General features: G+C 45.4%; 1 long non-coding RNA gene across 1 annotated transcript; it reads right to left on the reverse strand.

Annotated features, from left to right (window-relative positions):
• Positions 1–41,097: 41,097 nt before the first annotated feature.
• Positions 41,098–60,703, reverse strand: LOC311307996. Its single transcript, XR_014630405.1, has 3 exons — positions 60,659–60,703; positions 56,442–56,480; positions 41,098–41,918 (listed from the first exon to the last, which is right to left on the reverse strand). It is a non-coding gene; the product is annotated as an uncharacterized lncRNA (long non-coding RNA).
• Positions 60,704–63,746: the final 3,043 nt, after the last annotated feature.

Below are 63,746 nucleotides of genomic sequence, written 5' to 3' on the forward strand. Positions count from 1 at the left end.
GAATTTGAAATTACAGTACGAGCTGCCAAATAGTGTTCTGAACATTCCACTATTTGTGTGAATGGGGAGCATGGTTTTCCTCTTTTCCTCTTTCTCAGCACTAGAGAGTAGGCATGAGGAAAGCATGGCCAGCTTCAGACAGCTCTCTAAAGAAGATTTTTACACCGTAGGAATCCTGGGAACCAGATGAACATTTTGAGATATAAGTTAGAAAACAGGTATGAATCTGAAATTACCAACTGTTTTCCCAGTTCCACCACTTGCATCAACTGCCATCATCTAGCCAAGTCCCTGTTCCGCACTCTCCATCACTGTCTTGACAACTACATGCTGCTGATCATTGAGAGGGTCCTGTACCTCAGCGATGTGAGCCTCAAGCTCCGGTATGCTGTGCTCTGTCTCGTGCTGGATGACGTGGGGAACGCGAGCCTGAACATGCACCGGATCAGGGAGGCCGAAGTTCTCGCTCACCATAAAGCCCTACCTCTCTCTACGTGGTCCTTCAGCTCCAGCAACACTGGACTCATAATACCTTCATCTGGCTCATTCATACCTGTTCCATGCTTGAGGTCCTCGCACACAGTGGCGTGTCCAGACCTTTTTGACTGGGGTGGCCCAAGTGGGGAACTGACTTATGTAGGGGTGGCATGAAGTACGAGTGCACATCGGGGCGGGGGGCACGGAATAGCATTAATTTACCATTTTTGTCTCTACTATCCATATCTACTTTAATTACTTTATAGTGTCTTACATTCCTGTGTTTAAAGTTTAATTTAAAAGATACACAGACCTACCAATCTCAACAGAGTGACACCATACAAATGTAATATAAAACTTCCATACTTTATTCTTTAACAACTTGTACAGTACTGTATATACAAAAGAAAATGCACATTCTCAGAGTAAGTGCCAACAAACTTAAAATAAAGTACGGTAATAATGCCAACAATATTGAACGGTCACAGTATAAAGTAAAGTGCCAATAAAATAAATAAAATAAAAAACTGTCACAGTATAAAGTAAAGTGCCAACAAAAAAACCAGCCCAGATACATTTAAAACAGTTGAATTCTCCTGTTCTTGTGTTGGCTTGCAAACACTTTTATAAAGTCATCCATGTTCAATGCCTTAGCTCTTCTTGACTCAATGCTTAGCACACCTAAATGGCTTAGCCTGCTATCTACCATTGTTGTCCTCAAATGGTTTTTAATTAGCTTTAGAGCAGAAAAGCTCCGCTCACAGGCAGCACTGCTGACTGGAAGGGCTACAGCTATTTTGCACAGCCTGAAGAGCTCATGAAACACCTCTTGGTACGGTTCTAAAAACACAGTCAAGTCTAGAATGCTTGCCAACTCTCTTGCCCCACTCTCAGCCTTCCTTTTCAAAATTCTCCTAGCCTGGTGAAGCTCATGAGTAAGATCTTCTTGATCACAACCATACATTTCACCCAAGCCAAATACTTGGTTGTCTTGAAGGAATGTACTGCTTTTAGGGTTTAGGGCCTGTAAACCCTTCATTATTAAACAGTTAGGTTTTGAGAACCTTCTTTCCAATTCACCAATCATGGAGTCAAGGATGGGGTAGAGTAGTCTCTGTCTGAATGTATCTTTGTCATCATTACCCTTCCGCAGGCCTATAGTACATGTCACATAAGACCCACCAAGTTTGGAGCTAACTTTTTGTGATCTCTTCTTCTCACCATTCTCAACAGCTATATTGCACTGTTTGGCTGTCTCTACTATGTCATGCCACAGTTGATCACATGTCTCAGTCCTGTACTCCTGAAGTGTATCGTGAAGTGACTCCACCATGTCTACTGCCATAGCTAAATCAACTGAGGGTGACTGTAGCAGGTCAGAAAGCAGCTTTGTGTTTCCGAACAGTTTTCGGAAGGTTGCAAGGAGGGATATGAATGTGAGGTCAATCTGTGCAAGCAAACCTCGAGCATCAGTGGATCTGTCTCTATGATTTTCTTCGCTTATATTTTGAAGGACACACAACACAGCTGGTAACCTATCCATGAAGTTCCTGCAAGCCAATGCTCTACATGCCCATCTTGTGTCACTAAGTTTTTGTAACTCCCTAGGCTGGGAGTTCCTTTTGAACATCCAGCCATTTCTGGTGCACATAAGATCCTGACATGTACACATAGAGCTTCTCAAGCAGTGAGAAGAAGCAATCAGCCTCTGGAACTGACTTCACAGTGTCAACTAAGACCAGGTTCAGACAGTGCGCATTACAGTGGACATAAAACGCATGTTTAGCCTCTGTCTTAATTCTGGCTGCCACACCTGTGTGTTTGCCACTCATCACTGAGGCCCCATCATAACCTTGTCCAACAAGATTTTCTTTGTACTGAAGGCCATATCTTTCTAAACACTGGATGATCATTTCGCTGAGCCCCTTAGCATCTAGATGTTGGGCATGTTGGAAATCAAGAAAGCTTTCATGCACAGCCCCGTTGTAGTAATACCTAACTACTAATGACAGCTGCTCCTTCTTTTTCAGATCTTTGGTTTCATCAGCAATGACAGAGAATACCTCACTCTCCTTCACTTCCTTCACAATCTCATCACGCACCATACTTGCTAAGCACTGCAGAATTTCATTCTGTATGGTATTGCTTGTGTATTTTGCATTGCGTTGTCCCTTCATTTTTTGGGCTACCATAGGATTGTGTTTAGCGATCATTTCTAGAATTCCTAAGAAATTCCCTTTGTTGTCATATTCTTCCGATTCACGGTGACCTCTTTGTGCTATATTCTGTGTTGCTGTCAAAAGCAGTACATCTGCAACTGTTTTAATGTAACTGCGATTCTCTTCAACTTTCTTTTTGTACTCTTTGTTAATCATATCTAAGATAGAAGAATCTGTAAGCAATAGCCTCTTGTGCTCATTCCAAGCAAACATGGCATTAATGTGAGACTCAGATTTCTCATGCAACTTAAAGCCAGCATCTTTGTACGTTGCTTTTTTCCAGTGTGAAAAGCCTGATTCTGAGGAGAAAACAGATTCTGACGCGCCAGGCAGGGAGAAGTGTCTGCATGCGTAACAGTAGGCTGAATCTTTGCTTTGTGAGTATTCAAGCCAGGAATTGTGGTTAAACCACACTGGATTGAACGCCCTCCTCTTCTCACCTTGGAGGGTTCTTGGAAAAACCTTTAAACGAGGCTGAGAGGGACCTGCTGCTCTTGACTGTGAAATATCTGAAAGTGACAAAAGCATGAGAATCGGATCAGTGTCATGTACTTGTTGGGACAGAAGTGCTCATTGGGGCATTAGTACAGATGAAAGAATTGAATTAAGTACAATATATTTCATATGAAATATTAAGGCATACCATGAGGTCCAGGTGGGGCCACAAGGGCTGCTGCATCACCATCCCCACGTGTCACTGCATGGCCTGCAGGTACTGCTGGATGGTTCTCAGTGTCAGTGTCATTGTCAGAGAGTGGCTGACTTGACACACACACCTGAAGTAATATAGGGATTTTAACAGTTGTATCAATTTATTTGTATGTCAAATTAGTCATATTTAGCTTTTTCACACCTGTATTGTTAAAAATAGGGCTTTGCCCTGAATCTCAGTATAAGCCACTATAAGTATAGCAAAAGTGAAACATCCCCATCCCAAGTCATAGCAGATAGTTTTATAAAGATGCATACATTACATACCCTGATGTGCAAGTGAAGATGAAGGGCCTTCATCACCAGTATCCTTGTCTGAGTCTACAAAAACACATACGTTGTCATCAGAATGATAATAAAATCAGCCTTTTTGTAAGTAGGCTAAGTGGTATGTTACGCAACCCAGATGACTAAAATGAAATAATGACTATTGCACTTCTACACTAATTGAGAAGTTAGTGTCAACTTTAGTTTCAATGTCTGGCAATTAACCACAATGTCATTGATATTATCAAGGCAATCAAATAAGTGCTTACTAAAGAGAAATCTGGAACTATCAGGATTTTACATACCCATGTGTACAGCTGAAGCTGGAGGCTCCTGCTGTACATCCCTAGCAGAGTCAAGCTGGCTCTCATCCTCAGACTGACTAGCACTGCTGGCTTCTGCTGCTCTGTCCTGCTCTGTTGTTTTGGATTTCTTTCTTTTGAAGAATCCCTGAATGTTCTGATTTCTTTTCATACTGTAATAGTCGCATGTCATGATGCATGTCACTATATCTTGCACAATACATTTAGCCTAATTATGAATGCATGAATGAATGTGACATGCAAAACTTACTCAGGCCTAATGTTACAAAGTTAGAAGAGATACAAGACAGATTTACATACTGTAACGTTAAGTTAGCTAGCGTTAGCATCAGCGTTAGCATTAGCGTTAGCATTAGCGTTAGCATTAGCGTTAGCATCGTTGACAATAACCAAACAATGATGACGACAGGTTTGCTAGTAAGCTGAGTCAGGAAATAATAAAATAAGATGGGAAAACGTTTTAGCTTTTAAACCATTCACACATGTGTATCAATAAGTCTACTCACATCTTTCAGGAGCTTAGCAAGAATCCCTGGACAGGTTTGCTAGGCAGCAAGCTGAGTCAGTCGACAGTCGCGATGATGACAGACCTGCACCACATATCGTGAAAATCAAAAAACGTTTTAGCTTATTACAGTTCAAACTTTTTAAACCACTGACTCATTGTGTGTAACTGTTATCAATAATTCTAGCTACTCACATCTTTCAGGAGCGAGTAGCCGCAATCTCTTCTTGATGTCTTCTTGACGTCTTCTTGTCGGTTGAAAATGAAAGTTCGGTAGTCACACAATTCAAATGTTCCCGCCTCCGTGGGCAGATAGCCAATCATAGTTTAGCATATGGGGTGGCACCTGGGGTGGCCAATCAGATTCCAGGGGTAGCACGTGCCACCCCTGGCCACCCCCTAGACACGCCACTGCTCGCACAGCACACACTAGTGCCTTTCCCAGAGCTCCACCTGTTCCCCTCTGAGAACGAACATGAGCATGTTGGCAAATACCTCATTCACTGCTGGGCCAAATACAACGTTTGCAGCCTGCTCTGTAACTGAATACATGTCCTGGTCATTGTCAACAATGCCATGTGTGATGCAGGCTGCCAGATAGGTCTCCATGACTCTACCACCAACATGTAGGCGGTCCTGGAAGCATGTTGGTTTAGGCACACAGGAAAATGTGGAGGCAGTGTTTCCCTCAGATGCACTGATGTACCGCCCTTAGTTCTTATTGTGTCACCTCATCAATGTCTCTCACATCTGCTCATCTGGCACGTCCAATCTGACCAGGCACTGTTCTGGTCCCTTCTCAAGGTATTTGTACAGGTATTTCACATTGGTGACAGCACAGACAAGGTTGATGCTCCGTGCCACTTTTCTTAGATGCACTAAATTAATTTAGTCATACGATACTTGAAACAACTCCCCTCCAAGTCTTTTGAACAAATAAACTCAATAAAGATCTTTATCCCAGGTGTTAAGTGACCCCAGGCAGTGAGAGTTAGCAAGCCTCTAACAACTCAGAACCGGCTCTCATCTGTCTAGGGGATGATATCGGTAACACTAATTTCCTCTCCCGTTTTACTCCCACTGCCAACCTATACATTAGCACCAGCTTGCTTTTACAGAACTGTTAATGGGCAACTGGCCTTTCACAACAACACTGCCTTTATTCGCTCCGGTCTCCACGCCGTTCCTGGTCTCTGGTCCACAGCTGAAAGACAACCACGCCAGCTCTGTCGTGTTGTCCACAGCTTAGTTAGTTCCATTTTTAAGACTCTGGAATCATCAAATATTCCTGTTATGGTTTCAACATTATATTACATTTCCCCAACATGTATTGGGGATTTCCCCAATCATGTCAATTGATTCATGATTTTAGCTTCAGATTGATACCAAACATTGCTAGGTTTACATTAACACAGTAACAATTGGTTACAAATACAATGCATCAATGCCAATACTTTATTCCTAGGGCTTGTTCTCACGGTGGTTGCATCACATAGTTGGGAGAAAGTAATGGAACTTTAGTAAAGAAACAAGACAAAGAATGCTCATAATACTTTGTTTCACAGTGTGAGTCTCTGTTGGGCCCATGTGGCCTCAGGAATGTTGCGCACTGGGTTTATTACCGCATGGGGGGGGCAGGAGGACCATTGTGTGAGAGGAAGAGTTAGTGTTTTCCCCAAAATCCAATTTCAAAGAACCAGTCCTTGTTAAAAGGGCTTTGTCAGGTTTACTGTGAGTTTGACAGGAAACAGTCTAAAGGAACCACGTTTCCCCTGCGAGGGGAGATCAGGTCTGTGGCTCAAACCTGGAAAGCCTGCAGATCTTTATCAGGCATTGCTTGAGATCACCTACCTGCCAGTCAGTGAGATGGTCTCACAATATGGTCTGTAATATTTGTCATGTCCATAATCTGCTTCACGCAGGTTCGTACAAAGTGTACGTATCAACGGTTATCAAAGGGTATCAAGGATACCCTGACGAAAGCCATGAGCCGGCTGAAACATGTTGTTCTATTTTTCTACCATGAACTAGCCACTTCAATAAAGGCTTTTTATTTTGAAGTGTTGCCTTGGACATCTTTTTCTCTTTGATGCATCGGATACCTCCCCTGAGTGAGACCAAAAAAGCGTCATTACTATGAAGTTCATCTGAGGAACACTGCAGCCCTCTCCGCCCTGTCTTGTATCAACGGTTATGTTGTATCATGTTATTTTGGGTCCAGATTCTGTATTTTTGCTCAAAGGTAACAACTGTTAGCTACCATCTGGTACATTCTAGCATACTGCTCTAAGAATAAAGAAAGGTCAAAAAAACTAACGGAGTTCTAAGAGTTTATTAAGTTCTACTGTAGCTTTGTGTGAAGGGAAGTGCTGAAGTAAATGCATGGTGACACTTAGACAAAGGTAGCCTACTTGCAGTGGAAGCCCTAAGGACAATTTAACTAGAATTGACTTGGTGTTATGTGCAGCCTATATACAGTATCTGAGACCACCCCTAGACCATTTAACAGTGCCAGTAGTCTCAGGAAGAGTAGGAGAAAGTCTAGAATTCATGTCTATTTTGGTTTGTTAGTGAAATCTCACAGGATAAGTATTGTATGATAATTAACAATGGTTGTGATGCTGATGATGTTGGGGGCGTGGTCTGCCCTGGGCACAAGAGGCTATCACTTTAGTCTTCCACTTGAAGTAAGGGAAAGTCCCACTTATCACTCCTTTAAGAAGCATGGTGATTTTAGATGTGGCGACATGGTGCAATGAAAACTACAGAATTTCAGAGAGCTGTGTGAAAGGCTAAGGCTTCATACAGAGCAACGCTTGAGTAGGCTACAGGCAAATTATATCAAGGTCTGCAGGCAGGGCTGGAAATTAACACCTGCCACCGGCCAAATGCAGGTAAAATTTCCAATTGGCGACTAAATCTGTTGGCTATCTGAAAAAAAAAAATACTTGGCCGGTAGATTTTTTCATCTACAGTCCCCTTTGCAGGTGACTCACCGTGAGCCAAAAAGTTAATTTTCACCCCTGTCTGCAGGCTATCACAGAGTATAAAACCACAGACCATGCTCTGGACAGTGACCCCCTGCTTCCTGGGAGAATAAATGTTTTTTGTTCTGCAGATTTAACTCATGAAATTCATCAGCCCCCCTTTCATTAGGAAGCAGGGCGATCCACCTCTTTCTATCTCAGAGGATGAGGTCAGAACCCTGGTATGCCAACAGAACATCAGGAAAGCAGCCGGGCCTGACGGGGAAGCGCCTGCCGTACTGAAACACTGCGCTGACCAACTCACCCCAGTCCTTACTCTCATCTTCAACTGGTTATTACAGCTCTCAATTCTGCCTGATTGTTTTAAGTCAGCAGTGATCATCCCAGTCTCCAAGAAAAATAACATCTCCTTTCTTAATAACTGCAGGCCTGTTGCCCTAACAACAGTCATTATGAAGGTTTTCGAGCGACTGGTTTGCAAACATCTGTCCAGTATTACACTCGATCCCCATCAATTTGCCTACAGAGCAAACAGAAGTGTGGACGACGCAGTGTCCCTATGTCTACATTCTATCCTCCAACACCTGGAGTCTAGCTCTACATATGCCTGTGTTCTCCAACACTATTGTTCCAGGGAAGTTTATAGACTACTTACAGGAACTGGGTGTTAATGTATGTCTGTGTCAGTGGGTCTGCCAAGCCAACTAAATACTCAACATCTCTAAAACTAAAGAATGCCAGGCATCGTTTGCCTCTCTCCATTAATGGTCAAGAGGTTGAGAGAGTCTCTTCTCATTTCTCGGGACCACCATCCATGAATCCCTCTCATGGGATCTCAAGACCAGCTTCAAAATAAGCAAAGCTCTTTAGCGACTCTACTTCCTGCGGCAACTGAAAAAGTTCAAGGTCAGTCGGGCAGCCATGACTCATTTTTACAGATCAGCTATAGAGAGTGTGCTCAATTTTTCCATACTTGTCGGGTACAGCAACACAACCACTCAGGGCAGGACTCGGTTGGACAGAGCTATACACAGAGCATCTAAAATCATCGGCTGTAGTCCTCCCTCGCTGTATTCTATCTACTCCACCAGACTAGTTAGAAAGATTTAAAAGATTACAGCTGATCCCTCTCATTCAGCTCACCATTTAATTAATCTGCTCCCATCAGGAAGGATATACAGTATTAGATGCACAACAACTCGCCTCGGGGCTAGTACCTATCCCCAAGCCATTCAGCAGCTGACCTTGCGCTAAAACTACCTCAGGCGCGCCGAGCACCTGCTGCACTTTATATGCGTTTGTACTACTTGTACTGTATGTGTTGTGTGCTGTTGTTTTGATGTTTGTTTGATGTGATGAGCGAACCTGACACATTCCTATCAACTTACTGTTGACGTGGCAAATAAATTATTGATTGAATAAAAATCATCTGAAGGCAAATCAGACACGTGATCACCTTTAATCTTACCTGTGGCTGTCTGGTCATTCCTTCTGCCTTGAGCTAGGCTATATCTCTTTGTTCTCCTGTCTCGCCTCTCTTCATATCCATGTACAGTGTGTGTGTGTGTGTGTGTGTGTGTGTGTATGTATGTATGTGTGTGTGTGTGTGTGTGTGTGTGTGTGTATGCATGTACATTGTTTTATGTTTTTTGTATATTGTTTTTTGTGAATTCTTTTTAATGCAACACCAACCTGCCCAGGGGACTCCTGGTGTAAATTAGCCTTTGGCTACAATCAGGCATATTCACATTCACTGAATGTTCATTAATATGCACTGTCCCTACTTAAATAAGTAACTAAATTAAAATTAAATTAAAGTGTTCTGCGGAACAGAAGCAGTACGCACACACAAGGACTGATTGAGAACCTCTAGCTCCTGAGAGTGAGGCTGTCCACTGAGATGACTCTTGGTAGTAATGTGGGTAGCCACACAAACTTCGGATGGCATGTTTAAGTCCTTGGGACTCACTTGTTGCTCATGCGGGAGAAAATGCATGAGAACAAGGAAGACACTGGAACGCTTGACAGGATGAGCATGGCGACAGAGCCAGCCCTAGGGAGGGCGCATTAATCTCCCAGGGGAACCATTCGATTGCAGCAAAAGGACAATAGCCGGTGAAGATTATACCTTTTAGAAAAACTCTTAAGAGAATCATGGCTACTGACTATGCAAACAGGACACGCCTCAATCTCCTGCCCTTCTTAAGTGAGGACGGGACAGATTCTCTCTCTCTCAAGTTCTAACCAAGGATCCAAGCTTGTGCCTGATTGATCAATCTGTATCTTTGGAATTGCTGAGCTGCTACCTGCCAGCTAAGATCTCTGTGTAGTCGACACCAGGGTCTTAGGAATTTCCACAAACTCTTCAAATGATCCACTGCTGGCGAAAGCAGAGGTTTTGAATGAGACATTTGCAACTTTTGAACTCTGAACCATTTCAGTTGCTGTGTAACGAGCAGCACTGAAATTGAACTCAACCTCCGCGAATATCAACGTTCGCCAACAGTCTACCATCACTGTTTCAACGGGAGCGCAGGCACGCTACACCCTGCATCGAAACCGAGTGACCATCAATCACGTGCCTCTTCCCTTCTTCGAGTCAAACAAGGCCTCTGGACGCATCGCTTTCCAACACACTACCCGTAAGATTGCCATCCAGTTGTCTATCATTTCAGAAGAAATGATAGACAACTAGAAAAGGTCGCATTTGCGCTGGGCAGAGGTAACAATCAGTGCACATACTAATACAGCAATTGGTCAAATTGGTGTGTCTCTCTGCATTTTATTTCCGACCATCATGCTTTCCAGTTCACAAGCATCATTGGTTTCCGTGCCAACAACAGTAGCCTAATTCATGTATTGCCGCTTGCAGCTTCCTCAAGAACCACTCATCAACAACTTCACACTAGACACTGCACTTGCTTGGGTCCTGAGCAATACTGCCCTACAAAGGAAAAAGCCAGTAACTTAATCTTCAGTCGAAAATGAGTCATTAAAGACATTTTGTCATGAGGACATAGAGTATCTTCTCTCTAATGTGTTTTGGAGAAAATAGTGGGTTGAATTTACAGTTATTGCCAAAAGCCTTACAGGCAAACTACTTTAAAGTAATTTTTCTCAGTTCTGCACTCTGGGACGCTACTACCTTTTTCCTTTGTAGGGCAGAATACACCTGGCAAAGTCAACTTTATACAGTTAGCCTAGTGCCCGGTTCTCAAGAAATTAAAAATACAGACAAATAAAAGACTCCTGCCTTTATAGTTAGATATTAAAACACACATGCTGAGGGGCAGCCTGTATAAACTGGGCCGGATGAATGCCGTCTTGGATGACAAACACAGCTTTCTTTCTCCCAGGGACTGCGGCTTAATCTTTCTCAGATCCCAGAGCCTGGGTACAGCAGCCAGCCCGCCAGGCCAGCCACCCAGAAGGTCAGCCAGCTAGCCACCCTGCCAGGCAGGCCGTCCACTGGCTCATTACTAGACCTCATAGTCCACATTACCAGCCAGGCTTCTCCAGGGCAGCCTGACGTCCTGCGGCTCACACAAACCGAAAGTCAGCTCTCCGGGCCTTTCTGCCACCGCGTCGCCATGGCAACCCCAATTCCGCACACAGCTATCCTTTGCTTTTTCAGTCACATTTCCCGAAGGCTTGTTCCAAGCATGACAGCCAGCAATCCAGCTATGAGAGCTGGTGTCAAGGCGCTTCAAGGTGAACTTGTGGCAAACTGCCATATCTCTGTTTTGGGGGAGCGTTGGGAAGGTGCAGGGGTGTTCCAAAAACCGCTAAGGAAACAACAATGATTCCGTGCAGCTGTCTTGGAAGCATTTTGGAACTGATCTCGTTATTGAATTACCATAATGTATGGGAAGCTATTCTTTGGAGATGGCTGCATTATTATTGTCTCTTGGCTATTTTGTTTTCTGTGGCTGTTTGCTTATTTATGAGGTATTCCAATTTGGCTCAGCATCTTTATGTTAAAATCCCTGTTCTAGATTATGTCATTATAATAAGAATAAAGGCTTGGGAGTGAAACTAATCACATCATCCTGAATTGAATTTCATTTTTTCATGAGTGAATATATTACTGAAGTTTGATGTATGAACCATTATTCCTCCTCCACTCCACCACCCCCATGTTGTGTTGGAACCCATCTAGTGCAGGGACCTTGGTCCAAGTTGGCAAGGGAGGCAAAGCCTCCTCAAAATTATGGAGGAAAAATGTCACTGAGAAAGCAAGAATAAAACAGAGTGGACAGGGTTCATCTCACGAGGCATTAGGTATACAGTATTTACAAAAACGGTGAACTGTTAAACTGTGAAGAAACATCAAAAGACAAAAACAAAGTACCACAAAAGAGACATAGAATAAACACTGCTATGAATTCAAATTTACAACAAAAAAACACTGGAAAAGGCACAACAAAAACACCACACACACACACACACACACACACACACACAATATGACAAGTGGGCTAAAAACAATTACTGCTATGGTTCGGACCGGGTCCCCCCTGGCTCGCCCCCTGCTCCCAGTCTTGACCCTCTCCCCTGCCCCGGACCCCTGGTTCACTCTGCTCGCCCCTGTCCCAGTCCCCTGGTCCGTTCTGCTTGCCCCCTGGTCCCGGTCCAGACCCTCGCCCCTGCCCTGGAACCCTGGTTCGCCCTGCTCACCCCCTGGTCCCGGTCCAGACCCTCGCCCCGGACCCCTGGTTCGCCCTGCTCACCCCCTGTTCCAGGCCTGGATTCCTGACCCTGAGCTCCTGTGCCCCCTGGACCATCCTGGACCCTGAACACCACCCCTCCTAGTGACTGTTCCCATCCTCCCCTAACAATTACATTAATCAGATCATGATCCTCATGAGAAAAAATAATACAGTACATCAATCTATCTGTGAAGCACTTTGAGATCTGTCTCGGCAAATGAGAAGCGCTATATAAATCCAATTTATTATTATTATTATTATTATTATTATTATTATTATTATTATTACTATTATTAAACTGCTTCTCTGTAGAAACTCACTGTAAAAACGCAACATCGCCGGCACGGTGGACAGAGGCAGTAGTTCTGCGCCTCCCTGGAGCCGCTGTCTTCTCACAGCAGTTGTAGACCAGTGTGAGATTATGGGGGACCAATGACAACATTCATATTAAAAGTCATGTGATAGGAAGCAGTGCAATTGTTTCACTGTGACTGAATGATAATGCTGTCAGTTGGATGTTATACATGTACGGTACTATACGTTTGTAGCTAATGCAGATGAATCTAGTAGCCATACCAAAGTGAAAACTACCAATAGGCCATAACATTTTGGACAGCTTAAAGCCTAGTTGCTGAATTCACAATTTAATTTCATATAATGTAAAGATACTGTAGTCAATGCAAAACATGCAGCTCTCTTGGGAGAATTTTTGAATGCACCTCTGGAAATGCAATTGTTTACAGATTAACCACTGGCTAGGTAGTTGACACTAGCAGTAGTTAGCTACAAGATTCATGGATTACCAAAATATGTTTTTAAGAGACGTGAGTAGGTCTACAGTTATTTATAACCAGGGGTACAAAGCCCTGAGGCACCGGCTCTCTGCTTCCTCTCTGACCTAAGGCAGGGGACACCATTGATGTAACCCCCTACGTTTCCAGACTTACTAAAAAGAGAGTCATTGCAGATAGGAGAGGGGGGAGCTGCCGACGGATGAAGGAATCGAGAAACTGTGATGTGATTATAAAGTTTTGCTGTAGAGGCAAAATCCACCTCTCGCCACCCTACTGTGACTGTGTTTCTGGGATATTCCACAGCAGCTTAATGGGAGTAAATGCTGAATTAATTACGGGACTAATGTTTCCCACCATCTGTCTCCTGTTGAGTATTAGGAGTTTGTTGTATTGTCATTTGGAGAGTGTATTACATTCCTTATCACTTTCTTTCAAGTTATCTCCAAGTATAATATATTCACCCAGAAATAATGCCACAGCCTAAATTGAATAGGCAGATGTAATATGAGTATGTAGTATGTAATATGAGTATGTAGTATGCCTTTCCTATCTTAATACAGTACTTTAGTAAATGTGTTTTTCTTTATACAAAACCAAACTGTTTGCTACTAGAGAAGAGAATAATTGTTTGTCATATGCTAGTAGACTAGACTCACGTGTGGTAATACAGTACGTGACAGAACACACACACACACACACACACACACACACACACACGTTATGGTCACCGATGAAATGCTTCTTCTGCTTTTAACCAACCAGCGGATCGACCCTTTGATTACAAGCACAGCTTGCTTACAGCAGGAGAACTCATCAAACAGAATGTTTAAATGGTGGTACTTTCTTAGAGAATCTGGAATGAATACAAATTAAAGTTTAAGAACTTCATCAAATCAGAAGGTAAAACATCATCCTACCAATAAAGTTAGACTGATACTAATGTATGAGCTCTTTGCCCAAGCTCCACTACTTCCTGAAACTCTACAGGCATATTTATTTCCTGTCCTATACTATTGGATGGAAGTGATTAATCAGGTGTGATCAGGTGTGCCGGACACCTGATTAATCACTTCCATCCAATAGTTTAGGACAGGAAATAAAGATGCCTGTAGAATTTCAGGAAGTAGTGGAGCTTGGGCAAAGAGCCTATTCAGAACCCTGAAAGGATTCAAAGTGAAGTTGAATGGGAGTAACCTGTGACTCGATCAGGAAAAGTGACAGGCTAAATAGGTAGGGTAGGCAATTTTCCATGGCCTACATGCCTGTCAATCTACCTATTTTTTGGATTGGTTGAATTTTCAAAATCTACCTTACTCTTCCTGGTTGCTGAATAGAGTGAGCGAGGCTGCTCTGATTTCTAAAGAGAAGCAGTGGGACGAAATCTTTTGATTCAGACTTGGTCGATCGATTCATTTATTACAATATGACTGAGAAGTACATTTCATGATGGTACTGTTGGTTACCTTAGAACAGACACCCACCCATTTCTCTGTGAGTGCCCCTGAAAATAGTGTGGACTAATATCGGATCAATTTGATTAATGTGAAAGTTGGCTGTCGTCATAAACATGTATTGTAAATGGATTTAGAATGTGGTGTTTGATTAGAGACTTCATGTGACTGAATATGTGGAAAGGAATAGAGTATTATAGGTATGCCCAGACAATACAATAAGTTATGAGAAAGACCACAGTCTTGAACTCAGTGGGATTGCAAACCACAGCAAACCATGAATACGTTTCAAAATGAATATAAATAACTAATTTTTAAAAGGTTTTTTGATTTTACCCGACCAGGGCTTTCTAATGAATCATTTTGTTTATCTTCCTCCCCGTTATTGGGCTGTTGCTGTATGGTTTTCTACACATTGTTTCATCTGAAGGTGCTGCCTCGAATAAATTCTTATTAGCTGTCTAAAAATAGCCTCCTTGTTACAGAGTCCAAGCTGGCTCTAATCTGACACACACAGAGGGAGCGTCATGAGCAGGACAGAGCCTCCTGCCAGATGCCAGACTGAAAATGAGAAACATTACAAGGAAAATAGACAGGGCATTTAGACACTGATTAGAAAAAGCCAAAAGATTATAAAAATGTATTTCCACATTATACATGTATTCTGAATGCCGTGTTGAGAGCCCAGATGTGACCATACTGTCCCCAGGGAGGATGCGAGTAAAACAGTTTGTAACGGCCACTCATGCTGGAACTAGAACCAGATGATCAAACATTGTAGCCTGTTATAAATTGTGTTCAAACATTAGGAGAGTCAAGCAGGATAATTAAGTGAGAGGTTCAGCAGGTGGTCATCTACTATCAATAAAGCACTACAGATTTGAAGGCACTGCTGGCATCCTGCTCCCCAGACCAGACAGCCATGAATGAGCTGCGCTGCTTCAATGCCTGCATCTCAAACTAACCCAAATCCTCCATCTTATTCATGCTGCACAACACATGCTCAGTGATAGCCCTCTGGATTTTCAATCTGAGTCATCATCCATAGCAGGGCAGCCTCATCCGTGCCCATCATTCTGGCCGTCATCCCCCAAAACTCACTGTACGTCGTGCAGCCAATATGGCCTTTATGTGCCCCTGCTAGTCAGAATAAAAATCTCAAAGCTGTTTTAAAAGCATCACTGTAGTTTTCTTTATATGAATGCCCAGTTATATATTTGTAGGCTTCAAATCCTCTTTCACTCAATAGCCTTTCTGCCCCGGTATGAAGCCTTTGTGCCTTAAAAAATTGTGAAGGCCAAAATGGCCATACCCCTAAAATGACAAAATTCCAGGCCTGAACCACAGGTTAATTCAACTGTAGTGGTGTTTGAGAGAAGCCTGGATTTGAAAACTGGGAAGTGAATTGCTTTTCTGCGGTCTCTCACCAGCCTTCATATTAAGGCTTCGCCCACTGAGGAGGTGGAGAGGAAACTGACTGAATAGAAGGCAGAAGGTCTTTAAAAAAATAATAATGCCAAATATAAAGGATCAACTTTGACTTCCCATGCTCCTTCTCCATCCTCTTATAAGAACAATATGCTAGGCCTTTTGAAGTGGAAACTAGAAACAGAGTAATTGATTTGGTTTTCTTTTGCCAATCTCAAACTGCATTTCTTGAAGGATTGTGTAGCCAGCCAAAATGAGGTCATGAAGTGAAAATGTAAACTTATGATATAGTAAATTACCACCAGTAGTTATTCTCAGTAACAAGTAGCACTGAATTGCAGTATTTGTTTCCCATTAAAATGTATTCCAAGCATGGGCACCACTTTAGAAATTCAACCTACAGTAAAGAGCACGGAAAGTCGATCCATTCTCTTTGATCGTCTAACAGTGGGCTGAGGGTAAATGTTAACCTCCTGCTGCCTAGTAAATGAAAATATACAACCCATTTCAAAAGATTACCAATACATGTTCGTGGGAACTACGTGCATCATTAAATGACCTAAGAACTCATTAGGTGATGGATTTAAATGCAGACCAACTGTAGCATAAAATAAGTCAAGCTGCCTCTCAAAAGGTGGACTCTGTCGTAGTAGCCTACAGTACATTCTTTCCACTGTCTTTTACTTCAACTTACTTGTAAACCGTGATCATCATCAACACAGAGATATGAAACCCTGAAGTTTAGATGCTGATCATCAGCATGGTGAAGAACAGAGAAGGGATATCTCGGATAGCAATTACTTCGGAAGTAGCAGATTGTCTTTGAGCGCGGCTCTGTCTTTCTGTGCTCCCCTCCGTGACGGACAAGCACCCAGCGTCTGTCGTGAGGGGCCCGGATTCCAAACCCTTTGGGAACGACGTAGGGGGGACTTGAAAACAAACTGTGAGAGGGACCTCAGCGGGGATTGGCTTTAACACGTGCGCCAATTACAGTGAGCACAGCGTGCGTCCTTTTCCAAACACCGCTGAGCACGTCGCACACCCCCCAAGGAAACATCTGGTCCGGTACGTTCACAAGCCCCCCACCCCCCTACACCCACGCAAACGTACTGTTCCAATGTACACACACACACACACACACAACACACACACACACATCTAGATGACAGTAGGTGTGAAGTGAGAATAAGATGACAGGATAAGAACTATGGACAAAGTCAGTTATTAACAGGATGTAGGCTAGCATTAGGAAACGGTCTACTGTATGGATGTCCAAACAGTTACACTATGTTCTCCCCAAATGATTTGATCTCATTCAAATTAATCTACAAATCAAAGGTACAGCGACAATGTAGGCCTACAAGGAGTGACCACCTTTCCTCTGCTACTCTGCACTCAACCCGATCTCGTGGTCACTTCGGCTACGTGAGACCCCGCATCCAACCCCAACAACCTACCGCAAATGCCCTTCTAGAGTCATATGATTCAAGAAAACAGCCAACCCCCAGCTCAACTTTGATTTGAGAGTAGGCTATGCACTGCACTTAAAGGATTTAGCTCTTTTCTGGCCTGGCCCAGCAGTAGTGGAATGACGTCAGGACAGCAGGTGCTGCCCATCTTTCGCCACAGGCTCAAAACTCACCTCTTCAAGAAGTACCAGGATCCTCCCTCTTAAGCACCTATTGTAGGCCATTTATATTTTGCTATTGGAGATTATAGATTATTCAGGGTTACACAATGCCGTTTCCAGATGAAAACGGGATCTTTTGGCTACCTTGCACTCACACAACAGCGTTTTTGATATCTATAGGCGAGGCGTAGCCTACTTTTAGTTTTCGTTTCCCTGGATTCCGTTGTCGTGTGAACAGACGGAACGGGAGTGTTTTGAATACGGTGACAGGCTATTGTACAGATAATTACCTAAACACAACATCATTTTACAGCCCTGAATGTGATTGTAAGATATAGGATTCGAGCGCTGTGCCCTCTCTCTCGCTCGCTCGCTCAGTAAAAGTCAGCCTCTGCAAAGTCAGCCTCTCAAAGGAGAACAATGGCCATTTGTTAAAATTATTATTATTCTGGAGGATATAAAACATAATGGAAGAAATATTGCAACCTACTCACACGCCGGGAAACCGGTAGGTGGCCCGCATCTTCAAAGTGAACAGCCCCAGACTCCCTGGCCAAATGAATGAGTATCGAATTTCAACTACTTTTGCCATTTAAATGAACATGCTGTCACTTTCTGAAACTATTCTACGGTGACAAACACTAAGACAGGGAAACTGTGTCATACCTTTCTGACTTCGTTCGTCTTCCAGTAGTAGCCTAGTATGCAAGTGCTAGCCTACCCAACGCAACTCTGAAATCCACTAGAGCGGAGTGATCCATGACAGGATTTCAGAGTCAGTTTATCCCGCTCTGACTTATATATGGCTGTATATTAAGTAATGGCAGTACATGCAATTTAGTTTATTTAAATCATTTGGATAGATGTAGGCTAGGCCTGAAAAAATTAGGCTTCATGTCTATGTTGGCAAACTAACTCGAGGTGGCCTACTGAACCAGGCCTGCATAAAAATATTAATATAATAAATATTATTGTCAACAATATATTACTATTTATAATTATTTGTATATAGTTATAATTATAATAATAATGATGATAATTATTATTACTATCATTATTACATCTATTAACAATACTAATAATGAAATGCTATAATTAATAATTCTACTATGCCAAAAATGGCTTCATGTAACCCAGGCCTAAGTCAATTAAAAAGGGAGATGCTGTTAAGTTTAGGTGGTGGAGGTTGGACCCAGAACGCAGACAGCAGGCAGCGCTGAATCAAAAGGGGGTTTTATTCTCAAAAAAGACAAAGTATAAACAGGACCGACACACTAACAAAGACAATGAACCGACGGAGAACAGAGGAAACAGGAGGGCATATATACTCAGGGAGAACAATCAAGGAACAACGTACAGGTGTGCAACAAGACATAATGAGACACAGGTGCAGACAATCACCCAGACAAGGACATGGAGGGATTCCAACAACACACCTACACAAGGACAGAGGGAACTAGGACACAAGGGAAGGGGACAGGAAACGAGGCTAGGACTGGGAATGGGACTGGGCAGAAAACTAGGGGAAACTAGAGGGGGGAGCTAGAGGGGACAAGACAACTAAAGGTGGGGAATAGAACTAGGGACTGGGAACTAGAGAGGGGAGTAAGGAAACGAGGAAGGGGCTAAAAGGGAAGACTAAGCTAGAGGGACAGGAGTGGAGAGGGACAGGAGTGACGTGGGACTAGTGAGGGACATGTGTCTAGAGCTGGGGCTGGGAGGACACAAACCAACAACCAACAAGACGAAACACATGGAGGCAGAACAAAACCAGGTGACAACGTGAACAATGTGCTAAAGTCTCTAGGGGTAGTGCAGGGGCCGTCGTCACTGGGAGGGGAGGAGCTCAGGGTCCAGGAGGGTCCAGGGGGCGCAGGTGCGAGGGTCCAGACTGGGAGCAGGGGGCGAGCCGGGGCGGACCCGGCCCGAACCATAACAGATGCACTTGTGAGTTCTGGCGAGTAGTGGTACACTGACTACTGTACCTGTTAAATGCAATTATTGCAAATCTCTTTGAATAAAAGTGTCTGCTACATGACTGTAATGTACAGTAATGTAATTTGGGCATATGTATTGTACGCTGTAAATTCATGTAATTTGTAGGCAGATTTGACGAGGCTGGCTGTTGCACATAATGCATCCTCCCCTCCAGCTGTTTGATACATTGTTTCAGTAAAAGTGATTATTTACAGTATATAAGTAGCAAAACAACAGTTTAATTTGTTCTGTGCTGTTGAAAAGAAAAACTGATTCTCAATGGGAAAAAGTAATTAAGTCTTTGTTAAAGTCTTAATATTGATTAAGTATTAAGTACTACAACTGTCTTCAGAACATCTTGCTTCAATCACTTGGCTACTCACATGGCCATTTGTCTTGAGAAAGGGTTGATCTAAGTTTTACAAGATGTACAAATTGTTCAACAGCACTTGTAAATACATAATTACAAGTAGAGCTCCTCTGTGACCAGGATGTGGCCTGGGACACAATTACACGTAGAGCCCATTCATGTTGGTAGGTTCATATAAACCCCTTCACAAATAACACAGAACAGAAATGTAACAAGAATCATTAAGTGTGAAAGAGGCTAGATGAAGCTCTGGCAGACAGACAAGACTTGCCTGAATACAACCTTGTGGGGGTGTTGCTTATGGTCGGCAGCCATTTTGGCTGCAAATATTCCTGCCACAGCCTTTGATGTAATTACTTTCCCAGCAGCTGCCTTCTAACCAATATCCTGCTCTGAATTCATGACCTTTCTTGTTTGCATTGTCATTGAAACCCAATCTTTTTTCACAAGTGGCCCTGGGCTGAAGACATACTGTGGCCTTGGAGAGGGTGACGACTGGACCAGCCACTATAGTTCCATAGATGGCTCCACTGCTGAAGAGAGAATGAGAATAGAGTAAGATGAGGTCTGCCAAAGAGAGTCATATCACTGGAATGATATTGGCCTGTCAAAATATGCAATGACAGTGTATGACAATACACTTTCCCAACTGACTGATTCAAACATTTCATTTTGGCTTCTCAGTTGTCATCAGCTGTTCAGGGAATTATGTTATGACAGAATAGATAAACAAATTTGCATTACTTGACATTTGAGTTAAATGACCGATCTATACATCTGAATATGCCCCCCCCCCCCAACATATTATATTTGCTCTGCTACGGAGAAAATAATTCTCAGTGGTTAGGGTTAGGTTTAAGGTTAGGCATGCAAATATGAGTGGTTTTTGTTAGGGTTTGCGGCTGGTGGAGGTAGGACCCAATAGCAGACACGCAGCGCAGGTTCAAAATAAAGGATTTAATGTCCAAAAAACAAACAGAGGAACACCGGGAGGAAACACTAACATTAACAATGAACCAACAGAGAACAAAGGAAACAGGAGGGCGTATATACTCAGGGAGAACAATCAAGGAACAGCGTACAGGTGTGCAACAGGACATAACGAGACACAGGTGCAGACAATCACCCAGACAAGGACATGGAGGGATTCCAACAAGACACCAACACAAGGACAGAGGAACAAGGACACAAGGGAAGGGGACAGGGAACGAGGCCGGGACAGGGAAACTAAAGGGGGGAACTAGAGGGCCAGGAGAGGAGGGACTAGTGGAGGGGACCGGTGTCTAGAGCTGGGAGGACACAAACCAACATAGAAGACGAGACAACAGACAAGACAAAGAACACAAGACCAAACACACAAGGAGGCAGAACAAACCCAAGTGACAGTGACCAAAGTTGTACAACAGTCTCTGGGGGTAGTGCAGGGGCAGTCACTGGGAGAGGAGGTTCTCAGGGTCCAGGAAGGTCCAGGGGGCACAGGAGCTCAGGGTGAGGAATCCAGGCCGGGAGCAGGGGGTGAGCACGGCGAACCAGGGGTCCGGGGCAAGGGTCTGGACCGGGAGCAGGGAGTGAGCAGGGCGAACCAGGGGTCCGGGGCGAGGGTCTGGACCGGGAGCAGGGGGTGAGCAGGGCGAACCAGGGGTCCGGGGCGAGGGCCTGGACCGGGAGCAGGGGGTGAGCAGGGCGAACCAGGGGTCCGGGGCGAGGGCCTGGACCGGGAGCAGGGGGTGAGCAGGGCGAACCAGGGGTCCGGGGCGAGGGCCTGGACCGGGAGCAGGGGGTGAGAAGGGCGAACCAGGGGTCCGGGGCGAGGGTCTGGACCGGGAGCGAGCAGAGTGGACCAGGGGTCCGGGGCGACCCAGGGGTCCAGGGCGAGGGTCTGGACCGGGAGCGAGCAGAGTGGACCAGGGGTCCGGGGCGAACCAGGGGTCCGGGGCAGGGACGACATTTCACAAAATGTGTTTGCTGTTTCGTCTCTGAATTCCAGTTCATCACAGAGACATGTGCATCACCATTCCTCATATTACTGTTCATACTTCTAGTAAAATAAGTGTGGACAAAACCACAGATAACATCATATACATCACTAATCCTTCATAGTGCAGTGCAGTACAGGTATACAGTACTTCTACAGTAACCAGACATCAGTCCAACAAACCCCACGCCATCCAATCCCAGGTGGACTGGACGTGTTGGCAGAAAGCAGGAACTACCCTATTTACAGTTAATAAAAAGGGACTCATCAGAATTAATCAGAATCTCAAACATTTTCACATGAAATAAGACAAGGAATATGTGGAAGGCGGCCTTACATTAAAGCAGCGCTGGGCAATGCACCATCCTGCTCTCAACAAATTATCCTTCTTGGTCTCTATTTATATCTTTCTCATCTCGGAGGGAGGCCGAGAATCGTCCCTGTTCCCTCGTCTTTTGCCAGTGGCTTAGTGTGACATATTGCTAATCTGGTTATTATGCAATTTATCAGCCGTCTCAGCTTAACAGCCGTGCCCACATATTATGTGGATTTCTTATGTGCCTCTGCAATAACTCTGTAAGGAGCTAATGACCAGGCGATACAGCTACAGTCATACATCTGCAGTCACTTCAGGGTACTCTTGTTGCAACAACTTGTTAGTCTAAGTCACTCCATTAAACTAACCAAATTATATTTGCTAGTGATAGAGAACTCTCTCTGGCAGGAACAAATGGATTGTGACCAAAACAAGAGAGGAGAGGAAGTACCCCCATGTCCGCTCTCTGACTTCCCATGAAGCACAGCGACGCTCGCTCCCTGCGCCTTCGGGCTGTCCAAGCCCGGGGAAAAAAAAACGATAGGTCGTCATTATACGCCCGCACGTTCCCTGAATTGTCGCACGGCGAGCGTTTTCCGTGCTGCCTTCGCCATGCCTCGGCGTGTGAGGTGTGACGCCCGTGTTAACTGTGTTTGCGATGTTAGCCCTGCTTCATATGGATGACGGAGTGGGACTGGCCTGGAGAGAATACCTTCCCGAGCTGCGGACAGACCCCTTTTCGTCAGGGGGCTGCGTTTCGTGGCGTCAGCTAATTAAGGGTGGTCTGCCATTAAAGGGGTGTAAATCAGGCCGTAATGTGACTCTGGAGTCTTTGAGAGACACTAGGCGGAGAGAGGGTGGTCCTCTGGTCTAATGGGCCCCGAGCTGAAGGGGATATAAGTCTTGGTAATGATGGCCGAGCACAGTGTATTGATCATCACTCCCTCTTGTGTCTGTGTGGGTTAAAGCAGCCAGGAAGGAAAGTGCACAGGGAGTTGTGAATGGTGTACAGCGAGAGTGCAGAGGATGGAGAGGGGGGTCAAAACAACTTGACTAATGTGTTTGTGTAAGAGCACTCGATTCCTCTCTGTCATTTCAACAAACCTGTCCACTCAAGCTCATCTCCAATAGAAAATACAATAGAGAAAGCCAGTGCTGTGCTAGTAGGAGACGCTTGTTTGACAATGTTTCCTTGAAGAAAATAACAGAATAAATCAACTATGGAATTGTCACACCACTGATAACATGATTACAAGTGCAAACTTGCACACAGTTGGTTCTGGATTATAGAATGGATTCCTGCACACTAATGAGTATTGTTATGAGAATAACAATTATTATTTTAATCCTGATTGTGGATAGATGGATGAATAACTAATGGATGAAGACACAAACTCCAACATTCAAACAATTTCCATGCAACGGTGCCGGGGAGTTAGCGTGGGCAGAGATTGCACATGGTGGTGTCTGTCGGTGCCTGTTCCAATTACAAGACAACAAAGAGGCAAATTCTGCCGTTAAGACAGTTAGTGGTTGCCATTTTACTTTCTCATCATTATTGTAATGAATGATTAAATATTTATCCTGTATGAGTCAGTGGGGAATAATTTCACCCGGTGTCATTAAGGTTCCTGTTAATTACCATGGCCCATTGGGTCTGGCGCCTTCCGCCATGTGTGCCAAAGCCTCCGTCCATCACCCAGCACACAATTAAACACACTCCATTTTCTTCACAGGCAGTCTGGAGTTTACTCAGGGAAAAGGTTCATAATTACCTCCCCAAATATGTTTATTTGGCAAATAAGATAATTGGAATATCTTCTGTTGGTAGGTCGAAAAAAAATTAAAAATTAAAAAAGCATTTGTGAAGCCGCTTGGGAACACTGTCTAAATTTACCAGCGTCTGCAGAGTTCGTAGCTCTGTACTTGCATAACACTCAGAACCGTGACCTTACAGTGAAGAAAGAGCACCATGATATCCTCCCATTTCAAGGTTCTGTAGTAATGATTTATTTGCAATTCAGGTCAGGGAAATTAAATGGTAACATTTCCAGGGCACACTGTACACTTCCTACCATACGCAGCAGCCAGGCTACATTTACTGCATTTCTCTCTTACATGAAAGGAAATATTGCATGAAATGGAAAGCAAGAGATAAATAGTGTCTAGGCCGTTTGCAGCAAGTGCTTACAAACACAGCTTTTACAGGGCTGAATGCAGTATGAAAACCTGTAACAGCTCAGTTGATATGGTCATCTTCAGCCTCAAACATAAACATGTGCAAGATATTTCATAACAAAAACGGAAATATTAAGTAGTCCTAAATCCTGTCTATTTCAACAGTTCCAAATTTTGACTTGGCAGTTGTACTGACAAAACAACCGCTAAATACGAAGCTGTATGAACACAATCAGAGCCTGCCATGTGTGTTCAGTAAAATAACCCCCCCCCCCTCCTCGTGTTCGGTGACACCCCACTGAGGGAGGAGGGATGAGAGGGAGCAGCGTGTTCATCTACAGTACCTCATCATGGCTTTCCCCCTGATGAGATGTGATCACAAATGGCCGAGTGGTAACTTGTCATGCTGCAGTACACGTACCCTGTCATGAGGAGGGGTTACGTGCCGGGCATTAATTAGGTGTCTGTAACAAATATCTGCATTTGCTCATACGTCTTCCCTCTACGGCCCCTGTTGATGGACCTACTCTCTATAGGGATCGAGCGGTCCTGCCTGATTCCCCTCGGCTCTCAGAATGTCCCATTCATTACCCTGGGTGCCGTGGGTCACACGACCCGCCCTCGTCACAAATGGCATCATTTGGCCAGCTGTCGGTAGTCAGGGCGCTGAGGTAATGCCACGACAACATCAAGCCTGGCGGCCTGTTTAGTGGTGATTATGAGTCGCAAATGGGAAAGCAATTACAAACAAACACACACACACAGACAAAGTATGTGGGCAGTACTGAAGTGACTCTAGCAATCTATGCACAGCTCAGGGGCTTTCCTCTCGCTGGGGCTATCTCAACGCACATTCTGTCTGACAGCGTGGACAAAATCAATCGTTTCAAGGCTGGACGACAAACCACAAATAACATTAGAATGTCAATGCTGAATGCATGATAAGTTTCTGAAACTTCCCTCTGACATTCTTGGCAGATGGCAGGGGAAGATCGATAACGGCAAACGTTCTGAATGTTAATGCTGGCTCATCAATGAATGCTGCATGCAAAACCATGTTAAAGCACCGAATGTTAAGTGAGGGCAAGGTAAATTACTGGAGTGTATCTCTTTTCTCACAGATACACAATGTGAAAGCTCCTCTAGGTGAGTTTTCCTCTGTCGTTCTGATTCTCACGCCATTTGTCATCCATCAGGCTTAACAACAATGACGGGCTGCAGCTTCCCACTTCCCCTCACACAATGATAGTCATTTTCTGCATTTGTACATCACCATTAAATTGTATTTTTGCAGGGAGGGCACACAATCCAGAATATTTCTGTAAATGCATCAGTATTAGCCAAGGCCAATTTTCAACTGTCGTCCCTGCCCCCAGTGTTGAAAAACCCACTAAAAACAGGAAAACACAAAAGCATGCAAACAAATTAAAAAACAATTAAAAGCAATTTCTAGAAAACAGAAGTACTGTATAAAGGAGGAGAAGGAGCTTATAGCACGTTAAGGCAAATTCTTCATGACAGCATGGGCAATCAGCTGACAGACACTGTTAAATACAACAAGACAGATAATAGCAGACAAGATACAGTTAAGCACAAGACATAAGCACCAGCGAACACAGCAGCCATAGAGAGCAAAACACAAGCCCTGGCAAACAGGACAGGGCCATACACAACAAGACAGACACACCAGCAGACAACACGCAGTCAGCTGGAATCCATGCAGCACAATCACACAGAATGGAAAATACATATCACCCTGACACCCACACACACACATTACAAGAGCAAACTGGGCAGGTATGAGGATGCTAGGTATGATGACACACCTCGTTGCTAAGGAGACAGGTTTTAAGACTGTGTACAAAGGAGCGGAAAGTGGTACTATGCCTAATGTGTACTGGTAGTGTGTTCCAGGTCTGGGAAGCTCTCACTGCAAAGGCTGACTGGCCAAATGAGTTTTTCCTCTTTGGGACCACAATATCCCCTCAGATCGTTGATCTGGTGAACCTGTCATTCTGGGTTTTCAGAATCGTAATCATCGTTGTGATCAAATGGTTTAATCTGCCCCACTGGGCGGGAAGTGACTTGGCCGAAATTTAGCCACCACCATCATTAGTATAAAAGCCTGAAAGCCGTACAATAGAAGATTGATTGCAAGGGAAGAATTCATCTACGATCTCTAGGGAGAGGATAACAGAATGCAAATACACAATTAAGTTCATTGTGCTACCTGATCATAAAAAGGACAAAGGGAGGGGGAAATGCTTCAAAAGGATTCTGAATACAATCTGCATTCTATTGGGCATTTTTCCTTGGGAGTCCCCCTGCACCAGGGCAGCACAACAACTGTCGGTGGAGTTTTTGCTGCATGAACACATCGTCTGAGTAACAAGCTCCCAGAGCCTGCCAGCGGGCTCATCTTTCACAACGGAGGGTCCAGGGACAACAGGCATGTTTGGGGAGATCAGGAACTGAGCACTGCTCACTGAATTTTGGAGAGCTCCCAGTCCCAACAGATTGTCTCTGGACCTGGAGTGGTTACGGAGATAGAGCGCCTCCAGAGGGCCATGCTGCTGTCACTTGAGCTACTGTCTATTGTAGGAGGCCCTCACTGTTACTCTGATACAAGGTATTGGTATCCAGAGCTTCCTGTGTACAGTGACGCATAATAAGCCGTTTGGGGACATTGTTTAAAGAGGACACTAATGCTGCCATCACCGCATGTATTCAGCTTGGCGTATGGTGGAGGCGATTAACTGTCAGAGTTCATTTATCCAGGGGTATCCAAGCCACATGACATTCTGCTGGCCCCTATTTAACACCAATCACACAACGGCGGTCTTGTGATGGTAGCTTGCGTTTTGTTGGTTTGCGGCTCTCTTGCAATTTGTGCCAGGTCAATATTTAGTGACATGCAGAAGGGGTCATGAATTTCACCCAAGCCCTTGAGAAGGACTGAACTAATTTCATCATCCAGCACAAGCTGTCAGCCTAGTAAAAAAAAAACATAAAAACAGAACAGGGCAGAGATATGAAAAATTAAATGACCCAACTTGTCCCTCTGTGTTTTATTTTTTTCTTGCAATCTGCAGGGAAGGTATGAGGACGGTTCATGGAGAGGAATACCAATCGCCAGCTTATTCATTACTCTGTCCTTTGGGATCATCTAATATTTACCTGATAGAGAAAGTTGTGAGCGTAGGTGTGTTCCACACAGGGAAGCACAGTCACTCTTTGGCGGGGAGAAAGATTGGGCATCGTTCCAGCTAAGTTATGACTTTCTTAGGAAGCATTTCTTCTTAAACTCCACTTACACCGTTTCCAAGAAGATTCTGGCATTCACCAATGATCTCACATGTGGGAACTAAGAACAGAATCTATGAACACAGAAGAGCAGTCTTATTATTGTGGCCGGCCCAGAATGTGATGCAGCTCGGCTTGGCATAGGGGTTCCTGGAGCTCTGTAGCCTGGCTGTACGATCGCGAACTTGTGAACAAAATAAATACCACATACGAGCAAATATAACCTGCTCCGCTATAATGAAACTGTTAAAACTAAGATGCCTGGATAAAGAAATATTTTTTTCGAAACTATATATTTGATAGAATCGTGATTTGATGGCAGGTACTTCACAATGCTAATGCAGGGACATGCAATACAGCGGGAGAGCAAAAATCCACATGAACGTGTAATACCCTCTCCTGATTGGACACTGCTACTTGTAAATTAGCATAAAATAGGATGGATGTCTATTTTATGCTAATAAGCTCGCGACTCCGAGACCCGCCGCCAGGGCGTTTTCCCCGCGACCGGAAGATCATTCGACGCTCTCCATTGGTTTTGAATTGGACGCGGAAATTGACGTGAGTGACAGTTGACCATTGGGGACGGGCCCTTAGGACATAACAATAGAAAATAAAGCAATGGAATGCATTTTGTCGCTGACGCTCGCTCGTGTCGTGTGTAGTTAGGACACGGTGTAACGGTTTCAGTTAGAACAGCAAGCATGCGATGTTGCATTCTGTTGCTTGCGTCGCAAGCAGTTAGGACACGGTGTAAACGAATTCAGGACGATTTTTTGTCGCAGACAAAGTGTCCAGCGTCGGGCCCGATTTTGAATGTCGGGAACGACGAAAAGCCGTGTAGTATGACATGATCGAAGATCAGCAATTTGGTGTCTGGGACCCCCTACGATGCCCCGATGAAAAGTCTAGCATGTCAGAATGTTTTGTATTTTCCTGCCTAGTCTGACATCTCCTGCGACCATGCCTACGACGTACCTTGACATTTACCAATAGGATGACAGTGTTCTTTACATGTTAACACATCCGTTACCTCAAGCTCTCCTTGAAGGATACACAGCCCATATTGTCCTCTTCGTGACACCCAGGAACGGGTCCACAATCGTTTTTCCTTTATTTTATGTTTCTTTGACTCTGACCACAGCTTACCCCGAATTCAGACTCCCTGACAGAATCCCACTCCCCTTCACGTTTAGTTCGATCTGCGCTCTTCTGACAAAATAAGTGTTTATAGTTTCTACCACACGCCAAAGACCAGGACATCACAACATAGCAACTTGTCACAAAAAGCTAGAATATTTTAAGTTGCACATTGCAATGCGAACCTATGGCTAGCTACTGCTATAAGATCCACGATAATAAACTACGAGAGCAGTTGGAATTCGCTTTATTCACGCAGCTGCCAATATTGGTCAAGTCTGACATAATTGGTGGGACGAATGCGGAAGTGCCCGTTGACTCCAATGTTAAATGTTCACTATAAAAACACCACTTCAAGAAACAACATAGTCAAAATAACAGGCTGAATACACTATGGGAATGCAAACTCATCATTACCAGATTCCGATTGTTTTTCACTGCCATAGTTTTTGTGTTAGGAAATACATGGAAGTGAATGAGCCATAGCCGTCAGCTGCATTCACTTCCATGTATTTCCAAACGCGAAAACAACGGCAGTGAAAAAAAATCAGTCTGGCCTACATAGGCTACTGTATCATGGTTTCGACAGTCAAAAGATAACCCAAAACTCAAAGATAGTGAAGGAGAGTTGGAATTATTTGACACAACACCTCACCACCATAATTCTGAGTGTAAATAAAAGCTTGAATACAGTGCCTTTTCAATGACAATTCCTTGTCTTCCAGACTACTTGAACTTGCAAAATGATGCACATGGTCATGAGAGATAGCATACGATGACTTGTCGCGGTCATTTGTGTAGTGTTGCCAGTCTTCCATCCACGACATGGCAAGAGTTTATCCAACTGTGATCGCCTAATCTGACATGATGACCATCGTGAAAGACCCCAAAAATCATGTTGTCTGTACAGGCCTTCAAGTAGGCTACCATGTCCATTTGAAATTATTTGTGATTGCTTTTACTTCAAATCTACAGTTGTATAACATTATAGGCGCGGATGACTGGTATTCATTCAGAGAAGTGACATCTGCGCACGACCCTGTAGTTGCACTTCCTTATAGGGGGTAAACGGGGGGGTTTGCCTATGCTAATTCGGGTGAGTGGCCACGCACTTTCAATTTGCGAAACCATGGGATTCACCATTAAGAGAAGGCAGGTGCGAACTCATCCAGCAGTTTACGAACACGTCGTGAATCAGACGGGAGCTTTCTGTAGAAATGTTCTTAGGAATAAATTTAAGAACAGAATTTAGGAAGATATTGGTGAATGAGGCCCATAGTGCCCTGCAGATCTGCATAAAAGTCCCCTTTCACCTCAACCTCCCTGCACACAGGGCCTAATCTTTTATTGAACAACCCAAATATCACAAACGAGCTTCTGCATCTTTATTTGTAACACTCGAAGGGGCCAATCATTATCTTTTAATTACTACTACCCGATATTGGTCCCTGTTACAGGACGGTAATTAATCTTACACCTTGGCAAACAAAGAGACCAGAGGAGTGGGAGGAGATTTGCACAAACAGCAAGTCTATAGCATCTCCTTTTGAGTTTGCACATGAACAAACATCGAATAATAAATTAATGGAGCATCCAACAGCTATAGAGAGACAACACAGAGGAGATAAAGTATTCATTACATGCACACCCATTAGTGTGTTTGATACAAATTAGACAGAAAGACTTCTCTTTTTTTCACTGGCTTTGTTTTTCCACATGCCTGTTGTAATTCAAAGCTACTATACACTGCAGCGCAGTGCCAAGAGGCTATATGTTATAAGAGAATATTTATAAACAATGAATACAAATGTATTATTAGCAGACTCATCCTTGTTCCTTTTGTGCTACATCTTTGTATGTATTCAGTGTGAATGATTAATTCTGTTTACCTCATACAGTATGCATACGTGTAATATTTGTGTGCTTAAATAGCTTTATTGGTCGAAGAGACACAGAGCCAGGTAAAGTGCTGTTTTCTGGAAACATCTATGGGTTACAATACGGTCTTAAGAAATCAAGCAACATTATTGATTATTAATCTCTGCGTGATTGAACATCTTCCCAAACTGTTTTCTGTCAGAACTTTGCAGTCAAGTGCCTAATCCAGGGGATCGCCGTTGTTCACTCCACTTCACTGATCCAAAGCATCCAATGGTAGTAAGTGATCCACATGCACCTTGGCATGCCGATGACCAACTTGCACGCTGCAGGATGCTTCCGGGGATCCTGTTTCCTGGGATGCCTGATGTCACGAACCAACACGCTCTCTTCCAGATTTAACGTCGAGAGTGGCTCGATTTACCTTCTCACACTGAAAACCGCTATTGTGAAACCACTCCTAAAGAAAGGTAACCTGTATTCCTCAGTGCGTAACAACTTCAGGCCAATTTCAAAACATTTTAAAGTAAAATTCTTGAGAAATTTGTATTTAAACAGCTAAACAACTATCTTAATTCTAGCTGTGTTTTTGATAAGTTTCAATCTGGCATTCATCCTCACCACAGCACTGAGACAGCGCTAGATAAAGTTATAAATGGTTCAATGTATTGATCACATCAACTTGTGGATGTCACTTTTTTTTTTTATGGAAAAAAGATAAGACAGAGAATGTTTGGGTAGGAGCACTTCCTGGACTCAAAATCAGTTTGTTCAAGGTGCTTTTTGGATAAAGATATGTATAAATCACACAAAAAAGCTCCAATGTACTGTCTTTCAAATAATTTAAATGCCTTTATTATCATGGCATGATCATAGTAGACTTAGAAACTCCAACATGTTTTGGCATCAAGCCTTCGTCAGGGACTCAAACAGCTCTCATGGACCACCCAGCCCATTTCTAGTGGTATTCCACCAATAGGAATATTCCACTTGGACATCATTAGATACACTAGAAACACTGGTAGATGGCACCACACTAGCCCACAGTATTCATCAAAGTACATAGTACAAGCATCTGTCCAACAGTATTCATCAAAGTTGAATCAGGCAGCAAAAATGAAAACAACAATGGCAATAGTTACAACAAGCAAAGATACAGTAGAACAAACAAAACAAAAAAGCAGTAAAATCTAGGTCCTCATGTAGGCCCGGGTGTTTAGACCCCTGTCGTTTGTTAATCCAAAAGGTTTCCCGTTGGTTCTCTTTTCTTGGAGCCTTTTTGTGGGAGATAAGAGGACAGAGGTTTTAATCATCGGAGGCCCAGATTGAGATACTGCGTGCACTCCAGTAGCTTAAAATCACTGGAACAAAACGTCAAGCCTCTATCTAAAAATCTTGGTGTGCTTCTAGAAATTTATTTGATTTTTGATTCCCAATTTCCCGCGTCAGTAATATCACTAGAACCACTTTTTTATCATCAAATATTGACAATGTGCGACCGTTTCTCTCCCAAGCTGATACTGAGTCTTATGCATGCTTTTATCTCTAGCAGGCTTGATTACCAGCACCCTTGATCCCCACAGAACACATTCTTGATCTGTGGACAGCTGGTTCTTCTTTTCATAAAAAGGCCTGAGAATCTGTGTCAGACACAATGTTGGGCCATCCGGTGTCCGATCCAAGCCTTTTGAAAGGACCAGATCTGGCCTTGTCTCCTTTGCAATGTCTGTTGCAGAAAGGAACAGTTCATCACTGGATCATCTGTACGCAATGTCATAGACATATGGCTAAACAAATCAAACAAATCAAAACCCAGCATTGCAGGATGTACTGTAGCAATGTGGATAGGTTTGCCAAAAACTTCCCGTAGTAATTTAGCAATCCTCAAAACGGTTTCAGCTCAGAGATGGGGCTGCTGCATCCATGATTGCTTCCATCTTTCTGTCTGTTGGATGCAGTCCCTGGGTATCTATTGTATACATCTATCTATGTACTCCAAGTATTCCACTGCCTCTTGAAGGAATGCACACTTCCAAGCTTCATCCCCACTCAATTTCTCAAGCCAACACTTTGTGCACCAGTGTGCTTCTTCTGTAGGCGCTGACACCAGGATCTCATCCGTGAAGCATACAGCATTTTCAGTGCCCTGCAACTGATCTGATCCATGGTGTGTTGGAAGACAGCTGGAGCTGAAAGGCCATAGGCCAGACGATGATATCCAAAAAGGCCTTGGTTGTCAGATGCTGCTCTGACTCGGGATTCAACTGTAACTGTGATTATGTGAATGACCGTCCCAGCTTGGTGAAAAACTTCACAATGGCTAAAGTAGCAAACAGATCCTCATCATTTGGAAGTGGATATTCCTGCGGAAGTATACAGCGATTGACAGTGACCTTGTAATCACCGTAGCCTACATCCTCACAGTTTCTTGTTCCTTTTTGGGAATCCACTACAATTGGGACCGCTCAGACACTTCTTTCCACTTGAGTAAGGATATCTTCCCGTAGCCTTCCTCGAAAAGATCTTTGTGCTTGTCTAGCACGGCCTTTAGAGTGGCCTGTTTGTCTGGCTTGATGCCTTCCAGGCTGAAGATTTGACCCCAGCTGAGTTTAATCTTCTGAATCCAGTTTCTTTCCAGCAGTGCAGGGTTTTTACCTTTTATCACAACCAGCGGTGGTGTCCACTCTTTCCCCTCATATTGGATTGGAACCTTCAGTAATCCATCTACTTGACAAGTTTGTTTTCAATAAAACAGGAGAAATATCCTTTATACAGCGAGACAATTTACTCACGCAGTAAACGTGTATCTCACTGATGTGGATTCAACATTTTCTGCACTTGTATTTCGATGAAATTCAGTCATTCAATTACCACTGTAATGTGTGCTTGAATATTAATTGATATTCATGCGGAGCCAAAGTCAGTGCTGTTTTCTAGAAACATCCATAGGCTATAACATTGCGCATGTGCACTAGTATTAGATACCGTAGTGATACTGTACTCTACATGTTAATATAGATAGTGTAGTGCTACTACTATGGTATCATCAATAGTATGTCCCAGATTAACCGGCCATAATTAATCACTATGATGTGTTTACTAACATTCTCTAATGATCCCGCCATCAACCGAAATCAACTGAAATTCAATTGCAACAAAACAACAATTTACAGTGCTGGGGAGAGGAGAGTGTGAGCTGAATCTATGTTACATTAATGGGAGGGGAAGACAAATGCACCATCCTCAGAGGACAGAGTAATTTAGATTAATATGCAGATTTGGCAGACATTTCCTCCATCATAACCAAATGAAATCACTGTGAAGGATCTTGTCATGGTTAGCCTTGGTCTTTTGTATTCGGGACAGATGGCATTTTGAGTCTCAGTAAGTGACTCAGAGACATTCTGTTCCAGCAGAAATTGAGATGTTTCTATTCCAATTCTTGGAACGCACGGCGAACATAATACTCGAGCACAATGAACCATGAATCTCATATCACAATAGAACAGTATGACTCCAAGACCAATATTGTACACTGTAAAGTATTACATAGTACATGAACTCTAAATAATGCAGTCATTAAGTGTAAGACTGACCATTACAACATACTGAATATTATACTGAATATTATTCCTTTCGACCCGACCCTGGATAAGCGGATGAAGATGATGATGATTATTCCTTTGATTGAGGAATAATAGAATAATGGAAAAATGACAAGATCACTAGAATCAATGCAAATTTAAGACATTGATGGTCTTAAACTCAAGACTACTGAGTGGCCTAGTGGGCGCATACTGAATCTAACTAGATGACTGGGTAACATGAAACTACAGTACTGTGTTTTGCTTGCATGAAAAGTCCATATTTCTTCCTCTGAGATTTCAATTAAAAAACCCCAAGCTCAGCGTATTGCCGTGTTCAGGGAACTCTCTATGTTCACCCCAGGAAAAATAAAAACAAAGAGTGAAAACAAATGAGCAAGATGTGCATGGCCCTTACAGCAAACGTCTCCCAGCTCTGTCAGCCCCGTGGCAATTTGTCATCGTAATTTTCCATAGAGTAAGCTTCTCTGATTCTGCTATCCCCACTCTTTATACAGAAAATGATTCATCTGCATCCAGGAAAGAGGGCGCGCACCATCTCTGAATTAGCCATGAGTTATCTCCTCAATAACTTCTAATCAGATCGCTGCCGTCTCCTCCACTGTAAACAAAAGTCATTACAGTAGATGTGATGGATGGAGAGGGGAGGGGGCTTCTGCATGCTCAGGACCAGCGTGGAGTTCTCTAGAGCGGAACACTTTAATTAGGACCAGACTAGCCCAGCACTACCGAATGAGCCTGACAATAGCACACGCTTCACTTTCTCAAATAAGGCCTGCAATGCAGCGTTTGTTGTTTCTGTCAAGTTCAACTTCAAGATTCCCTTCAACTGGAAAATAAATGGGTTGATGAGGAGAGGAATGCAATCCTGTATCTGACTGTAGCTACTGCCTGATACACTTTATCATAATTAAGTCCTTATCCTGAACTACAGGGTAAGTTCATGATTTTACTAATTGAGTTACAACATAATATAAGATCATAAATCTATAGTCAAACAGCATGGTTAGTCACATGGGAGTTAGAGGATTCCTAGTAGTTCAATAGTGGGGTTCACTGACACAGTTGTAGTTTAAACATGTAGATGTCTTGTGATTGGCTGCGGAAGTGTACAGATGTAAGTATGTAAATAGCTCCATAATTGACAACAGTCATCAAAAAGTGAGTTGACATGCTGTCAGATAAACAAAGGCATCAAATAAAGCAATGTTTTTGATCTCGACATTTGAGAAGGATTGCAAAGGAAATTGAGTGATAGTGCTAAAATTGTTTTGATGGCGAATGGAAATTGCATGCTTGAGTCAATTATGATATAATGCCTAAAGCTTTTGGAAAAGGCTCTGATGCACTTATAAAAACATACAGTAGCATGTACATGAAAATAATGTGAACACAGAAATTCATTCTTTGATTTACACTGGCCTTATTCCTATGGCTTATGCTATTCATGACACGGCAACAATGATTTTTATAGTAGTTTGAGTATGTCAGCCTACTGTATGTGAATATAACATTCTGTCCCAGGTTGATGTCAATGTGCCGGTTACAACATCTTATCAAAGTTGTATATTGATACAAGAATAAGCTTTTATAACATTAGAAGCCAAACACACCCAGTGGAACATGGGTCCATTATAGGAATAAGGCTATTCAATCGGGCCATCCTCAAATATACATGAGAGTTTTAGGTGTAGAGCAACACTTCTGCATGAGTAGAAAAAGACAGTGAGACATTTCATATGCAGGGATGCTGAACACTTGACATAGAAAACAATCAGGCCATAAGATTGAATCATTATTCACTCAATCACTGTATAACACTAAATTACATAATTCATAGATGAAGCGTCCTTCAAATAATTAACACTTTAGTCATTACTATTCTAATATAGCTTCATCTCATTTTAAAAATATCGAGTGATGCTCCTTTCTGTTCTCTTTCTCTCCCCCGAAACGCAGGCACCATCTTGTCTCCTCTTAATCCCAGTGCCAACATCTCACACCCAGTAAGCCTGCTTGCCATTCTGAGAGAGAGAGAGAGAGAGAGAGAGAGAGCGTTAGAGATTCACTGGTCTTTCAAGCTTTCCTTTTCATCCTCTGCATCATGATTACACACTCCTGGGGAATTTTGATCTGAGCCTTTATTCAAACTGTTTTGTCCTTCAAAATATACTGTTTCAGATTGGAGGTTTAAAAACAAAAAATAAAACAAAAACACTTCTTAAAGAAGTAGTAAAGGGAAAATGCATGTTTAGCCCTGTTTTAAGGTTACTTATGATCATATACAATGGTTCAGATCAAAACGTTGACAAAACTAGCACTTTTGAGAAAGTCTGATAATTGCTCTACCACCGTTTTGGTCATACAATGGATGTGGGTGGGAACCTTGAAAATCTTTCAAAAACATGTTAAACTCTCGATTTCAAAGACAAGAAGCTCACTGAGGGGGTAATAGGTGTCCGTTGGTGTTCTGACATCAAATTCGCCGCAAAGTATGAATCCTGTAGGGTTTTATTGATCATTTTATGAAATCCATTGACTTGTATGACGCGACCGTTGTAGATTTGTAGATCAATCCGCAGAGGGGATTCAGGAAGCGGAACTACTTACGGTAGCTATTGTTATTGTTTATGTTGCTAGGCTACTTAGTTTGCGAAAGTTTACACACGTATGTGCTGCGACTAAATAGTTCTATGCTAAATATTTAAAAAAGCCTTTCCAGATGAACTAGAATCTTACTTTATGGCGAATTATATGTCAGAACGCCAACTAACACCTCAGTGAGTTTCTTGTCTTTGAAATTGAGTGTTTAATATGTTTTTGAATTATTTTTCACGGTGCCCATCCGCATCCATTGTATGACCAAAACGGTGGTAGAGCAATTATCAGACTTTCTCAGAAGTGCTAGTTTTGTCAACATTTGGATCTGAACCATTGTATATGATCATAAGTAACCTTAAAACAGGGCTAAACATGCATTTTCCCTTTACTACTCCTTTAATACTGTGGAACTTTCCCTTTTGAAAATGTCGAATGCCCCCAGTAAGAATTATAATAGCTCAGGACTACTGTTTATTCCCAAACCACTTTCAACCACAAAAATGATTTATCATTGATGAATCATGCAGTATGTATGACAATGAGTGATGGTGTGTTTGACATGGGGGATGTCAGTAGGGAAACATATCAATAGGCTTTCAAAACGCGTTTCCATCATTGAATTGATGAAGAGCATTTTCGATTTTACATCATTGCACATCTACACCTGGGAGCTGTCAATGCCGGCCCGGACAGGTTTTTCAATGCTGACTAATTTCCTGGGAAACACAGAGGTCTACAAGACATTGATCAATTCTGTTTTCTCCTTTCAAGTGGTTCATGACATACATTTGAATTCTATCATTATTCAAGAACAGCAATACATAATTGTACCTTAGGGTGCATGCAGGTTAGCGGAAGACAGATGTGAATAAGCATGGCCAAATCACACAGCCATCTTACTGATCTAAGAGAACACTGTTTGAATTATAAGTCCAACTCCATACTCATGCTCTCAGATAACAGTGGCCTTTAGAAATGTTTTTTTTTCTTCTTCACAGGAAAGTTTAAATCTCAGTCGGTACTGTGTAGTGTACATCCCCGGCGCATGGCTGCTACTGTACCAGAGGCTCATCATCTAGTATTGAGCACATTGTACTTTTTAAACCATGTGCTGAAGTTGCATAGACACACATTTCCTCCCGTCTCCCCTCAGTAACCAATGCCTGTTTTATTGATTACTCGTTCTCCCCATACTAAACGCACCCCTCAAACCCCTGAAAGGAAAACAATAGTTTGTCTGTTATGCATACTTCTAAATGGCCCAGCATAAAGAGTGCTATTGGTGCAGTACATTTCACAGTGACAGACGCGCAGAACGGGATATTATAGCGTTGACGCAAAGAGGTTTAGTGTGCAATTTTGATCTTGAGGTGTCTCTTGCTGCTCTCGTGTCATAGTGAAAGAACTCTTCACGGCAACAGAAAATAGAAACTAATCTGACATAATGAGTGATGTACTTGAAGGGTGACTGAGAATCTGCATCATGCCGAATGGAACCTGGAGCTTTTATATAAGTGACAAGGCGTTTTGATTGCCGTAAATGTATCAGATCTACCGAGTGGAAGTGAGAATGGTGTGAAATGACGCCGCTGTGCTTCGCGTGATGATCTTCCAAATTAGCAGGGACTCATCTTTTGGGCCTCTTGTCTCACTAGATGGATTTTTTCAATTTCCAAGGTGCACCAGCAGCAGGGTCTGGAGAGAGGAGACGGGACCGGTCATGGAGGCTGCCGCGCAGCTCCTGCTCCATCTCAGCCTGATTGAAATTCCTGGCAGAGAGCCCGCCTGAATAAATTGACGGAGAAGTCCTAGTTTGTGCCAACAATTTCACTTTATACCAAAGACGTGTGATTTTGGTGTCAATTTCCACAAGCCATTACTCATCCCGCCAAACGACCCCCCCCCCCCCCCCCCCCCGTGTCCTTAGCTCCCAATCCCTTGCTTCTAGGCTCCTCACAAGGGACCAGCAACGTCACCTAGACTTCAAAGTAAAAAAAAAAAATGTTTCAGGACTGGCATTTTCTTCCTTAAATCCCATGACATTTCCTCCCAGTCACCTGCATGGGAGAATGAGAGTGAAACGGAAGTGGGGCCAACCATATAAACCCTTCCTTGGGGCTGAAGCCACTAATCTGTAATTTAATTTCAAGCGGGCGTCTGGGCTACGGGGACACACAGCAAGGTCAGGGGCTACTGTACAGAAAGAGAGACATTCGGAGGCACAGCCTGGGGTTTGATCAACAGGCTCACCCGGCTAAGAAGGGAGAGACGCGGAGGGGAGGGGACTGCTACCAGGTAATTCCACATATGACAGTGACAAACAATCACGGCAGAAAGTCATTATTCAAAACAAGGTAGATGTTCGGGACTGAGTGTTTGCAAACAGAGGAAACAAGTCTGAGAAATGAAACCATCACCGGCAACAATTCAGGACGTCTAGGTTGATCTTCAAGTAAATGAAATATTTTGATTACTTTGACCATTATTCATGTTTTACTCATTATGTGGAAGAGTCTAGTGTGCAGATGAATCACTTAATGGACAAATGGAGGTATGAATCTGAGAAGTAGGGCTGACCTGGTGAGTAAATGGATATACAACTAGAAAAGGTGCTTGCTGAAAATATAGGCATACTATGTACTTCAGATACTGTAGCTTTAATAGTACTAAATCGGTTATTGTTAGTGTTTTACACTTTGAATGTAGTATCTAGCTGGAAATAAATCAAGTAGGGACTGAAAGTAATCTCCCACTGACGACCAGTCATTATGAATCATACAGTTTAAGCAGTTGAATAGCTAAAACAATAACAATGTTTATCAACATGAGTGTAAAGCCATAATAAGCTTGTCACTCTGAGTACTAAGCTCTGAATGGAGTCTGGAGAGCATATCACCCAAAGACATCCATACCGGTCTAAATATGATGTGATCTCCTAAAACTAATCACCCAATGTACTGTATATCACATTACCACAATCCATTTTCCGAAGTAAAGCTCACGTTAAAAGATATTTGCGTTTTTAACGTGAGCTTTGCTTTGGAAAATTGAGTCCGGTAATGTGATATACGTTGGGTGACTAGTTTAAGGAGATCAAATCATATTTAGACCGGTATGGTCCTTTAAGTTGAGTCAAAATGGTTCTCATGCAAATATACAGGCAAGGCTCCCACTATTTGTGTATTTAAAGGGGAACAATGTCCATTTTGTTAAAAATAGATATTATTCTGGAGGCTTTATAACATGATGGAAGAAATACTGCAACCTGCTCACGTGCCCAGATTGTTCAGAGACGCCGGGAAACGGTGGCGGTGTAATCTAGGTAGGCTAGCACTTGCATAAACAATAATTACTGGAAGACGAGAGAAGTCAGTAAGGTATGACAGTTTCTCTGTCTTCTAAGTGATTATTGTTACCATGGAATAGTTTCAGAAAGTTACAGCATGTTTATTTAAATTGCAAAAGTAGTTGAAATTCGATACTCCATTCATTTCGGCATTGGGAGTCTGGGGCTGTTTACTTTGAAGACGCGGCCACCTACCGGTTTCCCGGCGTGTCTGAACAGTCTGGGCACGCGAGCAGGTTGCAGTATTTCTTCCATCATGTTTTATAGCGTCCTGAATAATATCTATTTTTAACAAATGGCCATTGTTCCCCTTTAGTTGTGAACTTTCACTCCGTTAAAGGTGATGTAGATAACATTTCATTTTTAACATGTAGTCGAATATTTTTTTAATTTAAAGAGTACCTCTACAGAGCTTTTAGAAAGGTGCTGAATAAAAGTATTAATCCCACTCCCAAAATATGTTTCGTTTTTTTTTTTTTTTTGTCAACATAATAATGTTATATCAGCTTTAATAAGCTTGTTGGCCTGAGTACTGTAGTTTAAAAGACAAGCAAGCAGTGATCAAAAGTGCATTTTGACCATAGACTTCTATTCATTTTTTTGCCTCTTTAAGCTGCCCATTAAAAGTATAAGTGTATAAGTGATATCTAAATAAAGTCATAGCAACAAAAAGCATGTAAAGCTGCACTGAATAAAGTTGAAATTATAATAGTTTGAAACAAGTGTCAAAAAGTAAGCGTACACACGCACACACACACACACACACACACACACACACACACACACACGCACACACACACACAGACACATAGTAATTACCACTGACCGCACTGTTTCACAATGTCTCTTTAATGTAAATAGGCACTGGGGTTATCTCATTGAATAACACTCATACATGGATGTTTGGCACTGGGACTTGCAAGTACCTGTAAAAAATACAATAAAAGCACTTGTACAGTATCGTACACTCCCTCATCCGAGTCCATAAAACATTCCAAACTGGCAGCTGAGGGGAGTGGGAGAGAGAGAGTCCATGTTCATTAAAAACAATTTCTTACTTAGAAGGCTGTCAGGTCAGTGGGAAACCCAGGGCGTATCCCAGGCACCATTTGCAGTTACAGCTTAGCTGGCATTCAATGTCAATTCCCCCAAGTTATTGAGTATAGGTGAGCAGCAGACGCTGACAGGTACAAGTTACTCCAGAGGCAGCCGTTAATTAGCGAGTCCAGGAGTAATGGGAGAGCTGAGCTCTGGCAGGGAGACACTGACGGAAGCCTTAGCTGGGTCACCTCTGAACATCTCTTCCTGCTAGACAGCGGATCTCAGGCCTACCTCCTAACTCAACCTACAGTGGAGGGAAGTGATGTCGGGATCGGAACGGGAACCTGTCAGGTCCAATGGATGTCAAGCGCGGCTTCTCTTCAGCATAGTGCATAGAATTTGCATGGTTTCATGAAAGCATTCAGACAGTGTAGCATTCCCTCCTTAATTTAAAAGGAATGTGGTGAGTCTATGGGCACCTGTAATGGGATATGATGTGTTTGTGTGTTTTGATTGGAGCCCGCGGGGAAAGAGACGTCTTGTAGAAAGGAGATGATGGACTCGTCTTGAGCTGAGCTCAGCTCTGACATTCTGCAGGGGACTGGGGAGTCTGTCTCCAGGCTGATGGATGGGTTCAGTGGGAATAGCAGCCAGATTCATCTCCATCTCACTGGCTGGCTGCCTTTTCTGAAACACACACACACACGCACACACACACACACACACACACAGAGACACACACGCAGGAAGATATTATTAGACTGGTAACAGGCAGGTTATCGCATTTGGGATTTGGAATTGTAGATGGTTGAGGATTACCAATATTTAAAACAGGTGAATATGATTTTCCCTGTGTAGACTATAATGGGTCTTGCATTAGTCTTAATCCATTGCAAGGAAAGTGTAAGATCCAAATATAGATGCCAGGAATATACAAATTTCCAGGGTGGGAGAATTTTTTTTTTTTTTGCCATTAACAGTGATTTTGCCATCATTGAAGGGACACTACAATATTACAAAAACATTATTGTTCAGCTTTATTACACTGCAACTTTCAAGTCATTCTCCATCTTTTTTTTTCTTTAGAGAGCCTCAGGTAACCCAGGAAACTTCTGATGCAGTCTGGTCCCTACAGCCCCCCCACTTCCCCCGCTAGCTAAGCCATAGCCAGTCTTCTCCGTGCATCATTAACACGTTGGAAAATTAGCTTGGACGGAATGTAATTATGTCACACATGAAGCCTTCACAGTTTGAGATTGAAAAAGCAATAGAGATGGCTATAAGGATAAGAGGTTCTGCTTAGATACATCGTTAGAGTCAATCATCCCTACCTGGATGCATACCAGGTCTAGAGTTCGACATGAACACATCCAACTGTCCGTCTAAAGATGGCCGTCTTAGTTTTTGTGTTTTAGTGAGAGAATACAAGAGCACAAATGCCGAAAATACAAAGTTTGAGTGAGAGTGATAATGTATGTTTCTGGGCGTTTGGCAGAACCTGCTCTGTGTCCCATAAAGTCTTTGGCTAATACTTGTCCAAACCTGCTATGCTTAAAAAGCTCTCTTTGATTCTGATGTGACTTGAGTAGCTGCAAGTGTGGACAGTGAACATGCGCTCACTCTGTAGTTGGCGGGACTTCTCATTCCTGTCATTTTAACAGCCCCCTCCTACCTTCAGGCCATGGTCAAACCCTATACCCCCTCCCGACCGCTATGCTCTGCTACATCAGGGCGACTGGCTGCCCCGTCACTCCGAGGCCCCTGCGGTCGATCGACACGGTCACGGCTCTTCTCTGTCCTGGCCCCGCAGTGGTGGAATGAGCTGCCCACTGACGTCAGGGCAGCAGAGTCGCTGCCCATCTTTCGTCGCAGGCTCAAAACTCACCTCTTCAAGAAGTACTACAACGATCCTCCCTCTTAAGCACCTATTGTATTTTAGATTGCTATTCTTGCACTTTGCCTTCAGCACTAGATTATGCTCTTAGTCACTTGTTTCAGAAAGGAGATGCACTTGTGAGTTCTGGCAAGTAGTAGTACATTGGCTATTCCTACGTTAAATGCAATTATTGTTAGTCGCTTTGGATAAAGGTGTCAGCTAAATGACTGTAATGTAATGTAACTTTGCCAGGGAAAGAGACGACCCCAAACTCTTAATCACTGACGGCCGCTCATTATAGCTTGTCCTCCAGCGCTGTCTCAGGAATATGAAGGACCCATACACAGAGAAATGAGAGAAAGTCTCACTAAAACCAAGCAGTCGGTAGGCTACCGTGTGAACGGCTAAGACAAGTCAATGGAGCACAGATGATTGGGTTCTCACATCTGAAATCCATCCAATTGTTTCTTAGGATAGGATCTCTGGTTTCAGACTGAGGGACAGCATATCCATATGTATTACAGGGCAGCAGCGCTCCATTTGAAAACTCACTTCTGTTCTCGCCAGCTCCCCCTCAGAGGGCAGCAGCACTGGCCTCCTAATCCATCACCTAAATGAACACAACACAATACTTTCACACCTGCACGCCCCGCTCGGATTCAAATCTACTTTCAGACTCCCTTGTGGAGATGCATGCTGCTTATCTCAAAGGGGAGGTCAGTCCGACTGGTTAAGTCCACGGCGACGGCGAAATAAAACACCTCAACCTTCTCGGAGACTTTTGACGTGATAGGTTTGGAGGTGGCTAGATTGTTTCTGGATAACTTAAAATGTCTGAAAAGCTATTCTCGGATGGGCACAGTTAACTTGATAGGATTGCGTGGGCAATCAAAACTTTAGGGGGAGCACTATCCAACGAGAACTCGCACATCAATAGGACAGCACCATTTGTCCTGTTAGCAGGTGGGGATTCAGGCTGATGGACACTTTCATTTACAGGCAGTCCAGAAGATTGCACACTAATTTGCTCCGGCTATAGGAGATTGTTCACTTAAAAGGTACAGCAGCACGCTGGCTTCATTCTAATGAAGCTCTCTAAATCCACCCTGCGCTCAGTTCTCCGCTCATTTGCATTGAAATGGAAGTGCCATATTTCATTCCCTTCCTTGGTAACCTCCTACTTATTTATATATTTGTAGAACATTCTACGGGAAACCACAGCCCTGCTGTCATGTGCCACTGACACAAACAACAACAGCAGGATAAATCGCCAGATCCAACTTCAGCTGAATATTTTCACGTTGAGAAGTTGATGTTTCAACTTCAAATTAACTCTGCAGATGTGGACAACAACCGTGAGGAAGTGTTTCTGGTGCTGATTCTGCAGCTGGAGCTGTTCTTCTTATAGGGGACTTCTATCACACACAGGAAGATTCTCCCACCCAGAAGAGGATTATCTACACTGTAACAGCAGCTCTACACAAGTATATAATGCAGTTTACACCTCTATTTCAGTAAGTGAGCGTTTAAATGCAGTCCCAGTGGGTAAGCTATACTACTGTATGATTATAGAGCAAACTACATTGAGAAATGCCTCATCTCAGCAGCCATGACACCCTTCTGTGCCCTCTAACTCCCCGGTCCAATAACAATACTGTATAAGGTTTCAGTGGGTCACGTGAGTTGTAGGAAGTCACACCATGCCACATCTCCACTGTCATCTCGGCCCAGCATAATGCATCACACAAATCTCATATACCTCTCCCCACTATTTCTGTTTCGCCCGCACCCCGCCCCAATCCTCTCCAGGCCCCCATGGTGTTAATTATAAGGCTCCTTTCCCCTGGAGCAAGCGCGGGGCTGTGGAAGCGCATTAATCTTGATTCCCCACTCCAGTACAAAGGCTCGTTTGAAGAGACCCCTGTAGTAAGCCCCACAGCCTGGGCGAATCAGAGCCAAGAGTCGGGGAGAGAGAGTCACGGATCGTTCAGCGTTCACATCGGGGGGGGGGGGGGGGGGGGACCCTGACGCGCTCGCTCCCCAGTCCCGTCCTCCGATGGCGTCGGGATCCGGATCACCATCGATATTTAAGCGCCGCGCGCTAAGACACGAGGAGTGGCCGCCGGCCGATGCCATCGCTGGGATTTATTGTCCGTCGTGTGATGGGCTATGGAAGTCACCGCCTTGTCAGAGGACCACTCAACCAGAGTTGAGTGATGGCCTACGCTGGACCTGCTGCAGACTACCGGCTCTGCTCTTACCCGGTTCCCTGTTCCGTGGCTGTCGGCTGCCTGCGGTACCGCGCTCGGTTCTCCAAGGTCGGACATGACGCTCCCTCGCCCGGACTGAACGCCCTTTAATACTTTGACATAATCATCGCTTATCAACCTTTAATAGAGACTTCTGCAGTTCTCCAACCACTTCGACAGTTTCACGAAGTAGGCTACCAATCTCATCACACACTAGACTCACACGCACACACAATCACACACACACACACACACACACAATCACGCACGCACACACACACACACACACACACAATCACGCAAGCACACACACACACACACACACACACACAATCACGCAAGCACACACACACACACACACACACACACACACACACACACACACACCTTGAAACTTGTCTGTGGATCTTGTGGTGGTGAATCAATTGCAGTGAATGATGAAGGCCAGTGATCCCACTGTGCTTCAGGCTGACTGTCCCCTCTCTCTCTCACCTTAGCTGTCATCCGCATCACTGCCCACAGACAGCACTCCAACAGACAGATATTTCTATCCGCCAAACCTAGCATCGTATCCTCAATTAACACCAGTCATTCAAGAGTTTCTACAGGAGACTGTGTTATGATATCCGTGGCAGGAGATGTTTTAGGCCTGGGTTAAATGAGCTCGCTTTGTTCGTTTTGATAACGATGACGCACGTTCGGCTATTATACGGTTAAATTATAACACAAGGTCATCTTACAGCCCAGAATGTGATTGTAGGATTGTAGGATTCGGGCGCTGGGCTGGAATGGCTTGGTCGAAATACTCTTGTCCGACCAAGATTCTATTAGTTGAGCAATGAAGCTTGTTAGATAAAAAAAATAGGCTATACTGTAGGCTATATAACATTAATAAAATAGACTACTTGTTTCCTGTATATATGGTTTATGTTATGTTAAGACTGATGACTGATTTGCTTCTATACATAGCCGCGGAACGTATTTTGAACAGTGTGCTGAAAAAAGGGTATAGTAACACTTAACAATAAGGTACACACAAAACGAGAGTTACTGAGTAGCTAATGACGAACCAATGATTAGTTAATGAGTCAAATGAAAAAATAGAGACCGGCACTCATACTAGGCTATATTAAATTGCCATTTTAATGGGCAGAAAGAGAGAACATTTCGGCATGGAGCCTTCGTCAGCAATCACATCATTGCTGACGAAGGCTCCACGCCGGTCTCTGTTTTTTCATTTGAACTTCACCACCGGGCACCTGGACACTGTTACTTATTCAGGAGTTGTGCGCTTTACCTCTTTTTCTAGTTAATGAGGCGGACATCATACATAGTTAACATGTAGTCCTTCATTGCCTCATCATTTCTTAATCCTTAGTTACTCTTTTGTGTACCTTATTGTAAAGTCAGACATTATACTGTACAGAGTAGTTACCAGGTAGTCCTTCATTACCTGATCATTACTTAATCATTAGGATTCTACGGAAGAGCATTAGGGCCAACAGCTGAGTTTTTTTTCAGAAATTCAGACTTTTTTCTCAGAAATTCAGACTTTAAAGTCAGAAATTCTGACTTTTTTTCTCAGAAATTCTGACTTTAATCTCAGAAGTTATTTCTGACTTTTTTCTCAGAAATTCTGACTTAAAAGTAAAAAATTCAGACTTTAAACTCAGAAGCTTAAAAAAATTATAAACTCAGTTGTTGGCCCTAATGCTCTTCCGTAGGATACAGAGTTACTCAGGACTCTTGAACTAATCATTCATTCCTCAATAACTATTATAGTAGCCTACAGTCTGTTCTCTAGTAACCCATCATTATCTACTATACCGTGATGGATTGAGAATTAATCAGTAACAAACTAATTAATAATTGGTTCTTCATTATTTACTCAGTAACTACTCATTGTTTGTGTACCTTATTGTAAAGTGTTACCAAAAAGTCCAAAGTCAAGCCCAATCTCTAAAATGCATGATGGTTGTGCAGCACTGTCAAATGTACTGTACGTCTATCTTTAATTCATTGTGTTGCTATTCTATTCGAATCAATTATGTTATTTTATTCTACTCTAATCTGTACGTATATTCTACTCTACTCTGTTCTGTTTTATGCATTATAATAGTCAAAACGCAATCTCCAAAGACAAATGCATTCTGCACTGTGCAGCATTATATAATTTAGACAAAGTGCAATCTCCAAATGTACACTAAAAGTCTGGCACACTCACATCTGAAGATGTTGAGTTTTTAGTTACAGGCTATCGAATTTTGCAAAGACTGGGGTCATGCAGGTCATTTGCATGAAGACTAAAAATCTCAGATAATATTACTTACTTATTAAATACTCACTAATATTACTGGAACTTCAAGATGAGAAAAACACAGATTTAAGACTTGGATTGCCACCTCAATAACCATCATCATCATCACCATCATCATAATAACAACAACCTATGCTGAATAACGAATAAGCCTACTAGTTGATTACTATGAAATAGAATCACAGGCAGTCCTAAATAAATACATTTGAAAAGGTAAGTTACACATTATTTTCATAAATAACTGTCAGGGTCTGTTTACAGCCGGCATGCGCAGTGTTGAGAACGGTGCTGCAATAATCGTGTCCATGGGAACTCCATCACTTCTGGAGACACCGATAAGGTGCTTGTGTAACCTGGAGGTGGTTCTCATCTGGAATGTGGTGTAGCCTGGAGGTGGTTCTCATCTGGAATGTGGTGTAGCCTGGAGGTGGTTCTCATCTGGAATGTAGTGTAACCTGGAGGTGGTTCTCTTGTGGATGTAGTGTAACCTGGAGGTGGTTCTCCTCTGGAATGTGGTGTAACCTGGAGGTGGTTCTCTTGTGGATGTGGTGTAACCTGGAGGTGGTTCTCTTGTGGATGTGATGTAACCTGGAGGTGGTTCTCATCTGGACGTGATGTAACCTGGAGGTGGTTCTCTTGTGGATGTGATGTAACCTGGAGGTGGTTCTCTTGTGGATGAAGTGTAACCTGGAGGTGGTTCTCTTGTGGATGTGGTGTAACCTGGAGGTGGTTCTCTTGTGGATGTGATGTAACCTGGAGGTGGTTCTCTTGTGGATGAAGTGTAACCTGGAGGTGGTTCTCTTGTGGATGTGGTGTAACCTGGAGGTGGTTCTCTTGTGGATGTGATGTAACCTGGAGGTGGTTCTCTTGTGGATGAAGTGTAACCTGGAGGTGGTTCTCTTGTGGATGTGGTGTAACCTGGAGGTGGTTCTCTTGTGGATGTGATGTAACCTGGAGGTGGTTCTCTTGTGGATGAAGTGTAACCTGGAGGTGGTTCTCTTGTGGATGTGGTGTAACCTGGAGGTGGTTCTCTTGTGGATGAAGTGTAACCTGGAGGTGGTTCTCTTGTGGATGTGGTGTAACCTGGAGGTGGTTCTCTTGTGGATGTGATGTAACCTGGAGGTGGTTCTCTTGTGGATGAAGTGTAACCTGGAGGTGGTTCTCTTGTGGATGTGGTGTAACCTGGAGGTGGTTCTCTTGTGGATGTGATGTAACCTGGAGGTGGTTCTCTTGTGGATGTGATGTAACCTGGAGGTGGTTCTCTTGTGGATGTGATGTAACCTGGAGGTGGTTCTCTTGTGGATGTGATGTAACCTGGAGGTGGTTCTCTTGTGGACGTGGTGTAGCCTGGAGGTGGTTCTCATCTGGACGTGGTGTAGCCTGGAGGTGGTTCTCTTGTGGATGTGATGTAACCTGGAGGTGGTTCTCTTGTGGATGTAGTGTAACCTGGAGGTGGTTCTCTTGTGGATGTAGTGTTACCTGGAGGTGGTTCTCATCTGGACGTGGTGTAACCTGGAGGTGGTTCTCATCTGGACGTGGTGTAACCTGGAGGTGGTTCTCATCTGGATGTGGTGTAGCCTGGAGGTGGTTCTCATCTGGACGTGGTGTAACCTGGAGGTGGTTCTCTTGTGGATGTGGTGTAGCCTGGAGGTGGTTCTCATCTGGATGTGGTGTAACCTGGAGGTGGTTCTCATCTGGATGTGGTGTAACCTGGAGGTGGTTCTCTTGTGGATGTGGTGTAGCCTGGAGGTGGTTCTCTTGTGGATGTGATGTAACCTGGAGGTGGTTCTCTTGTGGATGTGATGTAACCTGGAGGTGGTTCTCTTGTGGATGTAGTGTAACCTGGAGGTGGTTCTCTTGTGGATGTGATGTAACCTGGAGGTGGTTCTCTTGTGGATGTAGTGTAGCCTGGAGGTGGTTCTCTTGTGGATGAAGTGTAACCTGGAGTTGGTTCTCTTGTGGATGAAGTGTAACCTGGAGGTGGTTCTCTTGTGGATGTGGTGTAACCTGGAGGTGGTTCTCATCTGGACGTGGTGTAGCCTGGAGGTGGTTCTCTTGTGGATGTGGTGTAACCTGGAGGTGGTTCTCATCTGGACGTGGTGTAACCTGGAGGCGGTTCTCTTGTGGATGTGGTGTAACCTGGAGGTGGTTCTCTTGTGGATGTGGTGTAACCTGGAGGTGGTTCTCATCTGGACGTGGTGTAACCTGGAGGTGGTTCTCTTGTGGATGTAGTGTAACCTGGAGGTGGTTCTCATCTGGCCTTAGGGCGTCGGGTCGAACAGCCCAGTCGGTTGCACCCTCCTCGCTCCGCTTGACTATCCAGACTCGAATCGAAGCTCGTTCATATAAACAGTGAAATATTGACTTTACATGTAGGCTGAGGAAATTGATCCTTCCTTCCCAGATATTCTGGAACCATGCTATAGCTACAGTATGTTTTCTGAGGCGACATTTCATTGCCCTTGATTTCATATGAATCCTTCTTCGGTTGTTTCATCCCAGCTCCCTCTTCACACTAAGCAATCTCTCACTACGGTTCGGAAGCACTAAGCCCAGCTTGTCAACACACCGAGACGTACATCTTCAAGCTCCCGCGGTCCTTTCATCCTCTCAAACGTATGTTCCCACACAGCTTCATAGTAGGTGTTAACGCACTTCTAAAAGGCATTTAAGAGGCATCTTCCTCCATAGCCGGCATGCTTACGTCTATTCCCACTTGGGTAGGCTATCTGCTTTCTATAGGTTACTGCTGGGATTCTCCTGATGTGGGGAATATTATGTTGTGGATATAGTAGGCGTATTATATCCTCTCCTCTGGTTACATGTCTTTGAAGACAATAATTATGGTAATTCATTTAGAGAAACATTGTGTCATACAAAATCAGTCAACATTTGTTAATTGTGTGTGTTTGTGTGTGTGTGTGTGTGTGTCTTTGTGTTTCAAGACCAAGGCCTATAGCGTGTGTCTGAGAGACCTGTGTGAGAGATTTAGACATCATTTGGCCAATGAGAGAAACGCAGGGAGTGATGAATGCTTGGGAGGATGGTCTCTCCATGTCATTCTGTGGGAGGACGGTCTCTCCATGTCATTCTATAGGAGGACGGTCTCTCCATGTCATTCTGTGAGAGGACGGTCTCTCCATGTCATTCAGTGGGAGGATGGTCTCTCCATGTCATTCTGGGAGAGGATGGTCTCTCTATGTCATTCTGTGGGAGGATGGTCTCTCCATGTCATTCTGTGGGAGGATGGTCTCTCCATGTCATTCTATGGGAGGACGGTCTCTCTATGTCATTCAGTGGGAGGATGGTCTCTCCATGTCATTCAGTGGGAGGATGGTCTCTCTATGTCATTCTGTGGGAGGACGGTCTCTCCATGTCATTCAGTGGGAGGATGGTCTCTCTATGTCATTCTGTGGGAGGATGGTCTCTCCATGTCATTCTATAGGAGGACGGTCTCTCCATGTCATTCTGTGGGAGGATGGTCTCTCCATGTCATTCTGTGAGAGGATGGTCTCTCTTTGTCATTCTGTGAGAGGAGGGTCTCTCCATGTCATTCTGTGGGAGGATGGTCTCTCCATGTCATTCTGTGGGAGGATGGTCTCTCCATGTCATTCTATGGGAGGATGGTCTCTCCATGTCATTCTATGGGAGGATGGTCTCTCCATGTCATTCTGTGAGAGGATGGTCTCTCCATGTCATTCTGTGAGAGGATGGTCTCTCCATGTCATTCTGTGGGAGGATGGTCTCTCTATGTCATTCTGTGAGAGGATGGTCTCTCCATGTCATTCTATGGGAGGATGGTCTCTCCATGTCATTCTGTGAGAGGAGGGTCTCTCCATGTCATTCTATGGGAGGACGGTCTCTCTTTGTCATTCAGTGGGAGGACGGTCTCTCTTTGTCATTCTATAGGAGGACGGTCTCTCTATGTCATTCTGTGAGAGGAGGGTCTCTCTTTGTCATTCTGTGGGAGGATGGTCTCTCCATGTCATTCAGTGGGAGGAAGGTCTCTCCATGTCATTCTATAGGAGGACGGTCTCTCCATGCCTGGGCGGCTAGGGTCTTCTTGGGCAGGGACCCAGAGCGAGGGGTGTTAAGCGGTGGTGACGAGCCCCACCAGAGGTGCGGACGCCGGCGTGTTGACTGCTCGCTTCGCCACGCCGGGCGGATCAACAGCCCTCAGGGCTCATGCATCACCTGAGAGACGCCGTACGTGGCGCCCGAACGCGGCCCACCGCAAAGCCTCGCACCCCCCAGGCAAGTGTACGTGCCTGTGTGTGTGTGTGTGTGTGTGTGTGTGTGTGTGTGTGTGTGTGTGTGTGTGCGTGCGTCGCCGTCACCGCGGATCACACAAACGCTGTCTCATCTGCAGTATGAGTAATCTATGGTAGCTAATTGAGCCCAGAGGCAGTTGGTTTCAATGGGGCCCCCCTGTATTTTTCCAGCAAAACAGAGAAAGAGAGAAAAAGAGGGAGAGAGAGAGAGAAAAAGAGGGAGAGAGAGAGAGAGAGAAAGAGAGAGAGAGAGAAAGAGAGAGAGAGCTCTCGGGACAACAGGAGGCTGCTCGCTGACGAGAGGCAATCAGAGCAGAACTCCTGCCGTGTTCATTAGCTGTCATTGATCAGTGATTCAGCCCCGTGCACCTCCTGCCACTGCCGAGATATTACCACTTTCTTGTCATAAAAATCATTATTAAGGTTAAAAAAAAAAAAAAAGTGTAGCCAGCATTTTCTTCCGTTCTATTTTTTTTTTTCCCACTGCATTATTTTGATGTGCGTGGGCCCTTGCCAAGCCTCCGCACTTACAACATAGTGCATATGTGACAGAGTTTGCCGAGCAGCGGACGTGTTCGCCCAACATCAGCGAGACTCGGGTGTTTGCACATTTTCTTCTGGGCTTTCCTGAGCGGTCGTCACAGCGAAACCACGGGAGGCCGTGTTCGGCGGCGCCGCGGGGCGTCTGGGTCGTAAACGGGCGAGACGGAGCCATGCATAATGCAGAGGCGCCGCCGCGAGAGGCTCTGAGAGCGAGGCTCCGAGAGCGAGACTGTTCTCGGGGACGGCGCACGAGCGCACCTCCTGGGACGGCGCCCGGCGCTTAAGTGTCCTGTCTGACATCATCAACGTCACGGCCCCGGGGCGGGAGGCGGTGGAGGGGGTCACCCCGGCACCTAGTCGTCCCGCCGCCCCCCCCCCCCCCGCGGTGCCTGGTCTCCAGCGGCCCCCCGGCCGGACCTCCCTGTCCCTCACGCACGTGCCCCCAAGGTCGGCGCCTCGGTGCGGGGAGAGCGTACGGGGTGCGGCCTTTTAAAAACGCTCCCAGAATGGTTTTCCATTTTCCATATCGCACTTCTTATCTCCCGCTTATTCATAAAGAAAGAGCTCCTCAAAGTGATGTTCTTTCTGGGTTTCCATAACACGCGACAGAAGAAGCCCCTTAGCCAGCTCGCTGTAAAACAGAACAATGAATGAGATATATTGTACGAGTGACAGCCCAGAGTTTAAGTGGATATATATATATGGGGGAATTAAATAATATTTCACTTTTAAAAACTCTGTAAGGAAAGTGGCAGAAGGGACCATTATCTAACACTAATTGTACCTATAGGGCCTGTCCTTGAAGATACAGTATATTAATATCTAGCTCTCTCGTTTGAATTCATTCCTAGTCCTCGGCTCAGCTAGGTAAATGACTAGGACATATCTGTCTCTCGCCAGTTCACAGGATTCTCTCTCTACTCAGTGTGCCTGGCCTCGACAACGCGTTGCCTTGGCTTCTCATTATTACCTCTGGAAGATACCGTGCGTCTGTCTGTTCTTCTGCTCCAGGGGATCCCTTGAAACCCGTTACGTTAGGCCGATATAGAGCTCGGAGGTATGGCGGACGGATGTCTAGTCGTGTCACCGCGCGCACTTCCAAGCTAGGCAGGCCGTGACTGCTCTGAGGGGAACGAGAGGAGCGCCGGCACCGCATTGTTCACTGCTTGGGAATGTACGCCTATATCCAGATCCCTCGGCCCCCTGCTGATTCACCAGCCATGGCAACCCAACTCAGCCCGTCAGGGGCGAGCTGCCTGGCGGTGTACTGAGCTCTCTAAGGCCGGCTGTTCACAGTACAAATACAAAGTACAGGGAAACATAAATCACCTATAAACATATACATCAATAAAGCAAAAGGTTTATGAAAACAAAATGCCCTATGACACTAAAACAAGATAATCAGATGCGCTGGCTTCCATTATCTAATAAGATATGCGGCACTCGACTCAGCATAAACGAGCTGATCGATATTAGAAAAAAATATAATAATAAAAAGAGAAGGGCGAAAAAAACGGGGACACAAATATTACAGGAATTGATCGGGGGTGATTCAGCAGGAAGGGCTTTGGGTTTACAGCGTATTGGCCGGCATTAGCAGTGACGGTGAAGGTCAGGGGACACCGTGGTTATGACAAATAACCTGCCTGCGACTCTGGGGGGCCTGGGGACTTTATTTGGGGGGTAGTTAATGAAAGTGACTCCCTCCACCCTCCATCATGGTTTACCCTCCATTCATACTGGGAGCTTTACGACTGGAGCCAATCGCAGCTCGATAAAAAACGCGCCACAACTGCCCATAGACCTGCTAAAGAGATATCCGTATTAGTGTAACATTGGCTGCACCCTTTGCTTTCGGTTCTGACTGTAAGAGAAAGCGCAGCGTAGCAAAACGACGCGGGTGTACGTGACGCAGTCGTGTCACCGCGACGAGCTGCTCCCATTCTGCCATCGTCACGACGACGTTTGTGTCACGTCGCAAATTGATGGAGGGCCGCTAGAAAATAGATGTTCCAGGGAAAAGCTGTGATGACTGAAATTTCCTTGGCCTTGTCCTCCTGTTGGTTACAGCAGACGTCCAAAATAGCAACCGTGTTCCCTAACCCAAACTGGGCTTTTTTTTTTTGCCTTGTTCAGCTGTCCTTGTGGAGGCGCACTCGAGGCCTGGCGGGTGAGCTGGTGCCTGACGAAGCCTCGCCACGCTCGACCAACCCTGGAGCCAGCTCAAAACACAGCAATCCAGGGGCCACAGGGGCCCGGGAATGACAACAGCCTCCATCACCGGGAGATAGATGATGCTTTCCCCTGTCCGCCTGTCTGCTACTGCATTACTGCTGCTGTCCACGCTCCGGGTCACCCTCTCTACACTGCTTTCTGAGCACGCACACACAGACACGCACACACACAAACACACACAGAACACAGCACACCGTGAACTCTATGTCACATGTGCCCCATGGGATGCTGTAGTGGTGCATTGTAGGTTACTGAGACCGGCGGGCTGAGCCGGTGAGAATTTTCGACAGGAACAAACAGGATTTATGCATTTGAATTCCTCTTCTCTGATCGTCCATCGCCTCTGATCATGTCTCTGTTCCCTGTTCCCCACGTAAAGGAATCGCCCTGAGAGAAACGCCAGTGAGAGGGACGAGCGTACGGTATAAATAGAGCAGGGGTGTCAAACTCTGGCCCTCGGGCCAAATTTGGCCCGCAGTGTAATTATATTTGGCCCGCGAGGCAATACCAAATGACTACGAGAGCTGGCCCGCCAGTATTATACAGCGCATCCACCGATAATACTACAAATCCCATAAAGCTCTGCGGTTGTTTTGGCGCGTCAATCAAGACAGGACCCAGAAACGCCCTCTCTTCTGTGACAGTAGTCATAGCAATCTCATACTACACCTGTAACCGTGTTACCCCTTCTTAAAAATGGCGAAAAGAAAGGCAGAAAACAGAAGCTTTACGTTATGTAACGTCTCACTGTGATAGAGACACCTGTGTTGACCTAGCCGGCCGCTGTGTTTGCTCTGTTCCTGTTCATTCAATCCTGCCTGGCTGTCTGTCTGGCTGTCTGTCTGCATGCCGGCTGTCTGTCTGTCTGCCTGGCTGTACGACAGTCAGGGTTTTACAAGCTTCTCTACTGAGCAGATGGAGCACCAACACTTGTGTCTGAGGGCGTATTCACATATGTTAGTGCACACCATTGATGCGCACCAAAAGCGAAAGTGATGTGCATATTCAATGTTAAAGCAAAACTTGTTTGGGTCCATATTAAAATTTTCATTTGTTCAATGTTGGCCCGCGACTTTGTTCAAGTTTAAAATTTTGGCCCACTGTGTATTTGAGTTTGACACCCCTGAAATAGAGAGACGTGTTGAGAGACATACAGTAGGAGACCAATCAACAGCTGGCGTACTGTACGCACCAGGCACTGGAACATGCGGATGATTCCCCATGAAATTCGTGGGTTCTTGTGTCAGTTCAACATTTAATTAGGCTTTAAGGGGAGTTACAGGGGAGAGGGGCGTCCAAGAATACTTTTAATGGCATGGCAGCAAAGGAAAATGTGTCATGGTAACCAAGGACTGAGTGATTTTGAAGATCTAAACGTCAAGACATCCCTAAACTCCTGACTATCCTTTGCAGAATTAACGCAGCCCAACCTCGTTACAAAAGCAGTTACCCACAGTCTTTCAAGATCCTGGATCCTCCAGAGCACATACACACACACACACACACACACGCGCACACACACACACACACACACACACACACACACACACACACACACACACTCACACTCACACTCACACGCGCACACACACACACACACACACACACACAGGTGCATGCAAACACAAACACACTCACACAGGTGTGCACACGCACACACACACACACACAGAAACACAGGCGCATAGAAACAAAACAATAATTTCACATCATGCTTACCTGTATTCGTTTGGCTTTTGCTTGTAAGAGGTGTCAGGGCTGGAAGGAAGAAACAGACGCAGATAAACTCAGGGAAGTCACAGAACATAGTGTGAAGCCTAAAGCACAGGGTAGCGTGCCCCTTGTGTAAAGTGTGTCTTAGAAGCGTGCGACCTAACGAGCCCTAGAAGCGTGCGACCTAACGAGCCCTAGAAGCGTGCGACCTAACGAGCCCTAGAAGCGTGCGACCTAACGAGTCTCCCTAATGAGAGGGCGAATGTATGAACGAGATCACAATCAGCGTCCCTCCCTTTAGCCCCCACCCCCCCTCGCTCCGTCCCCATGCAGCAACCTTGCCTGGGTTAACAGGAAGTGGGGGGGCACAGCGCTTTATTTAATTAGCCACTGCAGCTGAGTGCTCAGGTGGAACTGTGGCGCGCCCCGGAACACAATAGGGGGAGTCGGTTCAGGGAGATGGATCGGTAAACCCCCCCCCCCCCCCCCCCGGGACCCGGGTCGCGTGTCCTCGGCGGATGACGTCCACCTCAGTGGGTGCCCCACCCCCGCGCCCCCACCGCACCCCCCCCCTAACCTCCTGGGTTCTCTGCCCGTGCCTCTGTACCCGTGTCCCTGGCTCCCCTCTAAGACACGTCACACGAGCTTTCATGCAATTACTATCTCTAATATTCTAATCAGGCGGACGTGACCAGCATGCAGGCCTGATGTTGTGATGCAGAGAGGGAGGGAGAGAGAGAGAGATAGAGAGAGAGAGAGAGGGAGAGAGAGAGAGAGAGGGAGAGAGAGAGGGAGAGAGAGAGAGAGAGAGAGGGAGAGAGAGAGAGAGATAGAGAGAGAGAGGGAGAGAGAAAGAGTGGGCACCAGTTTGACTGCTTTCATTAGATTTGACAACGCTCGTTATTCCACATGATTTAGGAGGCGCCATTTCTCCGCTATCTCTTTGCGTGTGACAATGATCTGCTGGCCTTCTCTTCACGGACTAGCAGATAACCTCCGAGAGGACGCCGAACCCCGCGCGGTCTGGGCCCGGTCTGTACACACGGCGCGTGCCGTGATGAATAGTTCGACGGCGAGCGAGCAGAACTTCCGCGCGCACACTATTAAACTGTAGCCGCCTCACTGGCCATCCGACGTGCGGAGATCACTAAAATGGAATACGCCACATTATCTACAGTACGCCCAGGAAAAAAAACACGGAAGAAGGACACGGTTCGGGGGTAAAATGTAAACACTCCACCGGAGTGGATGCGATTCACGCGCCGATAAAAGGCGATCGAAGGAGAGGTAGCGGTCTGAGGTGATGCAGTAGCTAACGCCGCCGCTACTCTTGCTATGCTCGGCTTCTGACACGGGAAACGACGTCCCCCGGGGGCGCGGTTTGATTTTGTCGGAGTAAACACAAACCGGAGGAGGAAAGCGTCAGCATGCGCCGCGGCGTGGCGCCCGAACGAGCGGGCACGGCGTCCTGGGCGACCGAGCCGTGTAGCCGAACGCTAAGCCCCAGCGCAGCGCGGGGACCGTTTTTCTAATTAGCGCTCCTGGAGGTGTCCTGTGGCCCATATTCGCTAATGAAGGTATAAGTGCTGGATTTACATATCACAGGAATGCGTAGTGCAGCAGTGTGCGTGACCCCCGGGGCGGAGCACCGCTGGTTCCCTGGCAGCCCGGTTCTGTGTGAAGACCGGCCCGGAGGAAGGAAGGACCTTCAGTCCCCCCCCGTCCCCTCCGTCTCCTTGATTACGGGAGCCCTTTTCGGAATGAGTTGACTTTCAGAATCTGCGACCTGTGACGACAGTCGCTTGTGGTTGACCTCTCTCTTTTTTTTTTCTCTCTCTCTCTTTCTCTCTCTCCTCTCTCTCTCCTCTCTCTCTCCTCTCTCTCTCCTCTCTCTCTCTCTCTCTCTCTCTCTCTCTCCTCTCTCTCTCTCTCTCGGCAGAGTCGCTTTTTTCAGGAGGGGGAGAAAATTCACTGATTACTGTCGAGAGGAGCTCATTGGCGCGGGGCCGCGCGCGACGCCATGACACCCCGTGGCCAGACAGGAGGGGAATGGCTTTATTATCCGGGGCTGGGAGAGGGTCATAACACCGGGGGGGCGCGTCTCTCGCTTCACCTCTGTGCTTCCGTTTAAAGGCTAGCGAGCTATAAGAGGATAGTAGTATTCCATACCCTTGGGGGGGGACAGGACTTCTAGTCCCCTAGTGGATGTTTGCCAATCACCCCCACCTGATACTCTTAGCGGCCCCCCGGACGCCGGCGCTTCATCGAGCGCGCCGACCAAAAGAGAATATGATAAACTATCAACGCAGAGGTGCCTTTGAGTGGAGAACAGCTGCCCTTGTTGTTGTCTGTGTGCAGTGTCACCTTTATTATTCCCCCTTAAAACCAACAACACATTTAGGGCGATGAGCTATCGAGCCCGGAGGCTTTAATACGATCCGACCGATCGTCATCCATCCTTCGGCGTCGGCCTTGGCGCGGAGGAGATGGCTGACAGCCGGGGGAGTCTCTCCCATGTTATAAGCATTATGGAGCATGACATTAGCTAGTCCCCCCCCCCCACCCCCCGCCGCCACTGCCGCCGCCACCCCCACCTTGGCAGGACCTTGACGCTACGAGCGTAAAGAGGGGTTAATTCGCTCTCTCACAGCGCGGCGCCTATTTTCGCATCTCCCTCCCACCTTTTCTGGGGGGCGTTTCGAATTGCTCTTTTCTGACCGCGCTTCCGCGGTGAAAGAACTGGGTCGCGGCGAGCTCCGCCGGCGGCCCCCGTTGCTAGGGCCTTGAGTAGCCTCCCCGGGGCCGGCGAGGCTGGGGGAGGAGGAGGGGGAGGAGGAGGAGGAGGAGGCGATGGGGACAGGGACGGGGACGGGGTCCCTGGGCTCTCAGATTACCACGCCGCTCTCAGATTACAAAACTCATTTCGGAGGGGGAGTCAGGAGGCGAGGATTGCGGTTGGGAGCACGTGTGTGTGTGTGTGTGTGTGTGTGTGTGTGTGTGTGTGTGTGTGTGTGTGTGTGTGTGTGTGTGTGTGTGTGTGTGTGTGTGTGTGTGGAAGGGGAGCAAGGTGCAAGACTGGGGGTTATAGGCTCTGCCGGCTGCAAGCGAATTCTGGATTTCAGGCTTGCTGTTTGCTAAACATTGCCCCTGTTAGCTCTGCGTCCCAGGCAGGGGGGGGGGGGGGGGGGGGGGAGGGGGTCCAGTTGAGATACACAGCTATCACCAGCTATTGTTCCAATCAGGCTGGAGGGGAGCGGCCGACGCTCGTCCGGACAGCTCATTAAGATAACACACACAAACAGCTCCCCCATCCACCAGGATTTAGGAAAGTGGGCTCCGTTTCAGCTCCGTTTCGGCTCCGTTCTCCGCCGCAGGAACCAGTCCCTTTGTCGGCCGCGATCGGAGCCAGATGGCAAAACAAAGCCTCTGTCTGGAGTGTTTAAGGGGGCCGTCCAAGGCGACAGGGCCAATAGCTGCCCTGCCTACCTTCAACCCCCCCCCTCCCCCCGTCCGGCTGGCACAGGTGTGTGTGGCGTGAGGGCGAGGTGTGTGTGTGTGTGTGTGTGTGTGTGTGTGTGTGTATAAGGTTGTGTGCAGTCCAGCGTTCTGCTCTCCTCCCCTGCCACTGGCCACAGAGATAAATTTGAAACATTCATGAGACGAGCTTTAAAGGGGTGAGATGTGGTGTGTGTGTGTGTGTGGGGGGGGGGGGGGGGGGGGGAGGGGGGGTCATTGTCTCTCTCCCTCCTTTCGGCTTATTAAAATCACACAGAATTAACTTTCCCGTTTCACGGAGAGGCTTCGTAATTCAATCATACCAAAGAAGGAGTCGAATGAATAACTGAAATGACATTAAGGTTTGGGGGAGCGCCGGTCAGGAGCTCCGGTCAGGAGTGCCGTCGACGCCGCGGCCTTGGCGGCGAGGAGAACTTGCCCTGCTTAATCGCTTAATTAATTCGGGGACTCATGAAAAGAAATACTAAGCGAAATATTATAACGCGGCAGCAGGAAAAGTACGGGTGACAGCAGTATTCTATTAAGATGGCGGAACCGCGAAGCAGCGAAAGTCGTTCCTCCGCAATCCATATCTTGTTTGCGATGCGAGCGTTGGAATTCAAATGAGAGTGGGTTTGCATTAAGAATGATTGCGTGTGTATGGGGCTGGTGAGGGATGGGTAGTTGGCCCTCGTAGTGAACGTTGGATCCGATGCGCTTTGGCTGACCTGTTTTTGACTCCGCCTCCTCCAGCTCCTTGGCCTCCTCAGCTGTGGGGAAAGAAACAGCCGTTAGACGAACGAACTGGAAACGAACTCACAGTGGACCCGTCCTCTGGCTTGCGCTGGGCGGTTCATTAAAGACTATGATGTGGTCAAGAGCCGGAGCTTCGCACCACAGCTGCCCCCCCCGAACCCTCATTCTGACAGTAATCACATTACACTCTGGTCACTGGCTCTCTGGTAACACACTGTCGACTGGGCCAGGCAGACACCGCCCACGGTGATGGCCGTCACGCTTGTCGCGCGCACCCACGCACACACACACACACACACACACACACACCAAAAATAGACCAGGAACAAAGGGACCAGAGGATGGCTGATTTGAATTGTCTGACATCGCAATTGTGTTTGAGAGTCTCCGTTTAGTATCTGCCACTTACTGTACTTCACGCACAGATTAAACAGATAATTGAACCAAATTAAATGTCAAGACGGCACAATGCTGTCTTCACTACATTCCGCGCGATATCCGCAATTAGTTTGACTGTGACAGAACGAGAAAATCCTCTGGGGAATTATGAAAGAGGCCCTCCTAATTACAGCAGTCACATTTATGGACGTTTCATGAGTAGGTTTCAAGTACTGTACTGTATGAACGCTGAACTGTAAGTCCACAGTCGCTGACATCTCCCACCCCTCGGTTCCCTAGCTCATTCTGAATTCTGTGTTTTGAATTCACATTTCGCAAACACCCTCATCCGGTATGAATATACCCACAGGTTAATATCCTTCATGATTCATTCCAATCTCCTGCTTTTCACTTCTGTTTTTCTCCTTCCTTCTATGCCTGGCATTTATTTATGGCTGCCTCCTCAAAAGGCATAATTTAGTAATTCGTTTTGAGAAGGTCACATATTTGAGCTCCGGCCCTCCGAAGACTTCTGGTGCCAAGAGAAAGTTTAGTTAGGAACTGTAATATATGCACCGGACTCCTCTCAGCACGCGTTCTGTACGAGAGGTAAGTACGATGTTTCGACCCAACATCGCACTGCAGTAACGCCATTATGATGTAGAGCTTCAAGTTCTTGTTTGCATCGCGGCCGCACGGCTGTGTGTGGTAAATGTAAACGCCTGGAATAGCACGCGCGTCTCTGTCGTCGCTGACGCAGACGCCGCGCGCATTCAACACGACAGCCGCGCGTACAGAGGCGAGAGCGGCGCCCGGAGGTCTCGCGCCCCCGACGCCGTCCTGATCTTCGCGGCCCGACCGCATGAGCGACCTTGAGACGGGTCTCTCCTCAGAGCGCCAGCCCCCCCTACCCCACCTCTCGGCTCACACCCCGGACGGCACCTCCTGATAGGCCAAGCCTCGGCGTCGCGGCGCCAAGCGACCCAGAAGTCAGAACCGGAGCTGAAGGTTGAAGTATCGGACCTGTCCAGTGAAAACAGGTTTCCTAGGGTAGCGTTGGGACAGCTGCAGACAGCAGGAAGCTCAGAGGACAGCGAGCCTCCCAGGGTTGTGATCTACATCGGCTCATCTCCCAGCTGACCTTCATCTATCACAGACGGGCAGCCGTCCTGTGTCACCTACACGTGATTACCAAGGGTAAGGGCTGATTAAATCACACGCCCATTAAAATGTCAAATGAGCTTAAGGAGAATGGAGGACTGGCCCGCGATAGGTGCGTTTTAGAGCATATGTTTGGCGTGTCCTCCAGTTGATCATGGAAGGAAGGAAGGAAGGAAGGAAGGAAGGAAGGAAGGAAGGAAGGAAGGAAGGAAGGAAGGAAGGAAGGAAGGAAGGAAGGAAGGAACAATTGAAGAAGAAAAAGAAAGAAAGAAAGAACAATTGAAGAAAAAGAAAGAAAGAAAGAAAGAAAGAAAGAAAGAAAGAAAGAAAGAAAGAAAGAAAGAAAGAAAGAAAGAAAGAAAGAAAGAAAGAAAGAACGAACGCCCTGGCTGGCATTGAAATACTACAAGTCTTATAAATGGAGCTTTCAGTTGAGACTTCAATCCCACAAGCCTCTCTGCTCTGAGGCTGCCCATCCTGCTGCTCCACATACATTATGACAGGCAAGAAAAATGACTTACTCCATTTTTCCACTAGTTCTAACTTCTGACCCCTCTCCCATCACTAGCCAGAGTCTAAGGAGTGAGTCAACTTCAATCTGGACATGCCCAAGAACACCATTAAAAGATAAGACAGCCTCAATTAGGTTGCACATCCCTGCTTCCTTCCTTCCCCAACACTGACGCGCGTTGCAATCCCATTTTAAGCATCTCCACATCTGTATTCACGCGCTATCGTTCTATCTAGCGCACGCTGGGTGCCATGACATCCTATCTGGCGCATGCCAGGCACTGTGACGCGTGAATTGGAAGTCCGTGTGTGTGTGTGTGTGTGTGTGTGCGCCTCAAGTCCGAGGATAGGAACCGTGAACGACTCAGAGGAACATTGAGACGGGAATCCGAGCGGACGGAACGAGACGCAACATTTCCATAAGCTGATAATCAGCCCGGCCGCCCGGTTGGCTGAGGGCGGAGGGAGGCGGAGACAGAGCCTGGTCCGGCCTGCCGGCGAGAAGGCCTGTGACCCTGCAAGACCTTGGCCTGCGAGAGGCAATGCATTATATTACTCTTTTTCCATTTCATTTGATTTCATATGTTCCGTGGGGCTATTTACTCTTTCCTCCGAGTCTGTGTCAGTTGCAGATTTATTTTTAAACCCCAGGGCCCAGAGCAGACACTGGATGACCTTTATTTAAATGTCTCCACCACTCTCAGCACATCTCATTACAGCGAGCCTGGTGACTCCACAATATCCATCTCCTTGTGAAAAACTTCTTTTTTTTTTCTCTCTCTCTCTCTCTTTCCCTCTATCTCTCTCTCTCCCTCTCGCGCGCACACGTGCCACGTAGCTAATCACCCCGTTAATGAACTTGCCAAAGCCGGATAGGTGTCCCTCCATCACCAAGCCTACATGGACGCATTTAAACACATTTAATTCTCTCGGGGTTAGAGGTCTCTGCAGTAGCAGCCGAAGTTATTTGACGTCATATCAATATCTCATTAGAGGCGGCGGCCATCGCTT

This window comes from Borostomias antarcticus (assembly GCF_949987555.1).
Source record: "Borostomias antarcticus genome assembly, chromosome: 4".
Lineage (NCBI taxonomy): Eukaryota > Metazoa > Chordata > Actinopteri > Stomiiformes > Stomiidae > Borostomias > Borostomias antarcticus.